Here is a 70,964-nt window from a genome sequence, read left to right as displayed (position 1 = left end):
GATGCGATTGATTCAACCAAATTAGATATAATTATTCTCAGTCTTGAAAAACATGTTGCATGTATATCTTTTGATTTTGGAGGATTTTGCTAGAAGTTATTGTCGCAAGTTCGCTTTTTTCACGCACCTAAAAACGTCTAGACAAACGATTGTTTTAATAGTTTAGTTTCCACCTCACACGACGCACGACGCATAGATTGGTGTGCACGCAGCTTTACAGAAATAAAAGAATCTCATTACAGCTGTAATAATTTTGTTAGATTCCTCGCAGTAGATCTTAGTTACAGTCATATCTGGTCGCGAGGGAGAATAGAGAATAATGGTACAAAAGTATAAGGCTTAGTTGATAGAATGGACGGTTGGGATTATTGCGTATCCGCGCCGAGATTACACCTCGGGCTCTGTTTAAGTGTGAGTTATGATCGCCTTACTCCTGTTCAATCTCGTTGGCGTCTATGAGAAAATACTATAGCTGCGACGCTGCGAGCGTACGAGATGAGTTTATTTAGTGGTGCATGGAGAAACTAACGTTACTTGTATTATGAATAATAGTAACTTTATCGTCCACGTGTTCTTGTGACAAAATGTACCAAAATTTTTTATACCCATCTATTTAATAAAAATGGCCGCGAAATGTTTGAACACGCATAATGTGTAAATGTTTGTAATTGTCAGGACAAAGTTTGTAAGAAAGATTTTTTTTGTAAAGTTCACGGGAAAATAGAGTTCCCGCGAGACGCAGACGAAGTCGCAGGCGACAGCTGGTTTTAAATATAAATAGCGAGCAAGCGAGTCACCTGATGTCAAATAATTACCGCTGCCTATGAACATTTGCAGCACCAGAGGAACTGCCAATGCGTTGCCGACTTTTCAGGAATTTGTTTATCCGGCTCTTGAATACAGTGGCGTGCGGCACGGTTGTAGAAAAGGAAGGGTCAAACAACTCTTCGGAACATTCTCCATTACAAAGATTCATGGATAGATAAGATATCAGTTTCAATAGTGCCCCATGCTAAATCCGATCAAAGGCTTTTGCGATATCAAAGTTTGCGATACCAATAAACTTACTGTCAACGGTTTTAAGTTATGAATAACAATAGTTTTAACTGATCATATCAAAAATGAGAATAGGATATGGATATAGTCTACACGGATCTCTTCATACAACAGGGTAAAAAACGTAGCACGATAAGTCGCAAAACTAAAGTGGATGATCCTATAGTGCCATAGAATAGCGATTTTACATAGGACAGTCATCAAACGAGTCTCAGCTCAGCTGCTGAACCCAAATAGCTTAAAACGTGGAGTGTAATTGTCCTCATAAGAGACTTGTGTCCAAGCAGTGGATGCTTACTGATTAAGACAAAGAAAAAAATATTATACAATACAATACAACCTACCTAAAGGTAGGTTGTATAATATTTTTTTCCTAGCACAGTAACATTAACATTAACAATAGCACACAGTAACATTTATTTTATGTTTTTTTACGACCTATGTGCCGGTCGTAGAGAAGTAGGGTTAGCTTGCCTCATCTACGAGCTGCAAAACACTTGCACTATAAGTTAATCAGCTTTATTCATTTTCTTTGTAGTCTAATAAACAATTAAGATAATATTATTACAAAGATTTTACGGGTTATATCTTCCCAGTCCTTATGAAACTTACTAAAAACTCGGATTAATTACTTAAATCTAGAGTTTGATATAGACAGTCAAGTTGAGGTCAATTAACCGTCATAATACTGAATGACATTTTTGTCCCTCTTTCCCCCTAAGATCTAGTATAAACTCTCCTTCGCTGTGTCCACGGTCGTACAACCTATCTACAATGCCATAGCAAAAGGGCGACACCACACGACTCCACATTTCCTTAAAAATAACAGTGTGTTCCTGAACTCTACAGTGCGACAGACACTAAGCTCGCATAAAATGGAATGTAAGAGCCACTTACAAAATGCTGAAAGCAGCGACAATCTCATTGATGGCGACAAATCGAGTACGCCTTCCGGCGCCACCGCAGCCAAACGGCCCGGTTTCGTGAATACCTATTTATTGCGGTGTGCCGCGAGACACCTGTCTCCCGTGTGGAGGTAAGCCCGTCGACAATTCTGGAATTGAACAGCCCCTAAAACAGAAGTCTATGAGAGATTTAATTTGAAGAATTGAATTACCTATTACGCGACAATAACCTACTGAATGCAAACTCGCTAAGGTTTTACTTAATAATACTGGTACCTGTGCCTACAGGGAGAAATATATGATGGAATGGCAGGGTATCCGTTTGCGTAACGGCAATGTTACGTTGTTGTATTGCCACTGACTAACACAAATAGCTCAATTAAACAGGCCACCGTATCCCGAACATTTCGAACAACAAATCTTTTCACGTGTTACTTAGCATTCTAATTTGATTGCCATGATAAAATGTTGTTAAAGATTTGTTGAATGAAACTAATATAACATATAGAAATAGAATATATGAATTTAGGTCTAGTTTTGACGTAATAAGTGATAGGGTGCAGAGTTCAGTTTGGGGAACGACGATGGCGATATCATGTTACGCTGCGGTATTGCCACGGCTGACTAACACAAATAGCTCAATTAAACAGGCCACCGTATCCCGAACATCGCTCCGAACAACAAATGGGTGAGTCATCTATTCACGTGTCACGTTGCATGCTAATTTGGTTGCCGTGATCAAATTAGTATACGATTGATTGAATAATATCAGATAATAGACTGATATAATACATTAAACAAGTGTAAATTAAAAATTTATAACACCCCCGACGATCCAAAGTATTTGAGTTTTCCAAAACATCATTTTCAAAATAAATAATTATGTATTTAGGCAACGTCCATCTTGACAGCTTGACATTTGTCTATTGACATAATATTATGAAACTAACGGTTATCTAACCTTCTTTTCTACAAGAAAACTAGAAAAGAGCTGATAACTCTTAAACGGCTGAACCAATTTTTTTAGATTATAGCTAAGAACACTCTCGATCAAGCCACCTTTCCAACAAAAAAAACTAAATTAAAATCGGTTCATTCGTTTAGGCGCTACGATGCCACAGACAGATACACAGATACACAGATACACAGATACACAGATACACAGATACACAGATACACAGACACACAGATACACAGATACACACGTCAAACTTATAACACCCCTCTTTTTGGGTCGGGGGTTAAATAGAATATATATGAGTTTTGACGTAATAAATGATAGGGTGCAGAGTTTAGTTTGGGGAACGACGATGGCGATATCATGTTACGCTGCGGTATTGCCACGGCTGACTAACACAAATAGCTCAATTAAACAGGCCACCGTATCCCGAACATCGCTCCGAACAACAAATGGGCGAGTCATCTGTTCCCGTGTCACGTCGCATTCTAAATTGGTTGCGTGTCACGCTTTTTTGCAAGTTTGAATTAACCAATGCAATCAATCAAGTTCGTTTCGAAAGGATATTTATTGCAGCACTGCAACGGATCCATTTATTTTGTGTCGCCCAGTTCTGAATCGTATGATGTTTTAAAGTATTGCTAAAAAAAAAAGAATTTTCTCGTGTTCGTTCTGGCTTGTTTATCACTGTTTTGATTTCACCGGAATTATTTCAAAACTGTTGGTTCAAGGGATTCTAACCAAATAATATGAAATACCATTTTGAATATGAATTGCTAGTATTTTTGCTCGCTTCCCAAACTTTATAAAAGAGTGAACATCCATTACCTTCTTTCAATTCTTCCTTTTTTCAATCATTAATTCAAGATTAATAAAGTGAGACTGATACGAATAGTTATTTACTTTACAGAAACCCATGATACACAAAGAACAACCAGCCGCTATAATCCACCAAAAGAAACAAATCTGTATGGTATAACGTGCAGCATACGATATGCACCGCCCGCCCTTACCCTATAAAACGTGTAGGAAAAGCAAGCAATACGCACCACAAACGCACTAAACCACACAAACCCAAAATATACTATGTACTACACTACATACAATGTGAATGTAAAGTAATGTTTTAAAATGTTTGTTGTTTGTTCATGTCATAAAAGTGAAACAAATAAAAACTCATTTATATTTGATTGTTGTATTTAAGTATAAGCTTAGTTGTATTATTAAATTTTTGAAAAGGCAATACGCTCTCGTTCCTATTCGCGGAACAACTAGCACGAGTACAGCACTCGAGAAAGTTCCTTCGAGGCAGTAGAGCCGCCTGCTTAATTGGCTAGAGTTTTCGCTTAATATTTACAACTTTTAAGCAAATGCAGTGGAATTGTGTTCGAGACTCTGGAGTAGGTAATACACTGCCTGCAGCTTTAGTTACGTTTACTTGTCGAAGTTTAATTGCATTCTGATAAAAAGAAATAAAGCTGAATAGAACTTTTTATATTATAGTCCCCATTCAGGTAGATTTAGTTTATGATTATTTATATTGTACACGGTCAGAACAGTACAGAATATAGGATAGTAATAATCATTTATTTCAGGCATTTTTACATCAATTTTTCAAAATATAAAATAAAATACAAGTGTACCAAATGAAGTGTAATGACAGTTTTTGTACTAAAAACCTGCCAAAATATAAAAAAAAAATTTAAAGATTATTAGCCATGCTAATCATGACTAATACTCCCCTTTTCCCTCCAATTAAGCGTAAAGCTTGTGCCAGGAGTGCAACGGAGACAATAGTGTAACGGGTGGGGTTTGAACCGCCGATCTTTCAGAATTCAGTCTGCTCCTCAACCGTTGAGCTATCGAGGCTCTACTTACTAAACTTACTCTTAACTTGTTTTACTTATTTTACGTTGGTGAAATCGTCCCAAGCACTAACTTACGAAACATAAATATTTTGCTCCTGAAAACTATCCTTATCAGTTATCATACGTTTGTATTGTTTTAGTTAGCAAATACCAGACAGCTATAAAATTATTAGAAACAGTTAAAAGAATCTAAATGAAGAAATCAGATAACTAGCGGAAGTTATACCAGATTCTGAGGTGAAAAAGTAATCTCATTGAGCTGCAGGGCATTGCCCTCTCGTTGAAAACTTAATTCGAAATGAAATTCGAATTGAAAAATAATTTCTGACTACATTTTCTTGTTATTATTTTCTCATAACAGACACTTTCAGACTTCAGTCGCTTAGATAGCTAAGGAGATTCATAAATGTGCTAATTCAAACCCGCACAGCAATAAAGCCGATTTAATACACAGGAAAAGTTTACACTAAAATTAATACGTAAGTTATATTACTGCGACTACGTATACGTATACGCACATAAATGATATTTAAAAATTTAGACTCGAGCAGCATTTTGTGTTAAGATTGTATGCTTTTTTATGTTATACTAGCTGATGCCCGCAGCTTCGCCCGCGTGAATTGGTCAGATCCCCTGAAGCATCAGGATTGAGGAGTTGGACTCCAAATTTTTTATGAAACAATGTCGCGAAGTTCCTCTATCGATTAAAAAAGAAATGACGCAAATCGGTTCAGAAATCTCGGAGATTTCGGTGTACATAGGTAGAAAAACACAACTCCCTTTTTGAAAGTCGGTTAAAAAAGTAGCCTATGTTACTTCCTGGTCAATTCTCTACTTGTCTGTGAAAACCCCGTCAAAATCGGTCCAGCCGTTCCGAAGATTAGCCTTTTCAAACAGACAGACAGACAGACAAAAATTTTAAAAACGTGTGATTCAGTGTTGGTATCGTTCAAATAACCACATGAGCTTAATATGAGGTAGTTATTTCTAAATTACAGACAGACACTCCAATTTTATTTATTAGTATAGATATTATTTAGTTCAGCACTTTTTGTGTGGGAAACAAGAGGTTCAAGGTGACTCATTTTAATTTAGCAACGCGATGATTTTCTCCGGAAACCCATGCGTTATCCCGGCCGTTTGTTAAGCTCTCGAATTATGTGGCACCCGAGGGAGCTCTACGGAGAGCAACACAAAACAAATTTTACTTTTTTGCTCAGAAATTTACTTTCTACCTGCCCGGGCACCGTTGGTAAAAAAATAGACTTCTTTAATACAAACAGCAATTTAGTTAAATTGTTTTAGTATTTATAGGATAGTAGAGCAGAGCGCTGGCGTTCAAAAAAGAAAATGTGTACAAAGATTTACTTTAGCTCAGTGACTAATTTGTACAAAAGATGCTTTCCTATAATAACTATACAACTTTGTTAAGTTAAAACTGAACCTGGTGGTAAGGGCTTTCCTATAATACAAAATATACCTACGGCTTAGTTTAGTTAAACTGTACCTGGTGGTGAGGTTCTGACACTTCATAAGGTTTGCACTGTGCCTAATTTATGGAAAGAATAAACAATATATCGAAACCTACACTCTAATTTCCACTAGCGAAGCTATTTTTATAGGTAAGGTAATTCAGCAGGTATTTTCATAAAATGGGAGCTAACTTATGTTAATGAAAAGTTATGTTATAACAAAAGCACTCGTTTCTGTTCGCGGAACAGCTAGTTTAAGCGCAACTCTCGAAAAAGTTCCTTCGGCCGCTGCCTAATTGGCCAGAATTTTCTTTATTACTATGACCTATGCGTTTTTATTTTATAAAAATCATATAAAACTATGTAGAAACATATTTGTTTGAGTTAAAATTACCTGCTGTACCAAGGTAATTTTTAATTTTGTTGATGTAATATTATGTACTAGCTGATGCCCGCAGCTTCGCCCGCGTGGATTGGTCAGATCCCCTGCAGCATCAGGATTGAGGAGTTGGACTCCAAATTTTTTATGAAACAATGTCGCAAAGTTCCTCTATCGATTAAAAAAGAAATGACGCAAATCGGTTCAGAAATCTCGGAGATTTCGGTGTACATAGGTATAAAAACACAACTCCCTTTTTGAAAGTCGGTTAAAAAAGTAGACAGACAGACAGACAGACAGACAGACAGACAGACAAAAATTTTAAAAACGTGTGATTCAGTTATGGTATCGTTCAAATAACCATATGAGCTTAATATGAGGTAGTTATTTCGAAATTACAGACAGACACTCCAATTTTATTTATTAGTATAGATGTAATCCTCAATGAATATTTTTTGGATAGATTAACTTTATTTGTAGATTTACTACACATCTTGAGGTTGCAAGATACGTTGGAATATTATTATTTTAAAAATGTAAGAATTTTTTGAATTACGTTTTACAAATTTTGCCTACCTTGATGATAGCACCCAGGTAGAAATATGATGTAAAACATAATGTGATGAGCACGACATTTGATTTCCCTGCACACCTCGTTAGTGCAGTTTAATGCGCCGCCCGTAGCGATGCTCGTTTTATTATGCTAACGGGCGAACGTTGTAATATTTTGAGTACGTCACCGCCAGTGACATGCTGCATATTTAAACAAAGGCGTTCGCGACGTGAGATTCGCGTAAATCGTTGCACCATTAAGCGCCGCTCCAGATAAATGTATGCACCACACTGTCCGTGCATGAAGGAACGTTTCTTTTAAAATAATTACTAAACACACGCAAGTGGGCGATGGAGAGAGCTATGCTTAGAGTCTGTCTACAAGATCAAATCAAAAATCAGACGATTCGTAGGAGAACCAGAGTAACCGACATAGCTCAACGGATTGCGATGCTAAGTGCCAATGCGTAGGACACATCGTTCAAGAAACCAGTAGAAGTTGGGATATCAAATTATGAAGACCTCGCATCGGAAAGTGCAGCGTTGGAAGACTCCCCTACTGGTGGGTAGACTACATCAAAGAAGTCGCAGGGAGCCGCTGGATTCAGGCGGCGCAATACTATGACATGTGGAGATCCCTAAAAGAAACCTATGTCCAGTAGTAGATGTCTAAGTACCAGTTGATATTTATGATGATAAACATGCAAGCTCTTCAAACGTGGGAAATATTTCGTCGATTGCACAAAATAATTCACATTTATTTTTAGCAACGCTAAACGAAAAGTAAATAATTAATTCGTAAAACTTGTTCGCCAGCTCTTCTGGGGTTCCTGACCTGATATTTACGCACTGATTCTACGATGAATGTTCAGCATATTTTGAACTGAAAATACTACTACCTACTATATTTTTGTTATTAAATTATTATAAATGCGAAGTGACGATCTGCTAGCTTTTTACTATCCATCAAATCTTGACAATTCAACCAATTTTGACGTTTGGTACAGAGTTAGCTTACATCACGGGGCTACTTTTTGTCCCGGAAAATTAAAGAGTTTTTTTACGGGATTTTTGTCCCGAAAAGTTCCTAGGTCAATCCACGTGGAGAAAGTCGCTAGTATCTTCTATTTGGTACAAAAATAACTTGCATGCTGGGTTTGAATATAATTAGGCTACTTTTATCTCAAAAAATTAAAGAGCTACTTACGGGATTTTAAAACACTTAAATCTATGCAAGTGAAGTCGTGGGTATCATCTAGTCATACTTATATGAAACATATTAAAGTGAGAACTTTCACCCTTATCATTGAAAGTGAAGTAGTCGTTGAGGAAAACCATTCCGAGATCTACCTATACAACGTCGTCGGATGTCTTTGACAGTCGGGACACATCGCGATCTGAACGATTTACATATTACGTGACACTTTTTCAAAGCCCGTCATTGACTCTGGCCGATAGACTGAAGAAGATATTGTTTTTCAAACGCTGTTCACCATTCGGAACACTTGAGGGATAAACAGGTTTTTTATCGCCGATAAAAATTCCGGGGGAGACTATGAATATTTTACCTATCTATCATTTTTACCTTCATTAAAATGTTTTCAAAGGGATGCTTTGCTATTTAATTGGTTTTAATGTAATTGCTGACATAGATGGATTTACTAACCACATTTTATTTTTAACAGAATGATGCCTGTGGATTTAGGTTTTCCCAAATCCCTAAGGAACTATCTATCGATTTTTCGGGATAAAAAATATCCTTATACCCGCAAGCTAACTCTGTACCAAATAGATGATGCCCACGACTTTGTCCACGTGGATTCAGGTTTTAAAAATCTCGTAGGAACTTTTTGATTTTCCGGGACGCGTTTGGAATCCTCATAGCTTTAGTTTTAAGTTTACGTAATTAATTATCACCACTATATTATAATCATGTAACCAAGCTACCAATGCTGACCATCAAAAAGAGTACAATAGCACCTAGTTCCTAGTTTGAATTGATTTGACTTTTGACTTTGACCAATGTCGAGGAAGGCCCAAGCTTCTCTGTGCCTCCTCAAAATCGGTTTAACGGATGGGCCTTGAAATGCTAGCAGATAGACACACACATACACTTACGCATTTATAATAATAGTATAAATTTCTGTTGCCGAGTTCGTATGAAAATCACGAAGCAGATTAATTTATTGACGACATCAAGTAAGCTGTGCCTGGAGCGTTGTATTACATATTATTATTACCTACATAAAATGCCGTGAAGACTTTGTTGTTACAAAATACCCTTGAAACTGATGTGCCTGTTCATAGCGTCACAGTATGTGAACATTGCAGAAGGTAAGTATGTATAGTTCTATGATGTTCCCTTCGAAACGAACTGAATATTTGAAATTACTAAACGCTAAATATTGTCCTTGGTAAATGCCATAAATTCTTATGAAACTAGGTCTTCACTCACAATGTATTGATAGTTCTTTATATATTCGGAAACGGACTTAGCAATTACTATCTATTTAAATCACTGTAAAAAAGATATTAAAAAACTTAGATAGCCGAAGCTCGTAGAGTTGTAGCTACTTATTTTAAAAGTGAAGACAAAATTGGTACGCTTGTGTGTGTTGAATCGCCTAAACGCCTACATGTTGTTGAAGCTATATTTAGTTATGTTAGGAATACGGCGACATGCCGCCTATGCACAGGTCTAAAGGTACCCACGCACTTGAACTGAACTGCCCGTCGCGGCAGCGCCCCGCACGATACATCACGCGCGGCAGTGACGCGCTACGCGGTACGCGCGTCGCGGCTGGAGAGAATATCGTGCAGCGCGCTGCCGCGACGCGCAGTTCAGCTGCAGTTCAGTTCGAGTGCGTGGGCACCTTAACACAACCTTCTCGCTGCTTTTGCAACGTTTTGTCGATGAAAAAGCTGCGAGAAAGTATAGTCACACTGATTTTGCTTGGACTGATGTTTAATTGAGCTATTTGTGTTAGTCAGCCTGCCATCACAGCTAACTTAATTATCGCCATTGTTCACACGCTGTACCTACTGTGAGATTATCAAAAGCTCGATTTAATCCGAGTTGTGTTCGACGACATCCGTACATAAATACGAAAATAGGTAGGTATGTTTATTTGTTGGTTTTGTTGATTTGTCCTTCAATCACGCTGCAATGGACTACAGACCTGGTGAGTGACTAAGCTACTTTTTATCAAAGAATTCTTACGGGATTAATAAAAACCTAAATCCACGCGGTGGAAGTCGCGGGTTTCAACTAATTATTCTTAAATGCGAAAGTGTCTGTCTGTATATCGGTGGAATGTGTGTGTCTGTTACCTTCACACAGCTTTAACTCTGAATCGATATTAGCAAATAAATAGAATTTAGGAGGATATGACTACTTCTTGAATGAATAACTTTGCATTTTTGAAACTAAGTTGAAAATTTCAAAAAGTAGGTTTAACAAAAGTAGGTAGGTAGTAAGTATGTATACTAATCTTAGGATTTAAATTTTCAACGAAAAACAAAAAGCTTTTCTAGGACACGTCAAAATAATAAGGCAGTGTTCTATAAACTTGAATAAATGAGAAGAAAAATAAACCGGTCAAGTGCGACTCGCACAGGAAGGGTTCCGTACCATAATACAAGATGTAGGTACCTTACACTTTTAGGTGAAACATTGCAAGTTAAAGCACTGCATATTTAGCAAACATTTTTTTTGTAAACACATTTAAACTCTTTATGATGTAAGCACAAACTCACGATTTAAGGATTTTTCCTTTAGGTACTTGTGCTATAAGACCTACTCTACCTTCCGGGAAGTACCCTATAGGTTTTTAGACAGACACGACAGACTGACGGACAGACAACCAAGTGATAAAATAAGAGTTTCTTTTTCCTTTTGAGGTAAGGAACCCTAAAAAATGTTCGTGTTAAATGAAGCAGATTCTGCGTTGTTAGACTAAAAAATATAAACAAGTATAATAATTTTAGTTTGACCTTTAAAATAATTTAAATGTAAAGTCAATATTCTCATAAAAATACCGCTACCAAATCCCTTACACACCGGTTTGAAATCATGTGAATTAACAAAATATCTAATATTCCTTCATTCGCATGGCAAAGATGGGCAGCACCTCTATCAATTTTAGCTGCTAGTCTTACTAACATAATATTATGTGGTTAATGTCAACATGAAAATTGTGTACGACACTATTTATTATTACCTCATTTTTATATGTGTTTGTACAATAACGTGTTTCTGCGCAGAAAATGGAACTTACAAAGGTATGTAGTTTGTTTATATAGTACCTATACTTTTTACGTATGTTAAACTTCAACTTATTGCTATTTATATATTATATTCTGCTGCATTATTAGTTAACCGGGCATCGTTAAACAATGACGAAAAAAATATATTAAGTATACACTAATTTCACTCTTTAATAATAGGTACTTAAAGTCAGAATCTAGACTTCCTAAAAATTATAGCTATGGCGACAAAGGCTTCAAAACCAAAAACAATTTTAATTATTATCATGACTGCGGAACTCTATCTATATATGTTTTGACACGTACTTGATTAATATATTATTAACAATAATTAACATTTATGTGTCGGCTTTAGCTATCTAAGTGTATCAAGAAGATAATAATTTATGCATAAAACTTATGAGTCGCAGGCTATTTGGTTAAACCCCAAATAATCTGTTACTTTCATATAATAAAAGTTATAGGTATATGAAAACGTATAACTAGTATGCGAACATTTATAAGTTCGATGATATTTTAACGTGAGAATCTATTTTTTTTTTCAGGAAACGATGAAAGCGAAAATAATTCAGCCAGTTCCCGTGGGGGAAGTATTGCAGAAAAAACAAACTGTAAAGATTCCAATGAACGAGTAAATAAATGTTTCAACAGGACGGACGGTATAGAAACATCAGAAATCCATAAGATTCCACAAAAAGCTATATTAGTAACAAATAAAAATGACAATAATTTTCAACATCGAGATATTTCTGGTCCAAATTCACAAAAAGTTAACGACAAAGACTTGCTAGATTACGGCAGTTTTAATCGTGAAAAATATTCTCCGTATGAAGAATTCGGTCTTTTACCATTTAGGAAATGGCCATCGGGTCAGCCACCCTTTTGGTTATCTCAAAGTAATCCTCCAGATTATACCAAGCCACAATCACACAATAAAAATCCTATGCTTGATGGAACATATTATCCTCATGGCAAGCCGCTTCATAGTGGTGAATTATCTTCTCATGGTAAGCCACCTTATACTGGATCTTCTCACCATAATAGGCCACATGGTGAATCTACTCATCATAACAGACCACCTAAGCATGATGAACATTCTTCTCATATTAAACAATCTCCACAAGGAGGACCAGTTCTCCATGATAAACAACCTCCGCTTGGTGGACGTCAACTTCCCCATGGGGGACTTTCTCATTATGAAAGACCACTGCAGTCTCATGGTGTATTTTCTTATGGCAGACCACCTCCTCATGGTAGACCACCTCATCACAGTGGATCTTCTCACCATGACAGACCACCTTCCCATAGTGAACCGCCTGCACAAGGTGGATCGTCTCATCATAATAAACCATCGCATGGTGGACATCAATCTCCGCACGGGGGATCTTCTAACCACGATAGACCCCCGCCTTATGGTGGATCTCATTCTCATGGTGAGTCTCCTTATCAAGGTAAACCACCCTCTCATAGTAGACCACCTCATCATGGTGGATCTACTCACTATGACAAACCACCTCCACAAGGTGGATCGTCTCACCATCATAAACCACCTTCGCATGGTGGACATCAATCTCCTCATGGTGGACCTCCTCAACATAATAGGCCACCGCCTCATAGTGGATCTCCTCCTCATGGTAGACCACCTCATCACGGTGGATCTGCTCATAATGACAAACCACCTCCGCATGGTGAACACTTTTCCCATAATAAACCACCGCCACAAGGTGGATCACCTCATCATGATAAACAACCGGATGGTGGACTTTCTCATCATGATAAACCCCCACCTCATGGTGGATCTCCTTCTCATGGTAAACCACCTCCTCATGGACATCCTTCACATAGTAGACCACCACATCATGGCGGGTCACCTCCCTATGATAGACCACTTACAAATTGTGAAACTCCTGGCGGCCCATCCCCTCCACATGGCGGACCTCCTCATTGCATACCATTTTCCCAAGGTGAATTACATCCTCACGGCGGCTCGCAGAATGGCCCATCTGCTATTGAGACACCTTTACATGAACATCCGTCCCAACAAACTTCCAATAACGACCAAGAAACATATGGACATCCACATCAAGCCACTACTGCAAATCCAGTCAATGGAGACTATAGCACAACACTTAACCCTGCAGTTATTTTTAGAGATGACCTTTTACCCCTATCCTTATTTCAAGCGCAGCCAGTGAGGCCTCCATACGAAATAGAAGATGGATACAACTACATACATTTGATCGATGTGAGATAAAATTATATAGCGCCTGATACTATCGACCAACTTTCGAAAATTGGGTTGTTGTACATGGATACATTTTATATTTGTTGTTTACTATGTACTATCTAAGCCTTTACTTAATAACTGTTAATTAATGAATATAATTTAATTAGTAAACTGCCTCGGTTTACAATAACTTTGTCTAAGATTAAAGATTTTCAATGTTCAAATTTGATATGATAAAAAAATTAAATAATAATTTTGAAAGTCTCAGTTCTGCATTTTTTTATTTTTACAACCTTCGCCTCGAAAAAATATTATTAATTATACAAAAAGGTTATATATAGTATTTTAAAAGTATCATATTAGAATATTTGTGTTATTTTATAATATGAAAATTAAAAATCAAGATAATGGACTGTTTTTTATCATAGCCACCTATGCTACTAACTTATAACTTATAAGTAAACAATAGTCCACAAATAAGTTACACGTGATCAAAATAAGCTTATAGTCAACTTTATGAGTCATTTGGAATAACCTGTAATGTTTAGACGTTATAGCTATAGATAATACATATTAAATTCTTATTTTGAGAATAGGTACCTACTGTATGTATTTTTCTACCAATTATTTATTAATATATTATCAATTCTAGTTGCCGGGCGGGGTTTTGCATACTATTTGGGTTTTATTACGGTGTGTTTTTATCTTTTAAATGATAAACACTTTGATTGCTAAACGATATTGTTACCATAGTTTATATATTTTACCGATGGTGACCCTATAACAAAATCGATAAAAAACAAATCTATTAATCTGTCAGCTTTCATAAAGTATATAATATACAGTATGATTAATTTTTTATCGATTTTGTTGGAAAATTAAATCATTAATTTGAAAAATTAACGATTTTTAACCGACTTCCAAAAAAGGAGGAGGTTCTCAATTCGTCGGGATCTTTTTTTTTTTTTTTATTTTTTTTATTTTTTTTTTATGTATGTTCCCCGATTACTCAAAGACCCCTGGACCGATTTGGAAAATTTTTTTTTTGTTTGAAAGGGTATACTGTGCAGGTAGTCCCATATAAATTTGGTGAAGATCTGATGAATATCTTCGGAGATGGAGAACAGAACTCCTCAATGGATAAGAGCAAATTGCTCGCGATCACTGTAATAGCTTAGTAAACAGTAGGGTTTTAACTGGGCATAGCATATTATAGTACAGTGGGGCCACTAAAAATTGTGAAATAAAAAATTTTCAAAAGAAAAATAAAACCGACTTCAAAAACCAAAAACACTAAAAAGTAGAAAATAATTTTTGTTTAGCTACACATGTAATGTACCTAGGTATGAAGTCGGGCGAGCTTCACTCTTGGATTTCTAATTTTGTTTTAATATGCTCTTTTGAAAATTTTTTTGATACCTTGATTACATTTTTGCAACGTAGGGATGACAATTTTTTTTTTTTTTTAAAAAAAAGCCCATGACACTTGTTGATAATGTTTGTATGAATGTGTTAGCATGAGTGTGTTAACGAATCTCCCCCAGTGAAGAGTGACATAGGCACTTGTTACCCCGGTAAATCAAAGAATTTCCAGTTTCTACGCGATTGATATCACATAATATTTTGACCTTATTATTCTGCACGTGTTGTGTGGTCTATAAACCCTCGTTATTTTACCAATGATTGATACAAAATTGATATAATCTTATCTTGGTATTGCCCGCCAATGAAAAAACCTCATCTGGATATACCTAAGATAACTTTACAATAAAATAATAATATAATTTTTTTAAACCCAACTTTCTCAAGCTGAACTTTAATGAAAGCTTATATTAGAGTTTAGTTTTAATTTATTGTTTCTAGGGTTCCGGATCTCAAATTAAAAAAAGGAAACTTTTTAGGATCACTTCGTAGTCTGTCTGTCTGTACTCTAAATGTGCGTCTGTCGTGTCTCTCAAGAAACTTCTCTCTCTTCTCGTTGACCTAGCATCATGAAGGCTGAGAGGTAGGTTATATAGAACAAGTAAAGAAAAAAATCCGAAAACCGCGAATTTGTGTTTGAATTTTACATCACAAAAACAAAATGTGTTCATGAACAAATAATTAGTATTTTCGAATTTTAGGGTACCTCAAAAGGAAAAATGGAACGCTTAGAGGATCACTTTGTTGTCTGTCTGTTTGTCTGTCCGTCTGTTCGTCTGTCGTTTCTGTCAAGAAAACCTATAGGGTACTTCCCGTTGACCTAGAATCGTGAAATTTGGCAGGTGGGCAGGTCTTATGGCACAAACAAAGGAAAAAGTCCGAAAACTGCGAATTTGTGGTTACATCACAAAAAAAATTGAGATGTGTTAATAATAATCCCACCAAAAACATTTCATGTAAAAAGGTAGCCAAGACTCACAAGTTCATAATGTTTTCACTGTTAAAAAGTTATGAGATCTCTAGTAGAGCCAAGCCCCTAGCTGAGCTTAGATTTGTGCTGGCCATGGGACCTATCCCAAGTCCAAAGTAATATAGCTCTTAAATGTTCTTGACTGTATCACATTTATAACAATAAATAACAAATCAATAAGCTCTGATTCTACAAACCCTACATCTTGGTAAAAAAAGGACGGCTTGGCCGTTTAATGTTCCTAAAACTATTACATGACATAACATATTTTAAGGCCTTAAGGAATAGTTTGTTCGACAATTACTAATTTGTATTGTACTTCGTGATGGTCGCAGAAGCTACTCCGGGCTTAAATGTCATTTCAGATAAAAAATCCACGAACTGTAAACGGCCAAGCCGTACTTTTTTTACCAAGATATAGGGTTTGTAGAGTCAGAGCTTGTAAGTAGAGTGATTTGTTATTTATTGTTATAAATGTGATACAGTCAAGAACATTTAAGAGCTATATTACTTTGGACTTCGGATAGGTCCCATGGCCAGCACAAATCTAAGCTCAGCTAGGGGCTTGGCTCTACTAGAGATCTCATAACTTTTTAACTGTGAAAACATTATGAACTTGTGAGTCTTGGCTACCTTTTTACCTCTTTTATCGTTACCTCTTTTTTTCAAAGCTTTTATTCAACTTGCAATGTACTCGTGTGTAACTATGTTTGTTCGGGTGGAATCTTGCAACTCAATTTTGAAGCAGATATACCAAATTTCAGTCTTTTAGGACTTCAGGAAACACAGATACTTGGTACGTTTGATAAATCTGCCACGGACATCTTATCCTGAAAACTTTAGAATTCGAGCAACAGATTTTACAGATATGCATCTCATATACGGGAGGATGAAGGGGGACCCGATTTCTTAATTTATCTGTTGTTCATAATTCTTGAAATTCCTACTTAATGCCAAATTTCAGTCTTCTAGGACATCAGAAAGTACCCTAGAATTTGTGACTAGCGGTTCTGAATGTCGATGAATCTGAAACTATAAAAGCTAGACAATTGATATTCAGTGCGTTTAATGGATCTGCCAAGGACATCTTATCCTGAAAATATGAGCATTCTAGCGACAGAATTTACAGATTTGCTTTTCCCATAAGAGGCGTAGAGGGGGGGAAATTTCCAATTTCTTAATTTTCCTGTAGTTTGTATGCAATTTCTAGTCTACATACCAAATTTCAGTCTTCTAGGACTTTGGGAAGTACCCTAGAATTACAGACTAGAAGTTTTGACTGTCAATAAATCTGAAACTATAAAAGCTAGACAATTGATACTCAGTGCGTTTAATAAATCTGCCAAGGACATCTTATCCAGAAAATATCAGCATTCTAGCGAGAGAATTTACAGATTTGCTTTTCTCATAAGAGGCGTAGAGGGGGGAAATTTCCAAAGTCTTAATTTTTATGTAGTTTGTATACAATTTCTAGTCTACATACTAAATTTCAGTCTTCTAGGACCTCGGGAAGTACCTTAGAGGTTTTGATGATCATCAGTGAGGGACGAAATCGGCGTATTTTAGGTATCAATAAATCTGTAACCATAAAAGCTAGATATTTGATATTTGGTACATTTGGTAAATTTGCTGAGGACACCTTATACTGAAAATTTCAGCTTTCTAGCGTCATCCAGACCGAGGTTATGACGGGTCGAAAATACGGCGAAACACTTCGAGAAAAAGGTACGTAGCGCCCCGACCGCCGCGTTTGGCTCGTCTTGGCGGGGGCACTGCCGTGCCCCCTGATTAGAGTTTTCAATTTTCAAAGTAAGATAACTATACCAAGTGTGCTATTATATTATGAAAGGGCTTTACCTGTACATTCTAAAACCCTTTTTTTTTGCTGCATAATAGTTTTTGATTTATCGTGCAAAATATCGAAAAAAATACCCAAGTAAGTAACCCTCGGGGCGCGGGTCTGACTCACACTTGGCCGGTTTTTCACTTATTAGAGTATTATAGTAAGTATAAAAGAAATATTATCACTTTGACCTCACTTAACCCGCAACGAGCTGGTTAATATTATATAAAGTACTATATCCTTAAATGTACCACAAGTTGTGATTACTCGTCTGAGAACGCACATAGCCACGCGTAACCTTGCAAAACCAAACGTTAAAAATGTATTATTCATCCATTTTTGTTTCTAGTATAGTTATTGTTGTGATGTTTTTATCTGACAAAGTTACTGGGCGGTGCGTATTTATATTCTATTAATACTTGTAATATACCTTAAAACATAAATATTGTTTATAAGAAATAGTAATACTCAAAATAATTTTATTTGTAACGTTTTCCTTATAGCTGACGATGAATATTTTTTTGAGATGTTCATTCCTCACATATCAGATTTTTTGTAATATACTTACTATATTCTTTTCTTTGAAATTTAAATAAAATCATGTTTTAGAATATCACTACTGCATGCAAAATGTGTTTATTTGTTGGTTTAGTAAGTCCTTTACAATCATGCCGCAACGGAGCAGCAACGAATTAGCGTGATTTTTTGTATGGATATGTACATAGTTAAAGTCTTGAGAGTGGCACAAGCTACTTTTTATCCCGAAAAATCACACAGGTCCCACTGGATTTTTAAAACCTTAAATTCACGCGGACGAAATCGCGGGCATTATCTAGTATGTACTTAATATTACATCCAGTAGCCACAAATGAGTTCAATTTTGCTGCTTATTTTAATATTTTTTTGTCCCTAGTAATCCGTACGTAATAAAAGCAAGTGTTTTGTTCGTTGGTTTGTCCTTCAGTAACTTTTCAATGGAGCAACGGATTGCTATAATTTTTGGCGTAGATAGTGGAGTAGGTACGTTAAAAACCCGGAGTCACGTGTGAACTATACGTTAATTTAAACTACCTATCGCGCAAACGAAGTCATCTTGTATAATTAAAATGTATTTAACAGTTATTCCGTGAATGACCATAAATTAATATATGCTTATATATTAATTTTATATACTTAAGTAATTTATATACTTAAATAAATTTTATTTATATGAATAAAATATAAATAAGTTTTATAGACTTAATTAAATTAATAAATTGTTTTATCAATATTTCAGAAGCCAGCTCAACAGCAACCATGAAATGGTAGGTTTTGTACATTATTTGACTTTTTATTCAAAATATATTAACCTCAACATTATCAATCATCATCAACCGATCACCACCCACTACTGAGCACTTTAGAATGATAAGGGGTTTAAGCCATAGTCCAACACGCTGGCCAAATGCAGATTGGCAGACTTCACACATCGTTAGATTTGTGGAGAACTCTCTGGCAATGCAGGATTCCTCATGATAATTTTCGTCACCGTTAACAAGGGATATTTAATTGTAAGCGGTGATAGCCTAGTAGTTACGACGACGACCTCCTATTTGGGAGGTCTAGAGTTCAATCCCGGGGATGCACTTATAATTCTTCGAATTTACATGTGCATTTTAAGCAAAAAAAGTAGCTTTTTATAAAAATAACCAAGAACTAACCTGCGAATTTATTTAGTGAATTAATACGGAACTTTACAAAATGACGTTTCTGGTAAAGTCCTGAAATATTAGGTATTGCAACACTATTCATTTTAAATATAAAAATAATCCTGACTGACTGACTGACTAACTAAATCAATACTGCGAAACTGCGGGAGCGTGATTGCTAGTCTCTTGCTAGATATACATAATATTATATTGAACAAAATCTCCCGACCCAAAAAGAGGGGTGTTATAAGTTTGACGTGTGTATCTGTGTATCTGTCTGTGGCATCATAGCTCCTAAACTGATGAACCGATTTTAATCTAGTTTTTTTTGTTTGAAAGGTGGCTTGATCGAGAGTGTAGCTATAATCCAAGAAAATCAGTTCAGCCGTTTGAAAGTTATCAGCTCTTTTCTAGTTAGTGTAACCTTCACTTGTCGGAGGTGTTATAAATCTTTAATTTACACTTGTATCTATCTACTACAAGTTTTCATAACGTATAATTTATTTTTAGCCACGATACAAACGTCAAGTTGAAGTCACGGATATTGGAATTGGCAGTTATAGAAACAATGTCATAGATTTTGGCCCAAATACCAACAGTGCTCCACCAACTCAACACGGTGGATCCCAGCTTGAAGTATCACGCAGCAGATTCGATGCCAGTCCTCCTGCATACAATGACAACCCAACTAACCCAGAAACGCCACTTTCAAATCAGTATCATGGATCTACAATTAACATTGGACACGGAAATGATAACCTCAACATAGTAGATTTAAAGCCTAACACTAGAACTAGATCTGACGGAACATCTTTTTTGAGTGGAACTGATGTTTTTAATGTCGGTTACGGAGAAAATAATCGTAATCATATCTCTGTTGACGGCAGACAAATACAACCTATTGCGCCACTGTATAGTGACAACAGAACCCCTCAAACTCAAAGCAGCACCGGCAACCCCAACAATATTGGCGGCTATGGGACAAGAACTAGCAATAGTCCGGTCTACGTTAATGGCCAACCAATACAACCAGCACGTAATGATGGAGCCTGGAGCACATACCAAACAAACGGTCAAACAATACGCATTTTAAATACAGGTATTTGTTATCACCATGATTTTTCTAATAGATGAAACTCGTCATATATTATGCTTGACTTTTTTTCAATACAAGTTAGCCTTTGACTGCGATCTCACCTGATAGTAAGTGATGATGCAGTCTAAGATGGAAGCGTGTATGACAGTTTCATTAGGTCCATGCCCGTCATCTGTTTCTACAGGGCATCGTAGTGGAAAGCTAATTTGCTTGGCGGTACGGCTTTGCCAGTAGGGTGGTAACTAGCCACGGCCGAAGCCTCACCATAGACTATTTATTAGAAACTATAAATTCCCAAATTGCCCCTGCTGCGGATCGAACCCGAGGCCTCCCACTTATAAGACAACCAGGGGGGTTGTCAACGTTTAAGATTTAAAGGTGCAAAATTGAAAGATTTTAAATATTGTCTTATAATTTACTCTAATTAGAAGTAACTAATATGATTAGTTGATTACCCAAATCTTTCACCACACAAATCTAAGTAAGACATCTTGCTTATAAGGTGATAGTGTAATTTTTAACAATAATATTATTATTTATTACAGATTAACAGTATCCATGCAACCCGCTCGACAGCAAGCTGCCACTCAGTAGCATAAGTAAATAATATAGTACCTAGATCCAACTCTAAATAAAATGTCTTCGAATAGTAACAGGAAGTGCACAGCCGATAAATAGACGTACCTAATTGAAAACATTGTATGCCATGTCAGCACAAATAGCGCAAATTAAAGCCATATTAAGACAGAAAGCGGCAAGACTAAACATGAAATTACAGTAACATTGAAATTAAATCCAATTTTTCTAAAATGTTAAATAGTAAATGTTTTGAATTGTAAAATTCTTAATGCCATGGCCAGTTCAACCGAAGATTTTGTTTAAGATTTTGTAATTAAATGATGCTCACAATTAGAATAGAATAAATAGAATATCTATATAATATGGTGTACCTATGTATTAAACTCTAATTTTGAAGCCCAGGACTTAGTAATTTAATTGTTTAATTGTAATTTAATCGTGCTCAAATAGATAAAAAACATTGTTCTTACAAAAAAAAGTTATAACACAAGGTCAGAATGAATTGTGGTAATGTATAGAAATGTTGACGAAAGTGTTGCTATAAGTGAGATAAGGTTACAGTATTGAATAAGAAACTTCTATAAGAGTGCACTATTGTACAGGGTGTAATTAAATCCATTAGAGGTTGTTTCATGATTCTGACTGCATCTATGACAATATTATAATCTGTTTATAAGCAAAAATCATTCATTAATTCATTATGGCTGTTTCATGAATTTTTGTATATTATTGTTTATAGTAATATTTTTTAGATTTGTAATCATGAAACTAGATAACAACATGCTCTACAAAACATCAGGGATTTTTAATTATACCCTCTAGATAATATTATTTAATAAATTAATAAAAATTTAATATTGTTCTTAAATACTTATCTTAAATACGTTATATGCGTTTGTAAATAATACTTAATTTTGTAATTTGAACCAATAAGTAATTGACACAAAAAAGCACAAGGTAGGGTAGGTACATACATTAAGCTATCAATTTTTGGTTATTATATTTGTTTTTCTAATGCGGCACATTTAATTTTTATTATTTGTTTATTTGTTCTGTTTGGTTGTTCGGTGTTGTAAAAATAGCTTATGTATATCTTAAACTTACTTATATTTAATTTTATAATGATAACTATTGTGTCAATGTTTAAATAAAATATTATTACTTGTAATAAAATAGACTTTTACTATATACATCAAAATATACCAATATTCTTATTTAATATTGTGCAGGAGCTAGAGCGAGTTGAATGTAGATACAGAATATTTTATATAATATGCTTTTCATGAGCATACTTTCACAATTTAAAAAAATCTTTTAAAATTATACTCATGAAAAAAAGTTACAAGTGAAAAAAAGCGTGGACTTGACGATGATGATGATCCAGCTGCAATCACTTTTTTTTCTCTCGTCTGTACACATATTAGCCAAAGTCAGGTTTGTAGTTATTTACAAGTTAGAGAAACTATGTAAGTATGGACTTCGTCTGTGCCGGCGCGGCGCTCGCCGACACACGCCGCCGCCTTTAGAGCGCTTCCCAGTCAGTTCCACCACCAAAAAACACCAGTGAAACACAAAAACCGGCATATTTACTCAAACATAATATACGAGAACATGGCATAATACCATAGATAATACTGTATTCAAGTCTTGAAAAGAGCAATCCCCATGTTTCTTGCTGGTTCTTCTGGATTTTCCGAACCCATTGTAATCTACAATGGGTTCAACTACTCATTCTACAATTTGACTTACTACACAGTACAATACCAAATTTATAGCACTGAATAGAAGAAAAATTTCATTCAATTAACTTTTACAAAGTAGTTTCAAAGCTAACTCAAAGACTATTTTTTTCGATATTGCTGCTTAATACAATGTTGCAATTTTTTTTATTACAGATCAAAAACCATTAAATTCGATATTGTCAACGGATTTGTTTTAAAGGTTCGAGTGGCATATATTTTAAACGAAAAAAATTGACCTAACCGGTGTTATATATTAGAACAAGTGTAAATTAAACATTTATAACACCCCCGACAAGTGAAGGTTACAGTAATAACTAGAAAAGAGCTGATTACTTTCAAACGGCTCAACCGATTTTCTTGGATTATAGCTAAGAACACTCTCGATCAAACCACCTTTCAAACCAAAAAAATTAAATTAAAATCGGTTCATTAGTTTAGGAGCTACGATGCCACAGACAGATACACAGACACAGTCTCGCGCACCGAGGGTTCCGTACTTGGATATCTATTCCGACATTATACACGATAAATCAAAAACTATTATGCATTAAAATAAATAAAAATCTGTCTTAGGATGTAAAGGTATATGATACTTGGTACTACCCACTTGGTACACTTATCTTCCTTTCAAAATTGAAAATACTAATTAATTATTTATTTGTTCATGAACACAATTAATTTTTTTTAATGATGTAAACACAAATTCACGGTTTTCGGATTTTTTCCTTTACTTGTGCCAGTAGTAGCTTAGTTGATGCCCGTGACTTCGTCCATGTGGAATTAGGTTTTTTCAAAATCCGGTGGGAACTCTTTGATTTTCCCGAACAAAAAGCATTTAGTCTTTATCCATCCCTCACGCAATGCAAACTACCTCTGAATGTCAAAATCGTTAAAAGGGATGGGTCGTGAATAGTAGATAGATGATATTAGTCGGGATAAATGAAAACGAAAATGAAAATGACCCTTATTTTAGGTAGGTACCTATACATTATTTATACATAATGAAACTGACAGGATAAATAGAAATCGCAACAATCAATAGTTACCTACTTCTTTTAGAAGTTAAAAAAGGTTGTCATGACTTCGTTCAAGAACTATTTATTTAGACTATCGTACTATCGTCTAGTGACAAAATCCGATGCGAGTAGGTATTTTCAAAAATGCTATCTGTTTCACGATATCGGAGAAGGCAGCGAAGTGTGCTCGTACGTTTTAATTTTAAAGAATGTTGCTTATGTTAAATGTTACTAGCGTCTAATCTCTATCGCGATAGAGATTAGACGCTAGTACCAAGAACGAGCACAGTTCTTCATTATATGTATCTACAACATTTCTAAAAATTATAAAAATTGTATTACATTTACGGGGAGAAAAACGTTATCGCTTTTTGTATGAAAACACTACTACTAACTGTGTACTTTTTTATAATAAGCTTCCAGAAGATATATTGGGGATGTCTCCCAGGGGAGTTCAAAGTTTTCGTAAAACGTAAACTGATCGGAAAATCCTATTGTTCCTATTGTTGTGGGCTCTTCTCAGACTTCGGCGCGTTTGGAACCCTCGTAGCTTTAGTTTTAAGTTACGTAATTAATTATCACCACTATATCGTACAAATTTAACAATTTCGACCATCAAAAAGAGAACAATTGTACCTACTTTGAATAAATGATTTTGACTTTGACTTTACTACTAATATACACTGTACAACTAACTAGACGATCCTCTTTAATAGTAATACTGTAGTTATTATTAAAGTAGTAGAGTATAAGTAGTTGCAGTAGTAGATATAGTGTTTTAAGTCCCATTTACAAAAGTGATGAATATGTAAAAGCTTTATCGGAAAGAATTATTTCCATATTGTATTTCAAAATCAACTACCTAAATATCAAAAATGGATACGTTTAGACTACACAAATACACATGTAGTACGAGTATATAATAATTTTCGGAACTTAGATGCAAAAGCTCATCTCCTAGCTTTATCAACTGTTTTAAGTATGTTCACATATCTACATAGTATTTTAAGAAAACAATGTATATTGTTTGGGTTTTCACATAATAGAGTATTATAGTATAGTAGACACATTATCATTTTGACCTCACCTAACCCGCAACGAGCTGGTTAATATATAAAGTACTATATTCTTGCATGTACCACAAGTTGTGATTACGCGTCTGGATAGACACGTAACCACACGTACATAATCTTGCAAAACCAAATGTTAAAAATGTATTGCTCATCCATATTTCTTTTTAGTTTGATTTTGATAATATTTTTATCTGAAAAAGTTACCGGACGGTGCGTATTTATATGCTATTAAACTAGTAATATACTTTAAATCAGTAATATTTTCTGTAACAAAAAGTATAACTCAATTTAATGTGAATGTTTTCCTTATAGCTGACGATGATTAAATTTTTTAAGATGTTCTTTTCTCACTTAAACTGCGCTTAATGGATTGAATTGTGATTTAAAATGGATGTTAATTTTTTTTATATATTGTGTACTTTTTGTATTGTGTGTATTGTGTCCAGAAATTTTCCGCATGGATAATAATATAGTCCTGAAAGTGACACAAGCTACTTTTTATCTCGGAAAATCGTACATATCCCACGGAATTTAAGAAAAAAATCCATGGGACTCAATCGCAGGCATCATTTAGTTTAATATAACAAGCAGTAGCCACAAGTGATTTTGATTTTTTCTGCTTCTTTGAACAATTCGTGTATCCCTATTAAGCCAGAGCATCGGAGCAACGGATCGATGTCATTTTTAATATAAAAAGTAGATATAGTTAAAGACCTGGAGAGTGAGATTGGCTCCTTTTTATCACAAAAGTGTATGTAAAAGCAAATTCATGTGTAAATTACTCGTAGATATACGGATATTCAAACAAACTTTACCCACGCAGAAGAAATCACGGGCATCAACTATTTTAGATAAACATTAATTTTATTTCACAGATAAACGACAGTAAATAATATAGTACTTCATCTTATGCTTATAGACTTAATTAAAATTAATAAATTGTTTTTTACTTTTTTCAGAAGCCAGTTCAACGACAACTATGAAGCGGTAGGTTTTATAATTTATGTGACTTTTTAATATACCATTCAAAATATGTTGGCATCATTATCATCAGTCATCATCCATTATCATCACCCATTGCCACCCACTTCTGAGTACGGATCTTCCTTTAGAACGAGAATGGGTTTAGGCCATAGTCCACCAAACTGGCCAAGTTTAGATAAGCAGAGTTCATACATCTTGAAAACATTATGGAGAACTCTCAGGTAATGCAGGTTTTCTCACGATATTTTTCGGTGTGTGATATTAAATTGCTAATAACAAAGCAGTCATAGCAAAGTAGTAGGCTTCCTATTTGGGGACTTAATGTCAGGCATGCACTTATAACTTTTCGGAGTTATATGTGCGTTTTTAGCAAAAAAAGTACATATTAGGATTTTATAAAAAATATTAAGACCTAATCTTTGCATTGAATCAGTGGGTTGATATGAAACTCGAAATATAAGACACTAGCAACACTTATTTATGTGACTTTTTAATATACCATTCAAAATATGTTGGCATCATTATCATCAGTCATCATCCATTATCATCACCCATTGCCACCCACTTCTGAGTACGGATCTTCCTTTAGAACGAGAATGGGTTTAGGCCATAGTCCACCAAACTGGCCAAGTTTAGATAAGCAGAGTTCATACATCTTGAAAACATTATGGAGAACTCTCAGGTAATGCAGGTTTTCTCACGATATTTTTCGGTGTGTGATATTAAATTGCTAATAACAAAGCAGTCATAGCAAAGTAGTAGGCTTCCTATTTGGGGACTTAATGTCAGGCATGCACTTATAACTTTTCGGAGTTATATGTGCGTTTTTAGCAAAAAAAGTACATATTAGGATTTTATAAAAAATATTAAGACCTAATCTTTGCATTGAATCAATGGGTTGATATGAAACTCGAAATATAAGACACTAGCAACACTTACCTATTGCATATAGTAATATAAAAAAGAAAAGTTCTGACTCACTCACTAACTGACTCATCAACACCTAGCCAAAATGGTTGGACCTAGAAAGCTAAAATTTTGCACAGGGATGTTTCATATATAAGTAACTTCGTATATAAGTAAGTAGATGCTTCGTAGATAAGTAACAAAGCCAGATTTTTCAAAATTTGTACGGGAGCGAAACCGCGGGTGGTTGCTAGTTGCTAGCTAGATAATTAAATAATGAACAAAATCGAACAAAATATGATATTTTAACTATACTATTGTACAAGTTTTGATAACGTATACCTAATTTATTTTTAGCCACAATACAAACGTCAAGTTGAAGTCACGGATATTGGAAATGGCAATCACAGACACAATGTCATAGATTTTGGCCCAAATGTCAATAGTGCTGGTCCCACTCAACACGGTAGATCCCAGCCTGATAACAGATTTGGTGATAGTCCTCTGACGTACAATAACAACCCAACTAACCCAGGAACACCACGTCCAAATCAGTATCTTGGATCTACAGCTAACATTGGACATGGATATGATAACCGCAACACAGTATCACTAAATACCGACCCTAGAACCCTTCAAACCCAAAGCAGACCTTACAATACTAGAAATAATGGTGGAACATCTTTTTTGAGTGACGCTGGTCTTTTCAATGTTGGCTATGGCATAAATAATCATAATCAGATCCTTGTTAACGGCCGACCATTACAACCTGCTGCACCAGTGAATAGTGGCAGCAGAAACCCTCAAACAGAAAACAGAGCTAGCAATCCCAGCAATAATGGTGGCTATGAAACAAGAACTAGTACTAGTCCGGTCTACGTAAATGGCCAACCAATACAACCAGTACGTAATGATGGAGCCTGGAGCACATACCAAGCAAATGGTGAAAATATACACATTTTAAATACAGGTAAAATTAATTGTAATTAACATGATTTTTAATAGATACAACTTGTCACACGTGATTGCTTGACTAAGATTTAAAAGGTGCCCACACAAATAGTCTATTATGTAAGAAATCTTATAAGGCGATACTGTATTTTAACAATAATAATATTACTACAGATAAACAGTATCCCCGCTTGTGCATGCAACCCGCTTGATAGAAAGCTGCCGCTCAGTAGCAAAATTAATTATATAGTAGACTAGCACGAATTTAACGAAAAATCTTTTAAATATCTCCTTTTGAATAATTGCAGGAAGTTCACAGCCGATAAACAGAGGTCCTCAATTGAAAACATTGTACGCCGTGTCAGCACAATTAGAGCAAATTAAAGCACAATTGAGACAAGAAGCGGCAAGACTAAACATGAAATTACAGTAACATTGAAACTGATTAAGGATATTCAAAACCCCATTGCTAAAATGCTAAACAGTAAAAGTTGTAAACAGAAAAAAATTTAAGATTTTCCTTTAGCCACTTGTAATGTAATGATGCTCACAATAATTTTAATCTAATTGTGCTCAAATAGTCATAAAACATTGTTATTACAAAAAAAGTTGTTGTTATAACAGAATGTGAGTGAATTGTTGTAATGTATGGGTACTGTTAAAGAAAGTTGTTAGTTGTATGAGAAAAAAGGTCTTATTGAACAACCAACTTCCATTGGAGAGCACTATTGTACCAGGTATAATTAATAAATAATTTAAATAATAAATAATGAATTGAGTAGCGGTTGTTTCATAATTATTCTGACTGCGTCTATGACAATAATGTAATCTATTTATATGCCAAAATCTTTCATTGTGGCTATTTTATGAAGTATTATAGTTTACAGTAACTGCAATATATATTTTTTTGATTTGTAATCATGAAACTACATAACAACATGCCATGAAAATCCTCAGTGATTTTTACTTACATCCTTTAGGTAACTTATTTAATAATACCCTTAAATACCTACATATTTTAATTGCGTTATATACGATTGTAAATAATGCTTGCAGTAAAAGTTACTTTTCACACCACTCGCTCCAGAATGCCTTATTACTGACCTGTTATTCTAAAGGTAATCTAAGTCATTACATTCCTATGATGCAATAATAATGCCGGGCAATAATGTTGTATAAAAAGCCCATGGGGCGTAATGTAGCATCCAAAAAGATTTTAGTTATCAACTATCTCGCTTCGACGTATGATGGTGTCCCTCTCACACGCGCGATTTAAATTTTCTATCTCGCTTTGATGAGTGATGGCGTCTCTGTCTTTCACAAACCATAGATTAAAGAATATTGAAAATTTCCTTCAAAACTTATCTGCGAAACCTTATGCGAAACGTTATATTATGGTGTTATTGAAATAAATTATTTATTTAACTTGAAATTAAAATGTCGAGTGATGATGATGATGGCAGCAATAATCTAACTCCGGAAACTATTAAAAGTGTTCAAAAGTGCTCAAAGTGTATTAAACGATTTGCTCCCAGATATTGCATACGAAGATTTTGATTTTGATTTTGATTGCGAGGTGTGAAAAGCAGAGTATGCAACTTGGGGATAATGCTGTCTTAGTCTTGGGCACCCCTAAATCCCGTGCTTCACTCAGGATTCTAGATGTAACACCCTCGCTACGCTCGGGAGTTACCTACTCTAAAACCCCTCGTTCGCTTGGGATTTATCCAGGTGCCCGTGACGTAAGACATTACACTATCCCCATGTTGCATAATCTACTATTAAGTGTTCTTAATTTGCACCAGTAGATAATTAACACAAAAAACATAATGTGTTGTAAAATATTTGTTTTTCTAATGCGACAAGATTTTCCATTTGTCTTCGTTGGGATTATTTTCCATAACAAGATTTAAAAAAGAACTGTTTGGCATACTCATAGATTAGCTGTTATAAGTTTAATAATTGTTTAATTGAAAAATTCAACAAATTTTATAGACTGCTACATTATTGACATGTCTGACAATAATTTGTAATTATTATTAATTATACATAATACACGAGTAGTTACATGGTATAATACTACATATTATATTGAAGTTTTGAAAAGAGCAACCACCGAGTTTCTTGCTGGCTCTTCTCGGTAGGTATTTCGAACCAGTTGTAGGTTCATTTGACGATTTGAAAGTAATTGTAAAAAATCTGGAATAAAATAATATAATGAAAAATCTTTTTATTTCTTTTCAAGCAGTCACTGATTATTATGGACAACTCACGCTTGGCCAAGAAATTGACTAAACCAAACTGTTTTCACAAAAATAGCTGAAGTTTCCTAAGATAGTTTCCCTGTCCCAGTTAAAAAAAAACACTGTGCTTATAAATATACCTACGTGGAGGTATATCATTGATTGTGATGCAGATATTAGAGTCAAAATGTTTGACAGTGATTTTTGAATTTTGGAATCTGTACCAATCATAGACTTATTAATAGGTAGGTAACAAGCATCGATTTTGAAGCGCCACCCCTAGTATGGTAAAAAGCGTGACAGGCTATTTTCAAAACACTAAAATTTATTTTTTCATTTAAAATGCCTATGCAATAATAGAGGATGAAATAAATTTAGAGTCAGGCTATGTTCATTATAACTACATTTGTAATATTTTAGTTTATACACTTTTCGTTATCATTTTAACCTCTTCGACCCGCAACTATTTAAATTACGTACTTATATATTATCATAAATAAATTAAAGTGCACATTACGAGTCAGTGATTAAGCGTTAGAGAAGACGGTAGCTGCTGTACGCTTTAGTAAAACTTTATAATCATGTATTACTCGTCAATATTCCTTTATTGTTTTATTGTAGTGGTCAACTTGTCCTTATCAGGAGCAAATCCAGCATGGTATTTCCTTTTAAGTTTAATATCATAATAAATATTATCGATTGCCGATTCTTTTATTCAGTGGAAATGTAATGTTGTAAATAACATCTAATAAGAAAGAAATAGAAAGAAAATTCCTGAATCACTGACTGACTCCTGGACATAGAAAGCTGAAATTTTGAATAGATGTTTCGTTTATAATGTAGACAAAGAATAAGGCTGGATTTTTCGAAATTCCGACAAGATAGAGGAAAAAAGTGTTAATATTTTCGCCGATTGAAACCACGGGCGATTGCTAGTAGTATAATAGATTTCAAATTCAAATTCAAAATATTTTTATTCAATTAGACTTTTACAAGTTCTTTTGAATCGTCAAAAGCATCTATCATTTAAAATTTAAATCAATTTAATTTGAGTAATCCAATGAATTTAATGTAATTTTTCAGGAACGCGATCCTGCCCTTAGAAAGCAATACGGTAAGTAATCATAAAAATATCAAGATTCCAAAAATTAATAATAATAATTGATATTTATACCGTCACTATATAAACGTGTTTGAACTTTCTTTACAGTTATCACATAATGGCAATACTATAGTAAATATCGGAAATGGAGTGAACAGAAATAATGTGGTTATATTAGACCAAGCTGGTACACTAGGTAACAGATTCGGTGTCGATACTACGCCAACTGCTAATCAACCTCAAGCAGGACCATCGCGTGCAGATGGGTCCAGAAAAGTTACGTCAATTTCTAATGTTGAAAACGGACTTCAAAACAGCAATACAGTTATAACAGTAAACGATGGCCAAAGAACCGTCATTTCACAAAATAGCAACTCCGATAGTCTCAACAACGATGGCACGAGTTTTGTACTAACCGGAAATAACGGATTGGATTTTTTTAATGTTGGCTATGGTTCAGGTAACCAAAATAAAGTGATTATTAATAATAATTATTATTAGCGATACATTAGCACAGTCAAAAATACAGGTAATTGATTTTGTTTCAAAGACTAAATAATATAAGACTGTATATTTCAAGGATTAAAAATATTATTCTATTATTGTTTTTTTATATGGGAAATTACATCTAAAGAAACTTTTGGTGGATCAAGGATCAGGTACAAAATATAATTAGTAAGTAGTTAAAATAGACCCGAAAACATCTAAAAAAAAAAGTTGCTTATAATTCTAGTTCTAGACTTGTGATCATCATGCATTGTTTCAGACCTAAAACCTCGCATCCTGCTTTGGAGTTTTTTTTTTTATAAAAATTTGTTTTAAACTAAGCTTTAAATAAAGCATTTTTTTTCAGGATTATAATAATTATAATAATATGTACTTATATCAAAATTATCCATTGAATAATAATAATTTTAAATTCCAGGCAGTCAATTGTTAGCGTCTTCCAGCGTTGACAACCAATTGAAAAAATTGCATAGTTTAAGTGGACAATTACAAGAAATTACGACTCAATTAATTCAAGAAATGCACAAGAATATAGCACAGCAATAAATATAATAATATACGAGCAATCACTATGGAGGATGTTATTTTAAGATCGGTCAGTGATGCGATTTAAAATCCATACTAAGAGAGGAAAGATTTGTTTGTTTATATGTTTGTAATCGATAAACTCTGAAACTACGGAACTGTTTTTATTAATTCTTTCACCATTAGCTAAGCTAATAAGCTAGAAATTAATAAGCTAAAAATAGCTAGAAAGCTAAAATAGCTTTCACCAAAGCTATTTTATCCAGAAGAAGTGACATAGGCTATACATATGCATAATATATGTAGATATAGGTACCTATATCAACCCTAGTGAAGCCGAGTAGATCACTTAGTAGTAGATAAAGAGGAATTTAGATAAAAATATAGGGATGATTTTTGATTCTGATTTTCTTGTGATCGGTTTCAAAACAACATCACATTTTTTTTACTTTCATCAAAGATACACTGCGTGTCGCGAAAGTGTGCTTTTTTAACCCCCGACCCAAAAAGAGCGGTGTTATAAGTTTGACGTGTGTATCTGTGTATCTGTCTGTGGCATCGTAGCTCCTAAACTAATGAACCGATTCTAATTTAGTTTTTTTGTTTGAAAGGTGGCTTAATCGAGAGTGTTTTTAGCTATAATCTAAGAAAATCGGTTCAGCCCTTTGAAAGTTATCAGCTCTTTTCTAGTTATTGTAACCTTCACTTGTCGGGGGTGTTATAAATTTTTAATTTACCCTTGTTTAAACAATGTTTCGAATCATTTCAATTAAAACATTAGTGGTCTTCTAAAAAAATCTTTGAACAAAAATGTTAAATTCGTGCGTTGTATGACGTGATAGCGCATGCATTGTGACTTGAGAGTCGTGGAATGATGATTGCGCCATTTCTTTTTAAAATAACTAATAAACCCATGTTATTTATTTTATTACTACATAATGTTATGTGAATCATACAGTACCTACCTAGTAAAAAACTTAAGAAAATGAAACTTTTTACTTAAGTAAGTATCATGTAAAAAATTGTGTTTATTTTGAATAATTGTTTGTATCTACCAATGTTTTATGCAAATTCATTTTAGATTATGCATTTCACTTTAATGCAAAAATAAATAATTTTACAAACTGTTATAATTTTATTTTTCGGACACCTAAGTATAGAAATAAATATTTATGCTGCAGTAAACGTGGATGCTGGGCGATGTCCTGAATCTAAGGGGGTGATAGAATAGAATAGAATATATTTTTATTCAAGTAAACTTTTATTGTTAAAATAATTTACCACTGGTTCGGAATACCGTTATCGTATTAGTAATTTACCACTGGTACGGAATAACGATCGCAGTCGGGTTTTGTAACTGAGAATGTATTATCTGTAAATGTATCTGTTATTAGGTATACAAAAAATCTAAACAAACATAATGGGTATAGCCCAACTAGGGTTATACCCATTATGTTTGTTTGGGTAACATAATGGGTATAACCCAACTAGGGTTATACCCATTATGTTTGTTTGCCCTTTTACATTATCATTTTGACCTCCCTCAAATCCCAACTAAGTGAATTATAAAAAGTACAATCAGCTGAGATGAGCAATAAGTCAGTGCTCAGCGTTCAAGTAGACTATAGCTTATTGAATTGTAGTAAAACTCAATAATGTATTATTCGCCCATACTGGTTTTGGTTCTTATAACTATTCTGTCATTATCTGGAGCGTATTCTGAAAGGTATAATATTATGAACTTGTATTTACTATGTACTCAAAAGTAAAAACGGAACACAAGAATAACCCTAGTGTACCTACATCTGTCCATCTTGCTTATGATGACTTGCTTATGACCGCGACCCCGTCCGTTTATGTAATCCATGTGGTATTACATAAATTTCAAACCCGCATTTTACTCACTTATGGGTTGAACTTCCTAAAATCCTTTCTTAGCTTCATGCCTTTCAGCCCGATCAGTTCAAGTTTGAGCTGTGCGTTGATAGGTCAGTCAGTTAGTTAATCGGTCACTTCTTCTTTTTATATATTTAGACTAGCTTTTACCCATGATAAAAAATATAAACAATTAAGTAGTTTCCCCGAAATAGTCGACGCTTTTTGCTATCGCGCATGATTTATTGCATAGGGCGACTTTATAGTTTACCACTAATGTGAAAGGTTTGTAGATGTTTTAAAGAGCTTGATATGATTTTACAGGTATCCCCGCGACTATCAGAAGAGCAACTATGAAACGGTATGCAATATTCATTTATCTAAAACCAGCCAAATGTAAATAAAACTCACGCATCAAGGATTCCTTATTTTAAATTTTTATTCATAATTATAATTATACTCACTTTCGTATTTATATTTCGGTTAAATTCTTCGACCGCCACAAATAAGAAAATATGCCACAAATAAATGTGCACACCAAATTAAAAAAGACATTAATCGTTTTAGCTTACAAAAGTACACTTTCTGAGAGGTCGAGATGGCAATCGGGGTAGTTACAAATCAGTGTTTTCAATAGTTGTCGTTTAAATACAGTCATCGTCATCCTCATAATCATCATCGTCGATCAAAAAAGACGTCCGCACCTGGACATAGGTCACTTGTAGGGACTTCCACATGCCACGGTCTTGCACTGCCTAGATTCAGAAGCTCTTTGCTACTCGTTTGGTGTCATCTGTCTACCTAGTGGGAGTCCGCGAACGCTGCGCTTTTGCTATTTCAGCACCTTGCACCCCTAACATCTATCAGCTGTTCTTTGAGCTGTTTCCTGCCCATCGCTATGTTAGCTTCAAAACTCGTTGTTTTGTTTCTGGTTCTCTCACTCACTAGTACTCTATATTTAATTGCAATTATTTTACTTAATAATATGTACGATTTCTTTCTAGCCTCTAAACGACGAACGTCAAGACGAAGTCTTAGACATTGCAAATGGAAACTATAGAAAGAATGTTATTTTGCTGGAACCTGGTGTTTTTCAGCGTGATACGCACAATAACCCAGCTACCAGGCTAAGGACATACACCACAAATATTGCAAACGGCAATCATAATCACAATATAATTGACTTTGGCTTTGATAGTGGCAGTAAAACCGATGCTCCAGAGACAAGAGAACCTAATACTTCCGACGGCAGGCCCACACAACCAGACAACAACGGCTTTATTACGCAAGGTAGATTACAAGTATTTCCAAAAAAATATTAAAATAAGTACTAATAATAATTATCTACTATACAAAATGTAACAAGATCGCTAGCAAAAACTTTTTTTGTGGTGTCTTCTCAGAAATTAACAGTATTATCACCTATGTTCGTTTTTGCTAGTATTCTATTCTAGTTACACTTGTATAACTATAGTAATAATATATGTTCATAAAAATAATTATCTATTGAATAGGGAATATAATAACTCATGCGGAGAACATATTATTAGGTATAAGTTGGTGACTGCTAATGGAATAAGTTAGTAGGTATTAAAGCGAACGGTGTTCAATATTTGCGAAAAATCGGTCTTGAAGGTGATCAATTAATAAATATTACTACAAATACAACAATAGACTTAAAATTAATTTCATGTACTTACAAGTGTGCAAAGTTTGCCTGTATCTTAACAATAAGTTATTTAAAAAAAAATGGTTGCGAAAAATTAATATAATATCTGGCAGTAATCTGTGGAGTAAAAGAAAGTAAGCTGATAAAAGTAGGAAATAATAATAATTAATCTAATCTTGTAATGAAAATTTCAAGTGACTTTAATTCAGTAACTTGAAGTTTTCATTAGTAGCCCCTTAGTATTTTTTTTGCACTCTTAGTCAATCTCTGCAAAAAAAATACTAAGGGGCGAAAACGGTACGAAGTAAATAGCTGCATAACTAAAGCGATTTGAGTTAAAACATGAAGTTTTCAGTATTTGTATTCACCCTCAAGTTTTCACACAATTCAGTATTTCAAAATCAGTATTATTGAAACCTAAAATATGAATTTATTTTCATTGCATACTATTGTTGAACAATAATTCCAAATTGCTTTGCAAAAATTTCAGGGAGCCAACAGTCACCGTCTTCCAGCGTTGATGACCAGCTGAAGAAATTGCAGAGTTTAAATGAACAATTACAGCAAATTGCAAGTCAATTAATTCAAGAAATACAGACGAATACAGCACAGCAATAAATCTAAACTCTTATTCTATCTTCTCTTCTTCTTTTTTCTCTATTAAATAAAATTGAAGCATATCTGTCTGTAATTTCAAAATAACTACCTCACATTCAGCTCATATGGTTATTTGAACTGTACCATAACCGAATCACCCGTTTTTTTAATTTTTGTCTGCCTGTCTGTCTGTCTGACGGGCTAATTTTCGGAACGGCCTGAACCGGTTTGCATATTTTTTTAAATCGATAGAGAAACTTTGCTAAATTATTCCATACATAATTTGGATTCCAACTCTTCGATCCTGATACTGCAAGAGTCCTCTGACCACCAAAACTTATGGGATTTAGAAACTGTCTGTTATAAATTGATATTGGAGGTACTAACCAAGAAAAGACTTTGTCGTTGAATTCGAGGATCCAAATCCTCAACCCTGATGTTATATGGAATTGCATTCCTAAATCGTGGTGATGCTACGGGATTTTTAAAGAATCATCTGCTTAAATGTTTTTACGATATTTGGTACAGAAATATCTTCTATTGTAGGCTATTTTTTGTCCTGGACAATCAAAAGTTCCCACGGGATTTTTAAAAACCTAAATCAACGCGGGCGAAGCCGCGGCCATCACCTAGTATATAATAATATACGAGCAATCACTATGCAGGATGTTATTTTAAGAGCGGTCAGTGATGCGACCTAAAATCTAGGTATACTATTAAGTATCTTTTTAACCAACTTCCAAAAAAGGAGGAGGTTCTCAATTATTCGTCGGAATCTTTTTTTTTATGTATGTTCCCCGATTACTCAAAGACCCCTGGACAGATTTGGAAATTTTTTTTTTGTTTGAAAGGGTATACTGTGCAGGTGGTCCCATATAAATTTGGTGAAGATCTGATGAATATCTTCGGAGATGGAGAACAGAACTCCTCAATGGATAAGAGCAAATTGCTCGCGATCAGTGTAATAGCTTAGTAAACAGTAACAGTCGGTTTTAACTGGGCATAGCATATTATAGTACAGTGGTGCCACTAAAAAGTGTGAAATAAAAAAATTTCAAAAGAAAAATAAAACCGACTTCAAAAACCACAAACACTAAAAAGTACAAAATAATTTTTGTTTAGATACCCGTGTAATATACCTAGGTATGAAGTCGGGCGAGCTTCACTCTTGGATTTCTAATTTTGTTTTAATAGGCTCGCTCGACTTCATACCTACAGGTGCATTACACGTTTAGCTAAACAAAAATTATTTTGTACTTTTTAGTGTTTGTGGTTTTTAAGTCGGTTTTATTTTTCTTTTGAAAATTTTATAGAAAGGAAAGATTTGTTTGTTTGTAATCTAATCGATAAACTCAACTACTGAACCACTTTTAATATAATTCTTTCAGCATTAGAAAGCTACTTCATCCAGCAATAAAAAAGGCTATACATAGATTTATAATATAAAACAGCTATATCCTATTCCACGCGAAGCCACGCGTGCGTTCTGAATCAAGGGATGGTGATTGCGCCATACTTTTTGTTATAGTAATCTGTTTACCTTTTCACGCTCCATGTTCTTAGATCTTCTAAACCAAAATACCTACTGGACAGAGCTAGATAGCTTGGATCTCAGTAACCAGCCGCGGCATCAAATAAATACACATGTAAATTAAAAATTTATAACACCCCCGACAAGTGAAGCTTACGGTAACTAGAAAAGAGCTGATAACTTTCAAACTGCTGAACCGATTTTCTTGGATTATAGCTAAGAACACTCTCGATCAAGCCACCTTTCAGACAAAAAAACTAAATTAAAATTCGGTTCATTAGTTTAGGAGCCACGATGCCACAGACAGATACACAGATACACACGTCAAATTTATAACACCCCTCTTTTTGGGTCGGGGGTTAAAAATGAAAAGCCACGGGGAAAAGCTGTGTGACTGACTGATCTATCAACGCACAGCTCAAACGACTGGAAGGCTTGGACTGAAATTTGGCATGCAGATAGCTATTATGACGTATACTTGGCCCCTATATTACGGGCTGTCCTAGTTTAGGGGCCAGCACTCCACGAAACACATGTACCTACATAAATAAGACAAATAAAATTTTGAATTTCATTCCATTTCATTTCATACATCTGCTAAGAAGGGATTTTTGAAAATTCAACCCCTAAACGGGTAAAATAGGGGTTTGAAATTTGTTAATCAACGTGGACGAAGTCGCGGGCACAAGCAAGTAGATAATATTACTTTATGTCTGGGATATCACAACTCCGCTCACTAAGGCGCTCCGTCCATGTCCGACAATAGATGACCGATTTTTTATTTTTAAAAAATTTAACATCTTGCAATATTGAAACGCACACATCCTTCAAAAAGTCAGTCATGAAATCTGTGATAAAAGTCGACGAAATTATCGGTATGAATTAACTCGATCGATTAATCGAACTTACAACAAAAAAAGAAAAGTAAAACCGACTTCAAAAACCACAAACACTAAAAAGTAATTACATAAGGACGACTGTCCAGAGCTGGTAGTGAAAGTAGAACTCGGCACGTTTCGCTGATGAAGGAAGTCATCCAGCGTAACAAAGTAGAAAATAATTTTTGTTTAGCTACACGTGTAATGTACGTGTAAAAAAAAATATTTTCTACTTTTTAGTGTTTGTGGTTTTTGAAGTCGGTTTTATTTTTCTTTTGAAAACCCTTCTGTTTACTAAGTATTACACTGATCGCGAGCAATTCGCTCTTATCCATTGAGGAGTTCTGTTCTTCATCTCCGAAGATATTCATCAGATCTTCACCGAATATATATGGGACCACATGCACAGTATACCCTTTCAAACAAAAAAAATATATTTCCAAATCGGTCCAGGGGCATTTGAGTAATCGGGGAACATTCATAAAAAAAAAGATTCCGACGAATTGAGAACCTCCTCCTTTTTGGAAGTCGGTTAAGGAGGTCTTACATGGGTGGAGCAACTCTTTTAATAAGTGTAGTGTTTTTCTTTTCTATAAATACTTGTAAATAAACAAGAGTAATGAGTTGGGTTATCACAACTACCTATTGGGTCGGCATTTATACATTATCATTTTGACCTCCCTCGAACCACAAATTGAGCACTTATAAATAAAGTACAATTTACTGAAATGAGTCTGTTAGTGATCAAGCGTGAAGAAGACTGTATCTTTAGTAAATTTTAGTAAAACTTTAATAATGCATTATTCGCCCATACTGGTTCTGGTTCTTATAACTATTCTGTCATTATCTGGAGCATATTCTGAAAGGTATGTTAACCCTCATTACTCTGAATGTTATTTGTAGTTAATATTTTTAGTGTTCCGTACTCAAAATTAACAACTTAAAATTTTAAAAACCACCGACACAAAAACATCTATAAGAACACTAGAAAAAAGCTGATAACTTTCAAACGGCTGAACAGATTTTCTTCGTTTGTAGCTAAGAACACTCTCGATCAAGCCACCTTTCAAACAAAAAATACTAAATTAAAATTGGTCTGTTCCTTTAGGAGCTATGATGCTACATACAGATACACAGATACACATGTCAAACTTATAACACCCCTCTTTTAGGGTCTAGGGTTGATAAAAAGTAATACATGTCAAAGAATGCAGCCTAAAAATTGACTTACAAAATACAAAAATATTTATTTCGGTAGAACAATTTTACATAGAACATAGGTAATTTATTAAGAAACTATGAAAAACTAGTTGACCCACCCTGACTTCGCTCGGGTGGTTTAATTTATCAACTCTATGGATAAATGTGATATATTACAATACATATAAAATACAACCCTTCTCGTGAAATTTTCTGAATGATTATGAAACCCCTGAAACCCATATTATTGAAATTGCACTAAAATTTTACCAACTTTTACTATCAAAACATGTTACTAACATAGATATGTTGTTACTAATAATAGTATGAGGTTTGATTTTTAATGAACAAATAATAATTAAAGTTAAATGTAAAGTGTGGACTTTAGTACAAACCCAAGATAAGAATTTATGTAAACAATAATTATTTTTCCCGAAATGAATCAACGGTTTTGTCATCGCGCATGATGTATTGAATACATGAGGCTATCTGTTTACCACTAAGTACATGTTAAAAAAATTATTTGTTATAATATTGTGATGTTTTAAAGCGCTTGTTATGTTTTTTCAGGTACCCACGCGACTATCGAAAGAGCAACTATGAATCGGTGTGTAATATTATATCATATTATCTAAGGTTCCTTATTTTGAATACGTGAATAAAATTATTTATTTGCTTAAATTGTTACCTGCCTCAAAAACAAAATAATTTAGATATCACACCAAATTAAATAATTCAAAATTTAAAAAACCCCCGACACAAAAACCTCTTAGTATCGAAAACTAGAAAAGAGCTGACAACTTTCAAACGGCTGAACCGATTTTTTTCGATTATAGCTAAGAACACTCTCGATCAAGCAACCTTTCAAACAAAAAAACTAAATTAAAATCTTTTAGGAGCTACGATGCAGACAGATACACAGATAGGTACACAGATACACACGTCAAACTTATAACACCCCTCTTCTTGGGTCGGGGGTTAAAAGAACATTTGTTGGTAGCTAATGGCTACGCAAAAATCAGTGCTTTTATTATTAGTTATTTAAATACAGTCAACATCAGCCTCACAATCATCATCATCATCAACCGATTGACGTCCGCACCTCATAGGTCTCTTGTATGGACTTCCACATGCCAAAGTCTAGCGTTGTCTGAATTCAGAAGCTCCCTGCTAGCAACGCGTATGATATGTTCCTACTTAGTGGGAGTCTGCCAAGCAAAGCTGCTCTTTTCAGTGCGAGGTTGCTACTCCAGCACCTTGCAAGCCTAACATCTATCAGTTTTTGAGCTATGTTTCCTTCCCAGTCCTACTTCAGCTTCGGAACAAAACAAAGACTTAAGGATGTTAAGAACCTATGTAATTATCTATAAGAGATATATTGATTTAAAAAAAAAAATTGGTTGTCTGTAAAGTTGGTTTACTGACGATAGTTGAACGTGACAACAAAGGCCGATTGTGCTTCTTTGTCGCTCGTTCCGCGCTCTCACTTGCACTTCAAGCCTTACATGGAACGCCTCAGAGCGAGGTAACGCCGCATGAGTCATGTTTTTTCGTGCATGCAGCCGGCTCTATCGAATTATAAGACGTTGTCACGTCAAAACACTTGAGCTATACCCATCAATTTTCTGATTCTCTCATTGCTGATTTGATCACGTAGAGTAACTCCAAGCATAGCTCTCTCCATCCTGCTGAGTGACTCTGAGCTTTCTTATGAGGTCCATAGTTAGTGACTATGTCTCAGATGGTACATAAGACCACTAAATAACGATAAATTCTTTCTTTATGTTTGTATGTATGATTATGTACAAGCAGCGACAAAGTTAGGTTCATCGCTGACCCTACCTACCGGGTTTATAGAACTTCCCTTTGAAGTACTATAAACTTGAGTAGGTCTGTAAATAAAATCGAAATCACTAGAACTGTATCCTTAAGTTCAATTATTTCACTTAATATTATATACAATTCCTTTCTAGCCACTAAACGACGAACCTCAAGATGAAGTCCTAGACATTGGAAATGGAAACTATAGAAAGAATGTTATCGTCATGGAGCCTGGAAATTCTCAGCCTAATCCACTGGGTAATAGATTCAATGCCGATCCTACCCGGCAACGGACTTATACCACTAATATAGGAAACGGCAATCATAATCACAACATAATTGATTTTGGAGCAAGTGCTCCAGAGACCAGTGACCCTAATGGTGAAAATAGCGGAGGAACAAGTTTTGTACACAATGGTAATAATGGATTGGACGTTTTTCATGTTGGCTATGGTAAAAACAACCAAAACCATATTACTGTTGACGGCAGACCCATAAAACCAAGTAATAATGAGTTTATTAAACAAGATAAATTAAAAGTATTGCCCAAAAATTTATAAAATACCTAAATACCTAATATTAATATCCATACTAATAATAGTGTACCTGCCAGTCTGTCTGCTAGCTTTTTGCGGACCCTTTCATGGGTCCATTAAATTAAGTGATTTTGACGTTTGGTACAGGGATTGCTACGCATATTGCGTCCCGGGGACTCCAAAAGCTATTTTTTATCCCGTAAAATAAGAGTTCACACGAGATTTTTAAACACCTCTACATTCACTTGGACCAAATTTCGGGCATTGTCTATTTGGTACAGAGATAGCTTGCATTCTGGAGACGGACGTAGGGTACTATTTATCCCAGGAAGTCAAAGAGTTCCCACGTGGACGAAGCCGTGGGCATCACCATGATCACCCCATTGCCAACCCACTACTGAGAAGGTTCTCCTCTCAGAATGAGAACAGTTTAGGCGATAGTCTGCCACACTGGCCCAGTGTGGATTGGCAGATCTCATACACCTCTGAGAATATTATGGGGAACTCTCAAGCACGCAAGTTTCCTCGCGATGTTTTCCTTCACCGTTAAAGCGAGTGATTTTCAATTACTTAAAACGCCCTCTCCGAATAGCTAGAGGTATACCCGGGATCAAACCCCAGCCCTTCCGAAAAGAAGGCCGATGTCTTAATAGGGCTCTATCCGTCACTCGTTTCATACAATCGTAGTTCCAATTTCATTTGAATATTAAGCAACCAAAGTCCATGAAATTTTGCAGACATATTCTAGAAACTAATATCTATGTCTGTGGTTTTCCAGATTTCTGTTAAAATATTTGGTTTCAAAGTTACGCGGTCTTAAAATTTTCATACAAATCTTTGAGCACCTGTCATTTTAAAACTACATATTTTTAGAAAAATCTAAAACACCACAGACACAGATATTAGTTTCTAGAATATGTCTGCAAAATTTCATGGACATTGGTTGCTTAATATTCAAATGAAATTGGAACTACGATTGTATGAAACGAGTGACGGAGAGAGCCCTGTTAACCACTAGACTATCACCGCTTTCTACGAGTACATTGCTACATAAAAATTCCAGGGCGTCAGCAGTCATCCCAAGTTGAAGCCCAATTGAAATCATTGTTGAACTTAGCTACACAATTACAGCAGACTGTAAACAACTTAATTCAAGAAGCGGAAAAACTGAATATTTGAAACTAATAATATTTAATAGTTTTCTGTTTATTTCAATTCAATAAATTTTTAGCAATGAGTACTTATACCTATATGTTTTCCAGTAGAAATGTTTCACCTTACCTAATCAGGCATTCAAAATTAATACTAAAATGATTTATTATTATTTATTTACATTTACTTTTCTCCCATTTAAGAGAAAACAAATGAATTCGAAATTTTTTGCTAGGTAAAATGTAATTCTAAATATCTAATACATCTTTTTTACTAAACGATTTAAAAATTGTACTAAACTAATATGAAAAAGTCCGTAAGTATAAACTATTTTCATTAGCGCCAATTCGACTTCGTGCAATCTTGTTCTATTTTTAAACTTTTGAAAAAAATGCGCATTTAACTTTATAACCTCTTTGCTTTACAATAATAACTATCACATGTATCTAAAAAAACTCAAAAACTCATCAGTATGAAACTGGCTGGATATTTCTACATAGTATTATCATCCTGTAAGAAATTGCTGACGGGCGAACAAAAAAGAGCCGATGGAAGTTTTTTTTTTAAATACCTAAGTACGTAATTAAGCTATTGAAGCAATGAATAGAAGTGGGGAAAAAAAATCTTGAACAACAATATTATTAGGATTTAAAAAATGATTTATTAGTGCTGATTTGAGTTATATGAGGTAAGAATTATGTAGGTATACGTAATATTGTTATAAGAAACCAGAGGATGCCCGCGACTTCGTCCACAAGGATTTAGATTTTTATAGATCCCGTGGGAACTCTTGATTTTCCGGAATAAAAGTTACCTATTTCGATTACTAGGACAGATAGATAGACAGACAGACATACAGATAGACAGACAGACAGACACACTTTTGCATTTATAATATTAGTATGGACTAGCTGACCCGACCAGGCTTCGCTCGGATAAAATCGGAAAATTCCTTCTTAGGTTTATCCTAACCTTTACTTCTGATATTTAAGACATTGCTACCAGTCAAATTTCATAATTCTGGATCACCGGGGATTTTGATTCCCTTTGCGGTCCTTGACAGACCGGCAAACGAACAAACAGACAACGAAGTGATCCTGTGGGGGTGCCTTTTTACCCGACTACGGTAAAGCCGAAAGGAATGGTTATGATTTTATTCCTTTTGAGGTACGAATACTTAAATGAGTTATGCTCGTAAAATCCTCTTTTTTGTTAATCTGAATGTTAATGTTTTTTATGTTGTATTTTCTAGATTGCCACGGGAGTACATGCGAGGACGTGAAAGTGTATCTTAGTAAGAATGGCGCCGCCAAAACAAATCAAGCGTTTTCTCTGTTGCTGTCTTCTCTTAGTATTTTCTACCTGGTTCTAATATAATCGTATACGTGTCTGTAAATATTTAATATTACTTATTATATCAATCCATACTCAAGCAGTCTTTTTGTCTATAATAAGTATACCTAAAGAAAGACATTAATGTCAGCTACCAGGGAGTTTTAAACAACTATAGTTACTTTGACTCTCTATAAATATTATTTTACCGCGTACTGGTAAGCGCAGTGTGGGACGACCTGCAGCCCGCTGGACCGATGACTTAAACAAGGTGACGGGGTGCGGGTGGATGAGAAATGCGGAGGACCGTGTTTGGTGGCGCGCTCTTGAAAAGGCCTATGTCCAGCAGTATATGTAATATGCATACATAGAATGGAATGGAATCATTATTTTATATACCTACAAGTTATTTAATATACCTACATCTAACAGCTAAATATATTTGAATCTTTACCCTTCATTTACCTGTATTCGTACATACACCTCGGCATTCACTCGTACATCGGGGCGCGGCCGCGCGGCCTGAAGTGCGGCGCGCCGTGCGTGAGTGAAATAGTGTGTTAGTAACAGTAATTCCTTATGTTAGTAATGTTGTACAAAGTAAATTAAGTAGCCTACCGTGGCCACTCTGCGGCAACTCTAGTCGCCCGGTGGCCACAGCTATCCAATGCCTTGTTATTGGGCAGCCTATCCTATCCCTTATTTAAAGCGCTGTAGGGGGAAACCATCTCTTTACGGATGATGGCATGAAGCCATCAGTCCTGGCCTCTGTGAACATTCTATCTATTCGATGTTGCATAAATTGTCTAACTATAATTATATTGTTAGAAGACAAGTCATGAAACAGCGAATAGATAGAACTAAAGTCTTCACTTTTTCATCGGCTTAGAACTACGAAACTATTTTATTGAAATCTTAATTGAAGTCACAATTTATTACATATTAGATAATACCCGCGACTTCATCTGCGTGGATTTAGGTTTTTTTGAATTCCGTGGGAACTCATTGATTTTCCGGGACAAAAAGTGGGTATCCAGGGTATAATCTATCTCCATTCCAAATTTTATCCAAATCCGTTCAGCCGTTTTTGCGTGATTAACAAACATCCAAACATCCACACTTTCACATTTATAATATTAGTAGGATAATTATGCTCGTAGTAGGTATAGGTGTGTTTTAAAAAAGAACAAACAATCAAAAAATATATAAGTATATTTAAAATTATTATAGGTATAGACTGCAAAGTAATGTTTAAAACTTATCTACGCATCTACCATCTGTAGTTCGTCTTTTTCCAGGCAAGCAACCACCAGCAAAGTTTTCCCTTCCGTCTTTATTATCAGTTGTTGAATTACTCTTTGTACTATTGGTTACTTGTAGAGTAACTTCAGTTGTCGAAGATGTCACAAACACAAACGGAATTTCCTCTGAGTAGTGGTTTTCTTGAGTTGGTTTAGCTTGAGGAATGTTTGGCTTCACTTTTGGAGTCGCAGTAGATGTAGCAAATATAAAGACTGGCTCATATTCTTTTGCATTCATATTTACGTCATTTATATGAGGATATGGTCCCTTGTTATTTGTATCCTCTTTTGGGGCAAAAGCATTAGTAATGCCATCTTTAACTTTATGAGCAGTATCATGAATTGTACCCAAAAAACCTTTAGCTAACCCCCCGTTTGTAACTTGGAATAACAGTAGTGAACAAAAGTAAATAAAATAGAGGTTTTTCATTTTACACTTGTACACAAAACGGCTATGATACAAATGAGCTAAGTTCGTACTGGCAGTAATTATAAGAAGATAAACGTGACCTATGCCTTGGAGATTTATAAATCGTGATAAAATAAAATCACGAATCGAGCAAGTTAATTCCAGGAATAAGTTGTTCTCAACCGAGGCCGTGTACAACATCGACGCAAATTATTATCATTCAAAATTATGACTCCTGTTGCCTGTTCGTCACGTATAAAAATAGAATAATAAAATAATAGGTAACCCATTCTCAAACACGCGAACTAGCCCGAATAGTACTAGAATATTGTGGCATTGAACGGAAAAAATAATTGTTATAGTTAAACTTAAATACACTGGATGCAGCCCTATACTATGTTTTACACCGGCATATCGAAAAAAGTGTAGTTCACGTGGTCCACATTAACATTTAAAATCACTTACAGATCAAATCAAGTGTTTGTAGCTACCTACGTTAGTATAACTTGTTTGTAGTATTTTGATTGTATTGAATTTACTCTCATTTTGTTACGTACCAAAAAAATTCATCGATATCGAATAATACCCCGTACTATGTGATGTCACCTCACTAGGAAATCGGCATGTCGCCCTGTCGCGAACTGTAGGTACTTACCTGTACCACGACTGATTTTATTAATTTAATAAAGTACCTATTAACACAATACTTGTTATATACCAAAGGGAGAGCGGCACATGACAAGCCACACGCGAGCTACCTGTTCACAGCGTTCACACTTCACACATTGTCTATTGTGAAGAGAGGTCTAGAGATGTTCAAAAAATATAAGTAACTAGGGAATACCCGCGACTTCTTCCGCGTGGATTTAGGTTTTTAAAGATCCCGTGGGAACTGTTTGATTTTCCGAGATGAAAAGTTGCTTATGTCAACTACAGGGACGCAAGCTACTACAGGGAGTATTTAGGAATCCCGCTGGAACTCTTTGTTTTTCCGGGATAAAAAGTAGCCTATATACTTCCCCGGAATGTATCCTAAGTCTGTACAAAATTTCATTAAAATCGGTTCAGCGGCTGAGCCGTGAAAGCGTAGCAGACAGACAGACAGACAAACAGACCGACAGATAGATAGACAGACACACTTTCGCATTTATAATATTAAGTATGGATATGGATAATACATCATGTTGTGGCTACCTATTCAGTGGATTCCTACATAATGCTGCGCCGCCATCTTGATTTTTTGTTTCAAAGTAAGTACATAGTGCTCATCTTCATCTAAGTAACCTCTATCGATTCATACAGGTTTCAAGATGTGACAGTGATTTTGGAAAAAGTCTGAATTGTGACTGCCCATAGGCCATGCTCCATACTCAAATTTTTGAACCCCTTCTGCAGCACGGCATGTAAATTATAAACATGCTGAAGTAATAACAAGGCGGCATGCCCGTGATGGATGGCGCATGTGCAGGATCAAGGTTAGACAATCCATACAACAACGAATAGGTCACACAGATCTAGAGATAGATCAAGAGATAGATCTAGAGATAGATCTAGAGGTAGGTTAAGATCACAGCATACGAAACATGTTTTCCTCGTGCCGGGCGGTACAGGAGGAATTCGTATGTCACGTATATACGTGACATTTTATTTATATGTAATCACTTTGCAGCGCCCTGACGGGGCTTCATGTTGTAATATTATAATTATTTTTTTCTATTATGATGTAAAACATGAATGCAAATAAATAAAGAATAAAGAATTCTTGAACTATTGGATACCTCGAAAAACGGGTGGACGGAATCTCATATATTTTATCGCTATATTTTTATATGCAACGATTAAGAAATCGGCACGAGAAAAAACCACGTCATGTATGCAGCGCCCTTTGAAGTTTTATCTTTTTCCTTGACTTAGAACTACGAAACTATTTTATTGAAATCTAAATTATTGAAGGCACAATTACAGCAAATTGAAGCAATATTCAAAATTATTACTAATATATTATTAGTATAGATTATATTCGCAGTATAATATACATATACATTTTTTTAAGCAATCAGAAAAAAAACATTTAGATTTACAAAGTAATGTTCAAAACTTTTCTACACATCTACCATCTTCAGTTCGATATTGTCCAGGCAAGCAAGAACCAGTAAAGAGTTCGCGCCTTGCCTCTTCGAACGTTGGTATAATAAATAGCTCGTAAAGTTTTTGGATTCACTTTCAGAGTTGCAGCAATTCATTCTGGCTCATATTCGTCGTATAGATTTACGTCATTTATTGCAGGATATCCCCTGTAATTTGTCTCTGATAGTCCTTTGTAATTTGTGTCCTCTTTTGGGGCAAAATTTCTAGCAATGCCATCATTTTCTTTAGGAGCAGTATCAAAAATTGTACCAAAAAAAAATTGTAGCAAAGTTTCCGTTTGTAACCTGGAATAACAGTAGTAAAATTAAACAAAAGTAAATAAAATAATGGTTTTTCATTTTACACCCTAAACGGTTATGTTGCAATTGAGCTAAGTTTGGAAGTTAGCAATAACTTTAAGAAGTTAAATGTGGAGTATGCCTCGGTGACGCGCTTTTTATAAAAACACGATATAAAGTAACGAATTGATCAAGTAAATACCATGAATAAATAATTGTTTTTAACCGCAGCCGTATTATCAATGATTGCTATTTTTCTCCTGTTAGTGACGTAAAATATAAAATTGATAAATCATGAAAATTTATTGATTTATAGCATTTTTTTTTTTTTCATTTTTCAGTTTTTCAGAGGCAGCTTTCAACTAGATGTGATAGCAGTCGTCAGTCAACTCGTAGTTGACGCTTTCAACAATCACCAATATTTGAGTGGGTACTGAAAGCACGTGAACAGAATCATTGGTCTTTTTTTTTCTCTCGTCTGGCTTTACAAAGATTAGCCAATGTCAAGTTTGTAGTTATTTACAAGTTTGGGAAACTATATAAGTATGGACTTCGTCTGTGCCGGCGCTCGCCGACACACGCGCGGCGCCCCTTTAGAGCGCTTCCCAGTCAGTTCCAGCATGGTTCCAGCACCAAAAAATACCAGTGAAACACAAAAACCGGCCACTTTTAACAAAAAAAAAACACTCCAAAAAGACACAACACGCGCGCCAGCAAACCCTAACACAGACGAAGTCATCATTGATCTAACAGAATATGTATATCTATACATCAATACAGACTACTCACTACGTTGCTAAGTTCATATTATTATGAACAGCTTCCTCTCTCCAAGTTTTCAAGATTTCTATTTACACACTGTTATCACTATGTACATTAACTATTTATTTTATTTTAACTGTTAACTATTGAACTCCTGCGCGTCACTCCTCTTGGTCCCGGCAGAATACCAGCGCTCAGGTTATATTTTAAAACCTGCTGAGCCGGGGCCTTTTCATCTTGTGCCATGTGGGTGCAAGAAGTTATTATTAAGTATTAAGTACTTATAAACAACACGAATAATTTACTTAAGCACAAGATGAATAAATTAATTTTCTTTCTTTCTTTCTTTCAAATAAACATATTCATGACACCACTATGATAAGACTCGTGGCAGTCGCGGCCATAAAACGAGGGAAAGACGTTGATTCAGATATTGTGCTCTTACCAGCCTTCCGGGAGATGTTAGTGATGCGCCTATAGATAACTCTAATTACTAGTACCTAATTGTATTGAAAAAGCAAAGAATTATTTTTGTGTTTAAGTAAGGCTTCATAGAGACCGGCTCCTCAAAAATCTCAATCAACAACTGTGTCGAAAACAATCGATAAATAATGCGTACCTACGGCCCAACCTTAGAGTATGACCTTGGTTTATGGCCGCGATTGCAAGGAGTCTCAGGCGTATAGAATATAATATTTAGTTTATAATTTCATTTGCGGCGCAATAAGTGACTGACGATGACTCTAAAAGAATAAGCTTTGAATGTAAAATCACCACAACAAATACTTTTTAAATCAATGAATAGGTAAGTACCTATTGCACTGCCGCACAGGCACAGCTTAGACAGGTGTGTGTGTGATGTGTGTGTTGTCCCAACGGTGCTCGCACGTCATGTTTTATTAGCATAACAAGACGCGAATAAATGGTAAACAACACAATGACATTTGCAAGCAGTATGATATCATCTACGATTAAGTATACTGACCTCTAAAATAATCTCTGTCGACAATTTCCTAATGAATCCCTTCTATAGCCATCAAGACACTCAAGATCTGGCACTCGTATCACTTGACTAGAGTGAACACTTTTTGCAGTTGTAGTTGAAGTAGCCATGCGGAGTTTATCGTGGAAGTTGAAAACAATTCCGGTTTCCCCCAAACTGAATGTGCAAATTGCAAGTATTGTGCCTACAAGCACTATTTTTACGTCCATTTCAACGTAAGGTATTGAATTCACTGCGTCTCTCCGATAACACATAACTAGTCTATGATTTGGAAGTCTTCACGACCACGGCATTCTACATGATCCGTTTACGTCCATTGATTCCCCATTCTGACATTTTTTATTACTATTTGGGGGCACTTCTATCATTTTACCACCGGTTTGACCTTTGGAATCGCTCCCGTAATTATATTTATTATAAGTTTCAATACTTTTCGAATCTTTTGCTTGTGTAAATAACTTTATGAAGTCTTTCACAGGATTTGCAAATAAACTTACGAAATCTTGAATAGAATATGAAGCCCCGTTCACGTGTACCAACAATTGAAGTATAACAATTTGGAACACAACTATTTGCTTGAACGGACGCGCCATTTTATAATAATAGACTCAATGTGTATCAACTACACTCTTATCATTGACAACTTCCAGTCAACTTGTTGGAACGCTGTGTTATCAGTTAACACAAATATGTATGGTTTTTTGCTCTATTACGCTAACAATTCCAGGAAATCCTAATCAAAATATTATTTCATATCAGTCACTTTACAAAATTATTGGATACATTTTCTAACAAGTGTAAATTAAAAATTTATAACACCCCCGACAAAGTATCTGAGTTTTCCAAAACATCATTTTCAAATAAATAATTATGTATCAAGGCAACGTCCATCTTGACAGCTTGACATATTTTGTCAATTGACATAATCATGGACGTATTAATATTATGAACCTAACGGTTATGTAACCTTCTTTTCTACAAGAAAACTAGAAAAGAGCTGATAACTCTTAAACGGCTGCACCAATTTTTTTGGATTATAGCTAAGAACACTCTCGATCAAGCCACCTTTCAAACAAAAAAAAGTTAATTAAAATCGGTTCATTCGTTTAGGCGCTACGATGCCACAGACAGATACACAGATACACAGATACACAGATACACAGACACACAGATACACAGATACACAGACACACAGATACACAGACACACAGATACACACGTTAAACTTATAACACCCCTCTTTTTGGGTCGGGGGTTAAAAACAACCCAACCCACAATCACATCAAAATAAGAGATATTATGAATACACCAGCTCGGCAATTACGGAAAAAAAGTTCAGGATAATTTGGGATACATCTTTTGCAATGCGACATAATATTAGAAATCTATTATTTTAACGTAATCGCACAGCTGGTAATCAATTAACTAGGAAGAATTTTTTAGCACTAAAAGTCTAAAACTTCAAGACTCGAGGCAAACGGAACAAAAATGTGACTCGATTATTATCGATGTCAGCCATTTCTGCTGCGGCTCTCGGTCCTTAGGTAATATACTAAAATATCTTGATGCTGTCTCCTGAACAAAGAATATAATTGATAATACACAAGTATTTGGACGTTTGTCCAATTACTCCAACAAACATAGATTCATAATAACCGACACACCTCTTTTTATTATGAATACTGAGTGCTCTCTGTTCATCATTGTAAAATTCTCGTTAGCCAAGCCCGCAATCCAGGCCCGCTTCAGCGATTTCATTCGTTCGGGAGGAAGGCGGCTAATTTTCTCGAAATAACTGACCAATTTGAAATTTCAAAACCAGTTTTTATAACAGCATTATTAAAATCATGTTTACGACTATATCGATTTCATATCGCTTTGTGTGATTATTATAGTTAAATTCAAAGCAGCCTTTGACCGTAATATTACGACCGTATGAAAAATTCTGGTAAAACAGAGTAGGGCTGTCTATATTCCGAAATGTCGGAATTCAATTTCGATGATTTTGTCTCTTCAATAGGCTCGGTACCTATAACATTTTACATCTCGCCAATCTTGATAGAATTCAAGCGTCAAAACACTTTATAACGTTAAAATAAGTTTTCTACTTTATAAACTTTTATAAAGCATAAGTAGAACTCAAGCTCGTCCATTACAGCCAGCGCTTGCATCAGTGGTACTGAATTTTGACTAAGTATAAATCAAGGACTCTTAGGTCCAATTCACTTGATTGTTATTGTAGTTCTACGCTCAAATTCTAACAATCGTAATGAGATGTAAAATCTCATACTAATGCTACTTGTACTCGATAACTTACTAGCGAAACACTCAGTAAGGTTTATACTTACTATACAGTGTTTCATACTGTGTAGCTAACCTTTTTTCAAAGCAAAATCTTTTAAGACATTCCGAAATAATACCATACGTGCTATACATTTTCCATCAATTCAGAATAAATTATACTCGTACATATATTATATAACTTAGAATTCATGTAAGTAAGCTGAACCTATGGCGAATAGTAATTTTATTTTCAATTCTCGTTATATTTTAAAGTGGGCAACCCTGAAAACGAGCATGTAAGCTATTTTAATATTAAAATACCTACCACCCTTTAGTAACGTGATAATAATATTGCACACACTTTTAATAATGTCTGTTTAACCTTTAAAAGCAGAAAGTACACATTATGATACGAGCGTGACTATCTTATTGGCAAAAATTACATGCCGAATTGAGAGAAATTGTTTAAGATAAATAAAAACCGATATCCATAGGAAAGTTAAAATATCTATTTATTTGAATATTAAAAACGTATGCCAAAAAATATTGTAGGTAGGGGCCTACCTATAAGATTTCAGTGTATAATTAATTGGCGCTATTCTCACTTTTGATATTATTGGTGCAGTGTTAGAAATAATTCCAAACTGGAGAATTATTATATGTAGGGGAATTATACGAGTAGATAGGAGAATACTAATTTGTAAGATTCAAAACAAAAATGCAATAGGTAAGGAATAAAGAGTACTGCATAGTGATGGTAGTGAGTATCTGTCGTTGTGAGAACTCTCACAACAGTTCATACCTATCATTTACAGAAGAATTTGTTTGAGTCTATTCAAATATGTATTGCGTGCACACCACGTAGTAATCTCACAGCTATCTAATAATTAGTTTATGGCTTTAATCAGTTTTTAAACGTCGTATAAAAAAAAAATATAATTTATTAATCCTGTTGCCGCCATCTATTTGCCATTTGTCTGTTGTAGGTACAATGTGCTAGGAATCAAAACAACTTCATTGTCACCAATACAAAATATTTATTTCATTTTCACCTAAACAAATAAAACAATAATATTCTGACTAACCAGGATAGATATGATGAACCAGGTAACTGCATCACTTTGAAGAGCTTACTATTATAACTTTCTTCAAGTGACGCGACTTCTTGGACTGTAAAAAAAATTGTTAGGTGCGGGTACAGTAAATATTTTGTCAGTAACAGACCCATTATACGTGGGCAATGGTAGAAAGATCTAAAAACGCTAGACAGGCTAGAATGTGAAATTAGAAGAAGTTCAAAAGGTTCAAGATGAGGTCAGGTCTCACAAAGGGGCACAGCGTCAAAAGTAGTCATCATCATCGTGATAATTATCAACCGATGGACATCCACTGCTGACTTCCAGACGCCATGGTCGTCGCCGCCTGAATCCAGCGGCTCTCTGCTATTTGTTTGATCTCGTCTGTCCGCCTAGTGGTGGGTTTTCGAACGTTTCTTTCTGGTGTGAAATCGCCACAGCACCTTGGGATCCCAAAGTCTATCGGTTTTTTAAACTATGAGCCACTACTTCAGCTTGGCGACCCGCTGAGCAATGTCGGTTACTCTGTTCCTCCTACGGATCTTTTTATTTCTGAAGTACTTTATTATCACGTAGAGAAACTCCAGGCTCGTAGTTGTTTAATTAGGGCGTGAAGGAAGGACAAACAAACAAACACACTTTTGCATTTATAATATTAGTAAGTAAAAGTATAGAAGTTTCGACTGCAACTATGAGAAAATGAATATCCCGTTACCATGCAACTGGCTGATGCCAGCGACTTTGCCTTGGGGATTCTATGATTTCCTGGGATAAAAAGTAGCCTATATCACTCTCCAGGTCCTTAATTATATACATGAAAAAAATCATATCAATCTGGTGCTCTGTTGCGGCGTGATTGAAGGACAAACCAGCAAAAATACACACTTTCGCAGAAATACACATTTTAGCATTTATAATATGGGTAGCGATACTTACATGGCTGTTAGATTTAGTTTTCGAATATTGACATTTACTATTCCCATCCTCTTCAGACGATGACGACGAGGAGGAAGACGAATCATTGTCTTTTTTCCCACGGCCCTGTATTATATAATACAGATTAAACATCTTTATTTAAATATCATATAGAAAAGAAATAAACTTTTAAGTCTTAAAGCGCCTACGTAGAAGAAATACAGTTGTGATGTGAGGCTTTTGCAGTTGGCATCAACAGAACAGCGACTGCACCCGCATGCAGATTATACATAGGACATAATATTATTATAGAAGCCTCAATAGCTCAACGGTTGTAGGAGCGGACTGAAATCCGAAAGGTCGGCGATTCACCTGTTGCACTATTGTCGTACCCACTCCTAGCACAAGCTTAACGCTAAGTTGGAAGGGAAAGGGGAATGTTAGTCATGATTAAAAAAATAGCTAATATTCTTTAAAAAAAAATAGCTAGAATACGCGCAAAGTTCAGATGACAATCAGGCTATGAGGCGGGGGGACGCCCCGCACACCCGCACGTCACCCGCGCTCACCCGCAGCTGGTTAGCACGGGGGCTGTGCGGGTGTGTGGGGTGTCCCCATCCCATTTGCCATCTTAACCTGTCGCGCACTATACACACAGAATTTGACGCTGAATGTTCTGTCAACAGCAATAGGAGTTCATTACTGCAATTTTCCAGTCAGCTAGTAAATATCTCAATACAGTCCATTTGTATAGGCCACCTCTGATAGCGCCTTAGGTATATTGATTCTGTAGCTGAGCCATTACAATTAACATCCGAACTGAGTCACAAAACATTACGATCATAGGGTTGTGAGATTGAGAACGCTTCAGAAGTCGTTATCGATAAAGGGATGCCTTCGGATGCATATAGCTGGGGCTCTCCCGCGCCCTTTATAACCTTATCGATTATCGACAAATCCTTTTTTACTGTTACATACAATACCAGAGCTTAGGTTCCATAAGGCCTGGAAGTTCGAGCGAGAGGTCGGATAAAAATGATTTATGACTCAGTTCGCAATTTTGTAATGGCTCAACTATGAAAATACAAGTAAAACTATACATATTATTATACCTTCAATACATTACGGACGACTTTTTAAGGTTCTAATCAATTTAAATTTTATCGAACCTTACCTTATTACAGTCATTATCTTCCTCAGATGACGATGATGATGACGACGATGAAGAAGATGAAGATTTATCATTAGCTTTCTGTAATTAGTGAAGACATACATAATATGTGATTACTATAAAATAAAATTGAATGAGAGACCAACTTTGGTGTTTTAGGCTTTTATTTTTAACCCCCCGACCCAAAAAGAGGGGTGTTATAAGTGTACATGTGTATCTGTGTAACTGTGTATTTGTGTATCTGTCTGTGGCATCGTAGCTATCCTAAACTAATGTATCGATCTTAATTAAGTTTTTTTTGTTGAAAGGTGGCTTGATCGAGAATGTTAATCCAAGAAAATCGGTTCAGTCGTTTGAAAGTTATCAGCTCTTTTCTAGTTACTGTAACCTTCACTTGTCGGGGGTGTTATAAATTTTTAATCTACACTTGTACTTCATGCTGTTGAGCCGCCATCGCCAGTCCCAATTTTTACGACTAATATTTTGATAACTAAGAGAACAAAATAATATAATTCATTTTTTTTAAAACAATGAAGCGTTTTTACCTTACCTTATTGCAATCATTATCTTCCTCTGATGAAGACGATGATGATGATGATGAAGAACTCACGTCACATTTATTTTTTCCTTTACAAGAAGATTTCTGTAATTTAAATTGAAAAAGTCGTGTGAGGCACCATACGATTAAGAAGCCAGTAGAACGTGTATTTTCTGACTTTATGGCTAGAGAGTTTAGTTTAGGTATTCGCTACTCAATTGGTCTCAAAGTGTCGTATATTCTTCTAAGGGCCGGGGCACATATGGCGGAGCGCAGCGCAGAGCTTTTTTCACAGTCAAAATATTATCGACACTGTCCTCATTGAAATAATATCTTAAATCAATTGTGCATCCGAGCGGATACTCGCGCATCCGCGCGCAGTCCCGCGCGTGCTCGCGCATTCTCTGGTACAAATTCGCTAATGTGTCACGCGATTAGAAAACTTCGCGGGCATGCTCTGCGCTGCGCTCCGCCATTATTATGTTATCTGAAGGATTAAGATAGCTACAATCTCTATTAATTTGCATTTTATTAATCAGCTTTAATATACCTAACTATATCTACAGGAAGATGTTTAATTTAATATAACTTACCTTATTACACTTGTTATCATCTTCTTCTGATGACGACGACGATGATGAAGAAGAAGAAGATGATGATGAATCACTTTTTTGTTCCTTGTTCTTGTTACATGAGGATTTCTGTAATTGTAAATTATTAAATTAAATACCAAATAAATCCGGCCAAGTGCGAGTCAGACTCGCGCACCGAGGGTTCCGTACTCGAGTATTTTTTTCGACATTTTGCACGATAAATCAAAAACTATTATGCGTAAAAATAAATAAAAATCTGTTTTAAAATGTACGGGTAAAGCCCTTTCATATTATGATACCCCACTTGGTATAGTTATCTTACTTTGAAAATTTAAAGACATTTTTTTTTAATTATGTAACCAAAAATACATGGTTTTCGGATTTATTCCTTTACTTGTGCTATAAGAGCTACCTACCTGCCAAATTTCATGATTCTAGGTTCACGGGAAGTACCCTATAGGTTTTCGTGACAGACACGACAGACGGACGGACGAACAAAAAACAAAGTGATCCTATAAAGGTTCCGTTTTTACTTTTGAGGTACGGCACCCTAAAAATTAAAAAATACTGTTTTACGCTAAGTCGATAATATAATACTTCTTCCATTTCAAATTTTCAAAATATATTTAATGTAAAGATTAAAGACAATGAAGGAATTACATTCTTACCATGAGTATGTCAGAATATTTAAAATGGTACCTAAACCTTACCCTTGTACCATCGTTATCCTCTTCTGATGACGATGATGATGAGCTATCGCAATTGATTTTTTCCTTAATTATTTTACATAATAATGATTTCTGTAAAAATATGGAAAAGTTTATTATTAATTTTACTTATTTAGATTGTTTTTTTCATTTGTGGATTTTACAGAATTCAAATCAATCCCACAACAAATCATCATGTCTCTAATAGAGCACATACTATCCTTCTAATAAATTAAATCTTGTCAACTGGAAAAAAATGCACATTCTCGTAGGTTTTTGTATATATTATGCCTATTACCTACTTATTATCTTTTTAATGTACCTATGATCTCATTAATATACAAAATTAGTTTGCACTTAGGAACAAATAAATACACGTTGTTTATAAATATCTAAAGTTTGCGTGACCTGTTAAAATTATAAAGTGTGTCAGAGATAAGAAGTTCCGAGTTACTGTCTCTAGAACGTTATTATTCCAAATTATGTCACGTTTGATGATAATTTTAGGTAAGTAATATATTATTATATTTGGCCCAAGGCATATTGGTGCAGATTTGAAACGCGGCCACGCGAAAAAAAATATTATTGTTAAGTACCTACCTACTTTTCAAACATGATTCTAGGTCAACAGGAAGTAGCCTATACGTTTTCTTGACAGACACGACAGACGGACAGACAGACAACGAAATGATTCTATAAGGGTTCCTTATTTCCTTTTAGGTACGGAACCTTAAAAATTACCAAATGAAAAACTTTAAATAGGTAATATTTTTATAGCTATCTAATTAAAAATGCACAAAACTGCGACTCCTAGTTAAGTAATTAAATTCTACAAAATATAAACGCTAAAAACATCCAGTGAGTTTCTTGCAGGCTTTTCTTGCTAGAGTCACTTCACAAGGATGCACTTTACGATTCACCAATTAGACCTTTTGCACTATGAGTTGATTTCCATTTTATTTTTCGAGAATTCTGTCTAAATTCATAATAATATATAAGTACTTAGGCACTACGTCAATCAATTTAATTCATCCAAGCAATTAACACTTATACACTAAATAAAACTTATTGACTGGCATACTACCTACGTACTTACTAAACCGTTGAGTCTAGAAACTTGCAATTATATTGTTAGTTTTTTTTCTATAGATTTCCACGAAAATATTTTTGGAAAGAGTCTGACTCGCACATGAAGGGTTCCGTATCATCGTGCAAGAAATAACACTTCAATTTTCATGGCAGCCATTTTGAAATTTTCATTATTTTTTGTTATAGCGGGAATAGAAATACACATTCTATGAAAATTTCAACACGTCGGCCTCCTATTCAGCGGGACGGGGTTTCGATCCTGGGCACGTTTTAAGCAGTCAATTATTATTAATTGCTTTAATGGTGAAGAAAAACATGATAAGGAAACCTGCATGACTGAAAGTTCTCAAAGGTGTATTAATTCTGTTAAAAATAACCCCCGACCCAAAAAGAGGGGTGTTATAATTTTGACGTGTGTATCTGTGTATCTGTCTGTGGCATCGTAGCTCCTAAACGAAGGGACCGATTTTAAATTAGTATTTTTTTTGTTTGAAAGGTGGCTTGATCGAGAGTGTTCTTAGCTATAAACGAAGATCAAATCGATTCAGCCGTTTGAAAGTTATCAGCTCTTTTCTAGTTTTCTTATAGAAGTTTTTGTGTCGGGGGTTTTTTAAATTTTAAGTTATTTTATTTTACTTAATAATCTTTATTGCACACACATAATATTAAGTATACAGAAAAACATATTATAACCTATGTACATTACGAGCTACTAACCTCATCGCTTATGTCGTTGGTGTCTTGACAAACTTTCCTGAAAAAATTTTATAGGAAAAATATAATCCAATAATAATGACCTTTTAATAGACGAGGCTATTAGCAAGACAAATGAGCAAGTAGGTATTACTTTTTGTTGAACAAGTAAATCATTAGGTAGGTACATGGGGCACATTATACGTATCTATTTATTTTGTTTGAAAGTACAATTAAAATAATAAGTCTCACCTCAATGACTTTCCTTGAACAAAAGCTGATGTTACAATTACAGCTATTATTAATAATAAATAGCGCATTTTTGTATTTATTTTTAAAGCTTAAAATTCAAAATATTATCCGGTCCTCTGTTGACGTACGAATATTTGAACTATAATATAAGAACTGATAAACCTTTTCTGTTTTGATACCCCTATTGGGGTCGATAAGATGATATTATAAAACATTTATGCAGGCGTAATAAATTATATAACAAAAACGGAATATTTAGGTTAATTAGGTAAAAATTAAATACAATAATATTATGTGGGTACATATTATAATAAATTTTGAACAAAAACATATTTGGAAAAGTTTCTAGAAACAAGACTTTACAAATTGTAAAATATAATAAATTAAACATAAAATATTGTAAAATTTAAACAATTAGTATTGAAAACATGTTAACATTAATTAATAAAATAAATAGAAAACTTAAGCATTAATATAAAAAACGTACGCACTCAATTCACCCAGCTTTATCGGGATTATTCTATAAATGCCCCTCCGTTAAGAAAACAAGCTTCTTACACGAATAGAAGGGATTTTAATATCCTTAAGTAGTGATGATACTGGTTTTCTCTCCTATAAAAGACTTGCAAAGTAATCCATAGACGACGGGCAGATATCTTGCGAATCTGCTTGAGTCATCGCATCGTTCGAAATAAATAGGGTCCGAAGATGTTCTCAAAGAAACGTTTTTATTGAAAACAGAATAATGATTATTTGGCAAAAGGAGTAAGTAGATCCCAGATTCCAGGAAGATAATATTAATGCTGTGTAATACGTTATTATTCCTTGCTACCTGAAGAAACCAAATCAATGTGAACTGCAACATAGCTTTTTGTTTTTTGGGCTGCAGCGTTGTAAATAAGTATGTCACACCGAATAATACTTATCAATTATATTATAAGTAGGCAATAGGCGGCGATATAATGTCAGTGGTAGCCGGTAGGTACTAGGAAAACTGTAAATATTCGTGCATAGGTTAAATAGTACTGGATCGCTGAAAATTTTACAATAGATCATCTGAATAGAATAATTAATGATTTAAAAGCTAAGTTAGGGTGGTGTAACTGTATTCTCTTCAAATATAAGTACCTAATAAGGTGGTACCTACTTTAAATGCAAAAATATATTGAAAGTTTATTTTTACACAAATGAACAACTTAAACAAAGTTCATCCCGTATTTCTTAAACGTTTTGGACTTGCTTGCAATTTGAATGTATTACTTTCAACTTAAATTACAACCCGGCTTGAACTTCCAGATGAAGTGGAGTTCGAAAATGCTATTATAAATTCAGCAGTTTACAATCACAGCCCTGCCTGGCGAAGGCAAAAAACCTTAGCGGGGGAACTCGTTTTAACTTTTCCTATTTTTCTGCGTTAATTTCACCTGAACCCATTAGAGTTTGCAACAATTCTTAGTGCGAACCTTTCTATTAGGATGTTTAAATTGCATTTTAAATGACTTTTTCTTCGGAAAGTAAGTAATGGAGGCATTACGTAGGCTCTAATTTTATTCAACTTTATAATAAGATCTTAACGATCACCGCTATATGTTAACAGGGCTCTCTCCGTCACTTACTCCATACAATCGTAGTCCCAATTTCATTTGAATATTAAGCAACCAAAGTCAATGAAATTTTACAGACATGTTCTAGAAACCAATATCTGTGCCTGTGGCGTTTTAGATTTTTCTAAAAATATGTAGTTTAAAAATTACAGGAGCTCAAAGATTTGTGTGTGAATTTTTAAGACCGCGTAAATCTAAAACCGAATATGTTAACAGAAATCTGGAAAACCACAGGCATAGATATTAGTTTCTAGAATATGTCTGCAAAATTTCATGGACTTTGGTTGCTTAATATTCAAATGAAATTGGAACTACGTTTGTATGGAGCGAGTGACGGAGAGACCCCTCTTAAGGGACTTTTGATATTTTAGGGAAAATATGTGTTTAAAATTGACTTTGAGACATGAGTTTAGATAAGAAAACTCATTACAAAATATTTAAATGAGCTTACCTACACTAAAGGAAAAAGTTTTTATTTTGCAATATTTTCAAAATTGCTAGCCCAGAGGTAAGCCCATTTAAAAACTTCCTGAAAAGACGAATATCTTCTGTTTGCCATTTACCTATTTATAAAATAAGATATTACATCGTAAAAAGAGTAGGTAGAAGATTAGTAGGTAGGTACCTACCATAGTACCAACTAAGTTGAACTGTAAAACGTTAAGGATGAATAAGTTAATTGCCCTCCAGAGCGTATCGGCGAAGCCTTTTGCGGCGCAGAGGAATGCATTTAAATTGGATTTTAAGAGCACAAATCACCGGCGCTCTCCACCTCTCTCGGCCTTATTAGAGTCAATCTCCAAGTTTATGTAAACTAATAACGCCTGAAACTTTATTGCTATCAATTTTAACACAGATAAGGTGGAATAGTTGTTTCTCTTATAATATTACTCTGATACTATTAATATTATGTAGTTTTTAGGGTTCCGTACCTCAGAAACGGAAAAACGGAACCCTTAGAGGATCACTTTGTTGTTTGTCTGTCTGTCTGTCCGTCCGTCCGTCCGTCCGGCCGTCGTGTCTATCAAGAAAACCTATACGGTACTTCCCGTTGACCTAGAATCATGAAATTTGGTAGGTAGGTCTTATAGCACAACTAAAGGAATAAATCCGAAAACCAAGAATTTGTGGACTTGTTATTCTAAAATAGGTTTTTATTTATTTTTATTCATAATAGTTTTTGATTTATAGTGCAAAATGTCGGAAAAATTACCGGAGTACGGAACCCTCGGTGCGCAAGTCTGACTCGCACTTGGCCGGTTTTTTAAAAGATGGTTGTAGGTATAAAATTTATACCTTTATAACAACTTACCCAGCCACCTTTCAAACAAAAAAAACTAAATTAAAATCGGTTCATTCGTTCAGGAGCTACGATACCGCAGACAGATACACAGATACATAAATACACACGTTAAACTTATAACACCCCTCTTTTTGGGTCGGAGGTTAAAAATCTACGAACGAACGCTAACCTTTAGGGTTCAAACTTCAAAGGGTAAAAACTGAGCCTTGTTAAGGACACTGAGCTGTCTGTCTGTCTGTCCGCGTGTCAGGTGACATAGGCTACTTTTTATCACGGAAAATCAAAGGGTTTTAAAAACCTAAATCCACGCGGACGCAGTCGCGGATATCAGCTAATTTTGAAATAAAACAATTTACACAAATCTTAAGTACACTCATATTGATTTATAAAATACGTAACCCGAAGCCGGAGAAAGTCCAACACATGGCATTAAATTAATCTTAAAACCACAAGCTGCTAAGTTCATCATTATTTTGGGAAAACCATTGTTTATGTACTTAATAATATTATTAGCATTATTATTACTGATTTATACTTTTAAACCGCTTTTTCATATTTATCTGTCGGTCTGTCTAAATCCTTAGGAAAATCATTATGCAGAAACTGCATGGATTTGAATATCACTTGACATAATACTAATAAAACAAAATTTAAAAAATCCCCCGACACAAGAACCTCTATAAGAAAACTAGAAAAGAGCTGATAACTTTCAAATGGCTGAACCGATTTTCTTCGATTATAGCTAAGAACACTCTCGATCAAGCTACCTTTCAAACAAAAAAAAACTAAATTAAAATCGGTTCATTCGTTTAGGAGCTATGATGCCACAGACGGATACACAGATACACACGTCAAACTTGTAACACCCATCTTTTTGGGTCGGGGGTTAAAAATAAAAATCAAGAACGCTATACGTAGCAACTCAATCTTTATTTTCGGAGTAAAAACCAATGTGCTAATTTTTTCCTCACAATAGCTCTTATCCTTATCTTTATCACTGACCTGTGTAGGTTCACTCGATGTGTCATGAATATAATATACTGAAATTCAAACTACGTAGTACGTACTAATGTACAGTGGCATTCGTCAACAGTGTTTGCTGAACAGATACCCATAAGAAAGCTGGTATTGGTGTTTAAAATAAAAATAATAATTAATAATCATGAAAGAATTACTTTTTGTGTCTGCGTTGATGTTGTTCGTATGGACCGACGCGAAACCAGGGTAAGATAAGTAAATCTACAAAATAAATAGTAGGTAGTATTCATTTGTAGAAGTTTGAAATAAAGAAAGAATCTTTATTTGCGGACACTTCTCTACCAAAAACTTATACAAAATTATGTAACAACCAAGAATAAATCCATTAAGTACAGTAGCCTCAAATAGGCAGGCAACTAAGATTGTGTTCGAACTCGACACAATGTTCCAATGCTGATTTTCAGTGACTGCCATGTTCATGCAAACGTCACTGGCATAGTGTAATAACTCAAAATTTAAAAACCCCCGAAACAAGAACCTCTATAAGAAAACTAGAAAAGAGCTGATAACTTTCAAACGGCTAAACCGATTTTCTTCGGTTACAGCCAAGAACACTCTCGATCAAGCCACCTTTCAAACAAAAAAAAACTAAATTAAAATCGGTTCATTCATTTAGGAGCTACGATGCCAGACAGATACACAGATACACACGTCAAACTTATAATACCCGTCTTTTTGGGGTCGGGGGTTAAAAATAAAAATATATTTACATGTGCGCATTACTTATTGCATAAATAGGTATTATTATATATTAGGAATTATTTGCATAAATAGGTATAACAAAAACTAAGTAAAGTTTGTAAGTTTGGATGTACTTAGGAGGTAATCTCCGTAACTACTCATCCGATTTCAGAATTTGTTTCACTGAATGGAGCACTAGATAGAGCTACATTACTAGCGAGTGATACAAACTATAAAACTATATACATATCAATGTATCGCAGACGAAGTAGCGGGCAAAATCTAGTACAGTATTAATACTCTAATTATATTACTATGCGGATCGTGTCAAAGTACTTAAATAAATATTTCAAAACTGAAATTATCTACTGTTATATTATACCTACAGCTAGGCTCCGAATATGTATTTCTGTCTAAATTCTAAAAATCACAATTTACTTTTACAGTGTAGTAACACAGAAACCAGTTGAACTACAAAAATCTGTCAATGCTGAAGACAATCATGTTCGGGTACGGCGAGGGGTACGTAATTAATTTTCGCTTTAAATTATTATTAGAAAGTGTCTTGAAAAAATGTTAATAAGGTTCAAAAATCTCGTAAACTATCGATGTTCTGCTGTCACGTTAATATTATAAAGGCGTAAGCTTGTGTGTGTGTGTTTGAGCGTGGGTGTGTGTGTATGTTTGTTACTCTTTCACGCATAAACTACTGATTTCCGGATTTGGCTGAAAGGAAAGGAGATAGATTAACGCACAGAACTTTTTATCCCGGAAAATCAAAGAGTTCCTACAGGATTTTAAAAAAATCCTTTATCCAGAAGTACGAAGCCGCGGGTATCAACTAGTACATAATTGATATATGTAGGAGAAATCTGTTGAATTTTAACTCCCCTATAACATTCTGCAAGGAATACGTTCAGGTACTATTAGGTAACCTTGTAGATCTAGGTATAGCTTTCTCCGACTATGTTAAATACAATAATGCTATTTACGAGTACTTCCGAAATTTGCGGTTGCGATACTTTTTATTGAGGCTAGATTGGATCGTAGAATGCCAAAATCTATTTACTTTCTTTGTCTACTAACGCACAAGCTATAATAGACCAAGAGCTCGATGATTTGTGTGGTACAATTTTGATTCACGGGAAGTTTTTTATTACGGATCACTGACTCTGCAATAACTACTTACACTTGATTGAGGCTGAGATGATCTCTAGAGTGAAAACTGACTTTGCTGAGACACAGTTAAATTGAGACAGGGTTATATCGCTGACATGAATCTGTCTCGTTTTAACTAAAATTCAATTCTGAGCAAAGTCAAAGTTCTACCGATCTCGTGTTTTAATTATTTACCATTTTTCAGAACGCAGATTATGGGGACTACATGAGCCAGAAATCGCGCTACCAGAGTGTAGCAGATTTTGGAAGTGGATATAATAACCGAAATACAGTTTACTTTAGTAAAGGGCTGGATACGCCTAATCAAAGTGCAATCATAATTGGAAGGGGATCGAAGAACACGAATACGGTTTACTTTGGTGTAAAACCTGGATCAGTCAAGGGAGACCCTTTCACAGGATCATTTTGGGAAGATTAATAAGAATACTACACTCAGAAAAAGCCCATTTATATTGCCTACTATAAAAATAAATCATGTTTTGTCAAGTGTTTATAAAAAATTGAGTATTTAAGATATAAAAAAACCGGCCAAGTCGAGTCAGACTCGCGCACTGAGGGTTCCGTACTCGGGTATTTTTCCAACATTTTCCACGATAAATCAAAAACTATTATTCATAAAAATAGTCTGACTCGCACTTGGCCGGTTTTATACTTAACTCGTTGACGATTACTCTTTCAAAAATATTTTCAATGCCGAATCACAAAAATAAAATATTTTCTATATTTTTATCTAAAATAAAAAATATAATACAAGAACGCTGTATCTCATTCTTTATTTTCACAGTAAAAACCAATGTGCTCATTTATTACTCACAATAGCTCCTATCCTTGTCTTTATCACTGACCTGTGTAGGGTTCACTCAATGTGTCATGAATACTATAATATACTGAATTTCCAACTACGTAGGTGTACAGCATGACATTCGTCGCCAGTTTTTGCTAAACACATACTCATAGAAACTTACATTGGTGTTTAAAATAATTAAATAATTCAAAATAATGAAAGAAATACTATTTGTTTCTGCGTTGACGTTATTCGTATTGAGCGAGGCGAGGCCAGGGTAAGATTATTAAATCTACTAAATAATTAATAGTTTAATTTACAGCAAATAAAGAATGAATAATCTTTATTTGAGGTAACTCTTGTACAAAACCATTTAGCTTAACTACGTAAAAACGAAAAATAAATCCGTTTATGTACAGCTGCAGTATAACGCCTCAAATAGGTAAGCCGCTAAGGTTGCGTTCGGACTCAGGGGTATCAGGCACAATCCGCTAGGGCGCGCATCTGAGTTGTCTCAATGCTGAATTTCAGTGACCACTCTGTTTATGCGAACGTCATTGGCATAGTGTAGCAAGTGTAAATTAAAAAATAACACCCCCGACAAGTGAAGGTTACAGTAACTAGAAAAGACTTGATAACTTTCAAACGGCTGAACCGATTTTCTTGAATTGTAGTTAAGAACACTCTCAAACAAGCCACCTTTCAAACAAAAAAATTTAAAATCGATTCATTAGTTTAGGAGCTACGATGCCACAGACAGATACACAGATACACACGTCAAACTTATAACACCCCTCTTTTTGGGTCGGGGGTTAAAAACTAAAGTATTTTTATGTGTATGTTTAACTTTTATTTGAATTGTTTGTACAAATATTACGAAGAGCTAAAGTTTATTCTGGATTTAGGTATTTATAAGGTAGGTAATCTCCGTAAAGCCTACTCATCCGATTCCAAACTTACTTTTTCAGTGCGGTGATACAGAAACCAGTTGAACTAGAAAAATCTGTCAATGCTGAAGAAAATCATGTACGAGTACGGCGAGGGGTAAGTAGTTAAGTTTTTCTATTTTATTAAATTAAGTATAAGAAAGTGTATGAAAAACGTAATGAAGTTCATAAATCTCGAAAACTTTAGATTTTATGTCATAACTAGCTGATGCCCGCGACTTCGTTCGCGTGGATGTAGTTTTTTAAAAATCCCGTGGGAACTCTTTGATTTTCCGGGATAAAAAGTAGCCTATGTGCTAATCCAGAGTATAATCTATCTCCACTATAAATTTCAGCCCAATCCGTCCAGTAGTTTTTGCGTGAAGGAGTAACAAACATACACACACACACACACACACACACACACACACACACACACACACACACACACACACACACACACACACACACACACACACACACACACACACACATACAAACTTTCGCTTTTATAATATTAGTGTGAAGTGTGATAATGATGCTATGATGTCTTCTGTCCACCTACTGGGGGCTCTATCAACGCAACGCTGGACTTTCCGGTGCAAGTTCACCATTCCAGCACCTACTCGTAGTTTGAGGTCCAGGTGCTAGAATGGCGTCTACCATTTTTCGAACTATGTGCCTGGCCATTGCCTTCTTCATCTTCGCCACCCGCTGAACATTGTCGGTTACTCTCTTTCTCCAATGGATCTCTTCATTTCTGATTCAATCAATTAATAGAGAACCTCCAAGCTCCCTCCATCGCCCGCAGAGTGACTCTGAGTTTTCTTATGAGGCTTTTACTTATTATGTTCTACCATTTTTCAGTACTTTGATTATGGTGACTTCATGAGCAATTTTTGGGAGAATATGAACAAGTGCACCAACTGCAATACGCTTAATGTTGGAAATGTATAATACACATAATATTAAGTATACAGAAAAACATATTATAACCTATGTACATTACGAGCTACTAACCTCATCGCTTATGTCGTTGGTGTCTTGACAAACTTTCCTGAAAAAATTTTATAGGAAAAATATAATCCAATAATAATGACCTTTTAATAGACGAGGCTATTAGCAAGACAAATGAGCAAGTAGGTATTACTTTTTGTTGAACAAGTAAATCATTAGGTAGGTACATGGGGCACATTATACGTATCTATTCATTTTGTTTGAAAGTACAATTAAAATAATAAGTCTCACCTCAATGACTTTCCTTGAACAAAAGCTGATGTTACAATTACAGCTATTATTAATAATAAATAGCGCATTTTTGTATTTATTTTTCAAGCTTAAAATTCAAAATATTATCCGGTCCTCTGTTGACGTACGAATATTTGAACTATAATATAAGAACTGATAAACCTTTTCTGTTTTGATACCCCTATTGGGGTCGATAAGATGATATTATAAAACATTTATGCAGGCGTAATAAATTATATAACAAAAACGGAATATTTAGGTTAATTAGGTAAAAATTAAATACAATAATATTATGTGGGTACATATTATAATAAATTTTGAACAAAAACATATTTGGAAAAGTTTCTAGAAACAAGACTTTACAAATTGTAAAATATAATAAATTAAACATAAAATATTGTAAAATTTAAACAATTAGTATTGAAAACATGTTAACATTAATTAATAAAATAAATAGAAAACTTAAGCATTAATATAAAAAACGTACGCACTCAATTCACCCAGCTTTATCGGGATTATTCTATATATGCCCCTCCGTTAAGAAAACAAGCTTCTTACACGAATAGAAGGGATTTTAATATCCTTAAGTAGTGATGATACTGGTTTTCTCTCCTATAAAAGACTTGCAAAGTAATCCATAGACGACGGGCAGATATCTTGCGAATCTGCTTGAGTCATCGCATCGTTCGAAATAAATAGGGTCCGAAGATGTTCTCAAAGAAACGTTTTTATTGAAAACAGAATAATGATTATTTGGCAAAAGGAGTAAGTAGATCCCAGATTCCAGGAAGATAATATTAATGCTGTGTAATACGTTATTATTCCTTGCTACCTGAAGAAACCAAATCAATGTGAACTGCAACATAGCTTTTTGTTTTTTGGGCTGCAGCGTTGTAAATAAGTATGTCACACCGAATAATACTTATCAATTATATTATAAGTAGGCAATAGGCGGCGATATAATGTCAGTGGTAGCCGGTAGGTACTAGGAAAACTGTAAATATTCGTGCATAGGTTAAATAGTACTGGATCGCTGAAAATTTTACAATAGATCATCTGAATAGAATAATTAATGATTTAAAAGCTAAGTTAGGGTGGTGTAACTGTATTCTCTTCAAATATAAGTACCTAATAAGGTGGTACCTACTTTAAATGCAAAAATATATTGAAAGTTTATTTTTACACAAATGAACAACTTAAACAAAGTTCATCCCGTATTTCTTAAACGTTTTGGACTTGCTTGCAATTTGAATGTATTACTTTCAACTTAAATTACAACCCGGCTTGAACTTCCAGATGAAGTGGAGTTCGAAAATGCTATTATAAATTCAGCAGTTTACAATCACAGCCCTGCCTGGCGAAGGCAAAAAACCTTAGCGGGGGAACTCGTTTTAACTTTTCCTATTTTTCTGCGTTAATTTCACCTGAACCCATTAGAGTTTGCAACAATTCTTAGTGCGAACCTTTCTATTAGGATGTTTAAATTGCATTTTAAATGACTTTTTCTTCGGAAAGTAAGTAATGGAGGCATTACGTAGGCTCTAATTTTATTCAACTTTATAATAAGATCTTAACGATCACCGCTATATGTTAACAGGGCTCTCTCCGTCACTTACTCCATACAATCGTAGTCCCAATTTCATTTGAATATTAAGCAACCAAAGTCAATGAAATTTTACAGACATGTTCTAGAAACCAATATCTGTGCCTGTGGCGTTTTAGATTTTTCTAAAAATATGTAGTTTAAAAATTACAGGAGCTCAAAGATTTGTGTGTGAATTTTTAAGACCGCGTAAATCTAAAACCGAATATGTTAACAGAAATCTGGAAAACCACAGGCATAGATATTAGTTTCTAGAATATGTCTGCAAAATTTCATGGACTTTGGTTGCTTAATATTCAAATGAAATTGGAACTACGTTTGTATGGAGCGAGTGACGGAGAGACCCCTCTTAAGGGAATAGAAGTTGTACTTTTGATATTTTAGGGAAAATATGTGTTTAAAATTGACTTTGAGACATGAGTTTAGATAAGAAAACTCATTACAAAATATTTAAATGAG

General features: G+C 34.8%; 8 protein-coding genes and 2 long non-coding RNA genes across 23 annotated transcripts in view; 6 read left to right on the top strand and 4 right to left on the bottom strand.

Annotated features, from left to right (window-relative positions):
* The first annotated feature begins 11,377 nt into the window (after positions 1-11,377).
* LOC123866268 (basic salivary proline-rich protein 2-like) lies at positions 11,378-13,710 on the top strand. The gene is made up of 2 exons (XM_045907723.1): positions 11,378-11,471; positions 12,002-13,710. The coding sequence occupies exons 1-2, from the start codon at positions 11,378-11,380 to the stop codon at positions 13,708-13,710; spliced, it is 1,803 nt and encodes a 600-aa protein (XP_045763679.1).
* A 4,469-nt stretch (positions 13,711-18,179) lies between these two features.
* LOC123866394 (uncharacterized protein DDB_G0286175-like) lies at positions 18,180-28,905 on the top strand. 4 transcript variants are annotated; one of them, XM_045907931.1, is made up of 4 exons: positions 18,180-18,312; positions 19,195-19,222; positions 27,360-27,972; positions 28,262-28,905. In XM_045907931.1, the coding sequence occupies exons 1-4, from the start codon at positions 18,239-18,241 to the stop codon at positions 28,384-28,386; spliced, it is 840 nt and encodes a 279-aa protein (XP_045763887.1). In that variant the 5' UTR covers positions 18,180-18,238; the 3' UTR covers positions 28,387-28,905. The 4 variants fall into 4 exon arrangements, with proteins under 4 accessions (XP_045763887.1, XP_045763888.1, XP_045763886.1 ...); XM_045907932.1 differs by lacking the exon at positions 27,360-27,972 and adding an exon at positions 20,117-20,705; XM_045907930.1 differs by lacking the exons at positions 18,180-18,312; positions 19,195-19,222 and adding exons at positions 25,166-25,322; positions 26,072-26,099.
* LOC123866404 lies at positions 26,356-27,353 on the bottom strand. Its single transcript, XR_006796185.1, has 3 exons — positions 27,007-27,353; positions 26,662-26,663; positions 26,356-26,560 (listed from the first exon to the last, which is right to left on the bottom strand). It is a non-coding gene; the product is annotated as an uncharacterized LOC123866404 (long non-coding RNA).
* Positions 28,906-30,696: 1,791 nt separating the features above from the next.
* On the top strand, positions 30,697-32,484 carry LOC123866398. 2 transcript variants are annotated; one of them, XM_045907936.1, is made up of 4 exons: positions 30,697-30,854; positions 31,280-31,310; positions 31,407-31,758; positions 32,224-32,484. In XM_045907936.1, exons 1-4 carry the CDS (start codon positions 30,778-30,780, stop codon positions 32,349-32,351), a joined length of 588 nt encoding a protein of 195 aa, XP_045763892.1. In that variant the 5' UTR covers positions 30,697-30,777; the 3' UTR covers positions 32,352-32,484. The 2 variants fall into 2 exon arrangements, with proteins under 2 accessions (XP_045763892.1, XP_045763893.1); XM_045907937.1 differs by having other exon boundaries at positions 31,407-31,827.
* A 1,420-nt stretch (positions 32,485-33,904) lies between these two features.
* On the top strand, positions 33,905-45,021 carry LOC123866399. 9 transcript variants are annotated; one of them, XM_045907942.1, is made up of 4 exons: positions 33,905-34,056; positions 34,530-34,566; positions 35,210-35,495; positions 36,365-36,553. In XM_045907942.1, the coding sequence occupies exons 1-4, from the start codon at positions 33,986-33,988 to the stop codon at positions 36,490-36,492; spliced, it is 522 nt and encodes a 173-aa protein (XP_045763898.1). In that variant the 5' UTR covers positions 33,905-33,985; the 3' UTR covers positions 36,493-36,553. The 9 variants fall into 9 exon arrangements, with proteins under 9 accessions (XP_045763898.1, XP_045763897.1, XP_045763895.1 ...); XM_045907941.1 differs by having other exon boundaries at positions 36,359-36,553; XM_045907939.1 differs by lacking the exons at positions 34,530-34,566; positions 35,210-35,495; positions 36,365-36,553 and adding exons at positions 40,651-40,687; positions 42,054-42,405; positions 44,842-45,021 and having other exon boundaries at positions 33,908-34,056.
* A 1,094-nt stretch (positions 45,022-46,115) lies between these two features.
* On the bottom strand, positions 46,116-47,462 carry LOC123866395 (growth-blocking peptide, long form-like). The gene has a single exon (XM_045907934.1). It carries the CDS (start codon positions 46,830-46,832, stop codon positions 46,173-46,175), a length of 660 nt encoding a protein of 219 aa, XP_045763890.1. The 5' UTR covers positions 46,833-47,462; the 3' UTR covers positions 46,116-46,172.
* Positions 47,463-48,691: 1,229 nt separating this feature from the next.
* On the bottom strand, positions 48,692-50,619 carry LOC123866403. The gene is made up of 2 exons (XR_006796183.1): positions 49,847-50,619; positions 48,692-49,063 (listed from the first exon to the last, which is right to left on the bottom strand). It is a non-coding gene; the product is annotated as an uncharacterized LOC123866403 (long non-coding RNA).
* Positions 50,620-54,128: 3,509 nt separating this feature from the next.
* Positions 54,129-60,300, bottom strand: LOC123866396 (lisH domain-containing protein C1711.05-like). The gene is made up of 8 exons (XM_045907935.1): positions 60,140-60,300; positions 59,912-59,948; positions 58,109-58,198; positions 57,399-57,506; positions 56,818-56,910; positions 56,271-56,348; positions 55,118-55,222; positions 54,129-54,275 (listed from the first exon to the last, which is right to left on the bottom strand). The coding sequence occupies exons 1-8, from the start codon at positions 60,205-60,207 to the stop codon at positions 54,222-54,224; spliced, it is 633 nt and encodes a 210-aa protein (XP_045763891.1). The 5' UTR covers positions 60,208-60,300; the 3' UTR covers positions 54,129-54,221.
* A 3,824-nt stretch (positions 60,301-64,124) lies between these two features.
* On the top strand, positions 64,125-66,634 carry LOC123866402. Its single transcript, XM_045907947.1, has 3 exons — positions 64,125-64,270; positions 65,212-65,287; positions 66,129-66,634. Exons 1-3 carry the CDS (start codon positions 64,209-64,211, stop codon positions 66,360-66,362), a joined length of 372 nt encoding a protein of 123 aa, XP_045763903.1. The 5' UTR covers positions 64,125-64,208; the 3' UTR covers positions 66,363-66,634.
* A 152-nt stretch (positions 66,635-66,786) lies between these two features.
* LOC123866151 overlaps positions 66,787-70,964 on the top strand; it is a 10,862-nt gene continuing 6,684 nt past the window's right edge. Inside the window, exons 1-3 of one of the 2 annotated variants that reach the window (XR_006796144.1) lie at positions 66,787-67,005; positions 67,697-67,772; positions 68,522-68,606. Coding sequence is in view for 1 of the 2 variants with exons in the window: in XM_045907516.1 (XP_045763472.1) it covers positions 66,944-67,005; positions 67,697-67,772 (138 nt within the window). In the remaining variant the exon portion in view is untranslated. Of the gene's footprint in view, positions 67,006-67,696; positions 67,773-68,521; positions 68,607-70,964 lie in introns of those variants that run through there. The other variant, XM_045907516.1, reaches the window with a different exon arrangement.

Source organism: Maniola jurtina, chromosome 6 (genome assembly GCF_905333055.1).
Source record: "Maniola jurtina chromosome 6, ilManJurt1.1, whole genome shotgun sequence".
NCBI classification, from domain to species: domain Eukaryota; kingdom Metazoa; phylum Arthropoda; class Insecta; order Lepidoptera; family Nymphalidae; genus Maniola; species Maniola jurtina.
Note: the sequence above shows the minus strand (reverse complement) of the source record. Positions and strands in the feature narration are given on the sequence as shown.

What these genes read in the sequence shown, in the direction of transcription:
- LOC123866268 (XM_045907723.1), top strand. Translation starts at nt 11,378, where the DNA reads ATGAAAATTGTGTACGACACTATTTATTATTACCTCATTTTTATATGT. An exon ending in AGAAAATGGAACTTACAAAG is followed by an intron (nt 11,472 to 12,001) that starts GTATGTAGTTTG and finishes TTTTTTTTTCAG; the next exon opens with GAAACGATGAAAGCGAAAAT.
- LOC123866394 (XM_045907930.1), top strand. Translation starts at nt 25,243, where the DNA reads ATGTTAAAAATGTATTGCTCATCCATATTTCTTTTTAGTTTGATTTTG. An exon ending in TCTGAAAAAGTTACCGGACG is followed by an intron (nt 25,323 to 26,071) that starts GTGCGTATTTAT and finishes TACTTTTTTCAG; the next exon opens with AAGCCAGTTCAACGACAACT. An exon ending in TCAACGACAACTATGAAGCG is followed by an intron (nt 26,100 to 27,359) that starts GTAGGTTTTATA and finishes ATTTATTTTTAG; the next exon opens with CCACAATACAAACGTCAAGT.
- LOC123866398 (XM_045907936.1), top strand. Translation starts at nt 30,778, where the DNA reads ATGTATTACTCGTCAATATTCCTTTATTGTTTTATTGTAGTGGTCAAC. An exon ending in TGCCCTTAGAAAGCAATACG is followed by an intron (nt 31,311 to 31,406) that starts GTAAGTAATCAT and finishes CTTTCTTTACAG; the next exon opens with TTATCACATAATGGCAATAC. An exon ending in TAATGTTGGCTATGGTTCAG is followed by an intron (nt 31,759 to 32,223) that starts GTAACCAAAATA and finishes TTTAAATTCCAG; the next exon opens with GCAGTCAATTGTTAGCGTCT.
- LOC123866399 (XM_045907939.1), top strand. Translation starts at nt 33,986, where the DNA reads ATGTATTATTCGCCCATACTGGTTTTGGTTCTTATAACTATTCTGTCA. An exon ending in TCTGGAGCGTATTCTGAAAG is followed by an intron (nt 34,057 to 40,650) that starts GTATAATATTAT and finishes ATGTTTTTTCAG; the next exon opens with GTACCCACGCGACTATCGAA. An exon ending in CGGCAGACCCATAAAACCAA is followed by an intron (nt 42,406 to 44,841) that starts GTAATAATGAGT and finishes TGTATTTTCTAG; the next exon opens with ATTGCCACGGGAGTACATGC.
- LOC123866395 (XM_045907934.1), bottom strand. Translation starts at nt 46,832, where the DNA reads ATGTTGTACACGGCCTCGGTTGAGAACAACTTATTCCTGGAATTAACT.
- LOC123866396 (XM_045907935.1), bottom strand. Translation starts at nt 60,207, where the DNA reads ATGCGCTATTTATTATTAATAATAGCTGTAATTGTAACATCAGCTTTT. An exon ending in CCAACGACATAAGCGATGAG is followed by an intron (nt 58,199 to 59,911) that starts GTTAGTAGCTCG and finishes ATATTTTTACAG; the next exon opens with AAATCATTATTATGTAAAAT. An exon ending in AAGATAATGATTGCAATAAG is followed by an intron (nt 56,349 to 56,817) that starts GTAAGGTAAAAA and finishes CACTAATTACAG; the next exon opens with AAAGCTAATGATAAATCTTC.
- LOC123866402 (XM_045907947.1), top strand. Translation starts at nt 64,209, where the DNA reads ATGAAAGAATTACTTTTTGTGTCTGCGTTGATGTTGTTCGTATGGACC. An exon ending in TGGACCGACGCGAAACCAGG is followed by an intron (nt 64,271 to 65,211) that starts GTAAGATAAGTA and finishes TTACTTTTACAG; the next exon opens with TGTAGTAACACAGAAACCAG. An exon ending in ATGTTCGGGTACGGCGAGGG is followed by an intron (nt 65,288 to 66,128) that starts GTACGTAATTAA and finishes ACCATTTTTCAG; the next exon opens with AACGCAGATTATGGGGACTA.